The following is a 68,591-nucleotide window of genomic DNA, read 5'->3' as shown; positions in this document are numbered from 1 at the left end:
GGGCAGTTTTTCTGTTTCTTCATCACATTGATAAATTACTTAATACAGACCAACTTTTTAAAAAGACATTTTAAAAAAAAAGGCATTTTTCTGCACCATTGGCTGGAATGGAGCAAGTGACATTTTATTTCCAAATAAGAACCTGGAAAAACCTGCTTATAAAATGCATCTGAAATATTTCTTTGTTTCTCATTAGTTTGTTCACTGGAAATGTGTGTTCTTACTTGTTGAAAGAGTCTTTGTTCCTAGAACCGCAGTGACCTAGCTAAATACTTGCCTCTCTGTTTTCCAGCCTTCCTCCTCTCATGGCTCAGAACCTCTCTATACCTCTGGCCTTTGCCTGTCTCCTGCACTTAGCCAATGAAAAGGTAGGTAAATTTGGTATGCAGGGGAGTAATTCTTTATTTGTGGCACCCTGTTTGAGGTTTTTTCTAGATCTTTCCTGGGCAACCTCACAAGACATCTTAAATACAGTTGACTTACGCAGTAGTTTCAACCCCAGAGGATTAGCCAAGCACTTAGAAGAATCTTAGAAAAGGGCCATTCGGTAGGATTAGCAATGAAAATAATGAGGAGGACCCAAATGGAAAAATTTAAGTGCTGAATTGTAATCTATCAGTTCCCAACTTCAGAACATAAAGCACTTTGATATCATTGGGTGTCAAAGGCTTTAAAGGCCAAATCCTACCAGTGCCAAAGTCAAGACACATGAAGACAGATGCAGGAGGAAGGAGTCCTAAGACATGGAGGCAGTGGCCAGCCAAGCTGGACCACCAAGAGCTGTGAAGAAAGGCTTGGGACCAGAGTGTCACATTGGGAGCCAGGAGACGTGCCAACTGTGACAGCGGGCCAGGCTCTGCAGGGCGCCATGCCAGCTGCAGAGCTAAGCAGCTGTGGCGGTTCCCAAGGGAACAGGCAGGGACTCATCTTGTCAAGAGTTTGCTGGTGTCACCCAGGGGGGCAGCCCAGCGTGGCAGCCAGCAACAAGCCCAGATGAAACTTGATATCCTTTGTGTCCCGGGGCCCCGGTCCCTAACGCAGATGTTGTCACTGAGGCAGAGCATCCCTACCCTCGCTGCCCTCGTGTACCACCAGTGTAGATTCTGACCTCCCCGCCGCCCCGAGCTAAGAGGGGGGATCTTAGAGTGTGACACCTGTCTGAACACCGAAGTGTGGTTTGAGAGGGTCGATCAGATTGTACTGGAATGCTAGCAAAAGTGGGTGCTGTAGAAGTGCTCAGGACTTCCTGTGTGCCTGTGTCTGGCCTCTGCCCTCATGATGAAAGTGATTCGGTGATGATCGGCTCTGTTTCCCAGAGCCACAGAGAGAAATCTCACAACACTTAATACCAGAACATGTCTCTTTTTGTGGCCTTGCTCCCAGTCTCTCACTCCTGTCTGTCATCAGCCCCTCTGGTAATGAGATCCCTGAGAAGTGCGGTGTGACAGCACTCGGGACGCAGGGGTGGATGCTGGGCCTTCAGTGCCAGTACGGTGCAGCTCATTAGCCAGAGTGGAACCACCAGGAACCAAGCTGCAGAAGTCACACTGTGGGGTGCAGGGGGTGATTTCAACTTTCCATCGTTAGCAGCACAGGAAGGTACCCTGGCAAGGGCGGTGTGGTTGCTGAGTACCAGCAGGTTGGGCCTGCCTCGGGACCCAGTGAGGGGAGGTACGCTTGTGGCGAGCTTAGGCGAGAGAGGCTTCGGACAGCCATTTCATCCTGCGGGAAACAAGTGGCTGGCTTGGTGGGGAGTTCACAGGGTGGGAGTGGGGGTGTCAGGTGGGAGGAGAGCTGTGAGGTAGGGAAAGGCCTGCACAGATGGGAGAGAAAGGCCTGTGCAGATGGCGGGGTATAAGGTGATGGGGCAGTGAGGAGCAGGGCTGCAGGAGGCCACACACGGACACGGTTAACAGTCACGTATCGTGTCTCCTAGTGGCTATCCACTTCTCTTAGCTCCTGCCAGAGCAAATAGCTTCACTCTTGGGCCCTTTACAGAGAGAGGTTGTTTCGGGCACCAGTGCCCAGGAAGTCTTGCTTTTTGCATTTTTCCCCTGCCGGTGGCAAGGATTTGGAATTAGCTTTATCCTGCAAATTATATTTTCTGTTACAGTCCCAGGACAAACCTCATTCTTTATAGTCACTCCCCTGTTGCCTTGATTAGAATCTACATTATGATTCCTGTATTTTCAGTATGCTGAAGTTCATGTGTTTGGTCTTTCTTCAGAATCTAAAGCTGGAAGGAACCGAGGACCTTTCCGACATTCTGGTGAGGCAAGGGGATTAAGTTTGCCTGAGAAAAGTTGGCAGAGCGGGGCTCATCGCTCCTTCAGTGACCAGGACGACTGTGGCCTGGATGTTGCCTAGCCCACCACCAAAGAGTGGCTGTTCCGTCTGTTGCTCTTCCCTTTTCTCCCTCAGTCAGGGAACCAGCACCCCGAAGCTCCGTCTTTGATTAAAGTTTTCCACCCTGTGGTGACCACCTAGCAGGGAGGAGCTGGTGAAGATACTGTTCTTGATTGGGAAAACCTATATCCATACTTTGTATCCGTGTCTAGTTTTTGTCTCCTAAGTTGATCTTTGTTATTTTCCACACTTTCATAGAAAATAATTTCCCAGCAGGTCCTGGTTGTCTTTAAACAGCTGTCTAACCCATGTACATAAAACACATCATATGTGTACTTACAAATGTATATATATTGTGTAGCCTTAAAATAAAATCATTCTAAACAATAATGCATGGCCAAATATTTTAGTACATTCTACATAAGTTAGAGCTGGTCCTTTCCTTCAGTGGGGATACAGTTAGCTAGATGATACCCATCTGTCCATAAAGGCAGGAAACACTTAAAGGCTGAGAGGATTTGTCTTATGGCAGAGGAGAGGAGAAAGAAATCAAACATTGGCTGGAGGTCAGATTTCCAGATTGGGACCCTTGGGCCTATAATTCTGCTGGCGGATGATGGTAGTAAAAATTGCTAAGCTTTGTTAAGGGACAGTTACTAGTACCTTCTGTGGATCACCTCACCTAGCCTTCTTAGCGTCTTTGAGAGGAACACACTTTTCTCACTCCCATTTTACACAGAGACATAGGTACTTCAGAGTAAAGGAAACTGCCTTAGGGCAGATGGCCATCAGAGACTGACCTCAAACCAAGTACTGTGCTTCTGAAGTCCTTGTTCTTAGCTACTGTGCTATATGCTGCTCAGATCATAGGCTCTGCTTGTAGATGTTGATCAAAGTAACTCTGTCCTTGGTAGGTTCTGGGTCTCTGCCCGAGCACCCTGTCACCATTCATTAGGTAAATAGAGATCTTGGATCAGAAGCAGTGAGGTATGTAATTGGAGATAACTCTTGATCATAAAGAACTTGCTTCTAAGTCAAACACCACACAAAACAAAACACTCCCCACCCCCACCCCCAGAAGGTGCTTCCCAGTTGGGTCTAAAACGTCACCTGCTCTGCTATACTGCGAGGAAAAGGGGATGATGCTGCGGGAATGAAGGGGGTGAAGCCTCCCACACCCTTCCCCATGCCAGCTGAGTGCTGCTCCTGCTCTGCTCTTACTCCTGGGAGTGCCCTCTCAGCGCAGCACACTTCTCTCTCGTCCTGTTTCCCAGGGATGATTCTGTTCAGTGAAGTAAAGTAGAAACTGCTCCCGCGCAGGTCAGGTGGACCAGATGCACCATTCATGTGTGACTAGAGAAGCAGAGTGCTGCTCTCTGGGCTCCACTCTCACCAAACTGTTTGCCTTGGATTCTTCCAACAGTCCTGAGTTCATCACATTTTATTCTTCTGGATAAAAATGATTTATGAAAGAGAAGGTGGTGGTTTCATTTGGATACCTTCATAAGATTTCCATATGAACATATCCTCAAATCAGGGAGGAAAAGAAAAACCTTTGTTGGGTTAAATGGGACAGTATTGCATCTGTATCTCTGGCATAGGCTGTGTCGTGCCTCAGTGAGTTGATACCTCAACGTTGTTCATTCTGGATGAAGTGTTTCTTCATGTTTATATTGTCCCTGCCCCATCTCTGCAATAATAATTCCGACTGCGTAGAGCAGCAGTGGGTGGTGGAGGTGGTTGAATTTCCAATGTACATAAACTTCCTTTGTCGTTTGGAGATGGCTGACGGGAAAGTTTCCTTTTGGAGCTCTGCTAAGCAAGACTCCCCCCCCCCCCCCCCCCAGGAAGGAAATAGAACAGTTTCCCACGAGAAGCTCTGGGAGCAAACTGTTTCAGATCTTCTGAATCCAAGGGCAGAGTACTTTTTCATAACAGAAAATAACAGAAAATTTTCCCTAACATTAGAGCTTGTTTTAATTGGATAAGAATGAGTGGAATTCATTTATACCTGGGTTTTCCAAAGTGAAATCTGGTGACAGTTCCTTAGGAATTAAAAAGACTGCAGAACCAGAGTACAGGGAGGCTGTTCCCTAAAAGGAAAGGCTAAGGAATCAGTGCTGCCCTCCCTTTTCCTGCTGAAGGAGCCATCAGGACACAAAAACATAATTGGAGGAGAGTGGGCACCTGAAGGTCAGAGGGTGAAAAAGTGACCCTGTGCCAGGAAGAAATATGGCCAGTGTGGAAAAAGAAATGAAGCCACCAGGGCTGAAATGCTCAGCTTCACCCCTGGATGTCCTTGGCAAGAACACTCAAGAACAACTACCTTGTCAAAACGGAAGACCCATTTGGGAAAACCATCTCCTATTCGGATAAACAAGAGCCCTGAATTCAGGATATTGCCTTAAAAGTGTCCCTCTCTGTCTCTGTCACCTCCTACAAGATAAAGACGAGAGTTTCTGTAAAATAAGGGTGGGCGTTTTAAGAGTGACAGTCTAGTCAGGAGACAGAAACCTGTGACATGAACAAAGATCTTATTACAAAGAACTGTTGACTAGGTGTGCTGGGAATCTAAGGTGTCAAGTAGCAACTGCCAGAAGCAACCAGCGCCAGAGCGGGGAAAACAAAAGGAACAAAGAGGAAAACATGAAAAGGATTTCAAGAGGGCTCCGCAGAGCAGAAACTGCCCCTCCCCGCCCCAGGGGGTGCTACCCAGCGGGTGCTGGCGCCCGATGAAGGATGCAGCGTAGCTGGTTCTGCACATGCTCGCTGGAAGACCTGCGAACCGCTGCTGTGGGGACTGCCCATACCCATACGAAGAAGCGCCACTGGGGGGCGCTCACAGGCTCGGGAAGTGGACAAGAGGAAGCACGTCCCTTCTCCAGCCCTGCAGTCTCCTCCACGTGCCTCCCCTTGACCTCACCTAAATGGGAGTAGCTAGCAGAGCAGAAATGTGGTTTGCAGGGTGGCCCAGAATAGAAGGTGGGTTTGGAGCTGAGGGATGATTACTCCATAGCCGGCACAGGCTAGGTCTCATCTTTAAGGATTCTAGAATCCTTCCTCAATGTTTTTGACTTAGGATTTATTTATATTTGCTCACCTATTGTCAGTGAGATGCTGGTAAATGTTCCACTGACTCTGAAGGTGAGGCTGGGGAGACCTTGAGAAACAGACGGTGGCCCATCTGCCTTAGAAGGATCAAGACTAGCCACAGGCATTCCTGACTGACAAAGAAGCAAAGGTGTGGACTGAGGAATGTACAGGCATGGCCGGTGCCATAGAGACTGAAGGGTAAAACAGAAGAAATCTCCCCAAATTAGAGTGAAAATGCCAAGGGCTAGAAAAGAGTACAGAGAAATTAAGATGGTTGCCAAGTAGGTCCCACCAACGACAATCAGAGGGCCCAAAAAGAGCAGAAAATGGAGAGGAGGGAATCGTGCTGAAGAAGGAATAGAGCCTGTATCCCATGGCTGGAGGACCTGAGTTTTCAGGCTGAGACTAAGTGTCTAGCACATGGATGAAAACGAACTGACACCAAGGTACCTTATCATAAAATTTCAACACACTCAGGACAGAGGATTCTACAAGCTTCAGGACAGAAACAGGTCACATGCACAGGATCAGGAGGCAGGGTGTCAGACTTCTCAGCATTGTGCTAGAAGCAAGAAGATAAGTGGTTTCCAAATCTAGAATTTTATACTTAACCAAACTATCAGGAAAAGTGTGAGAGTTGGCTATGGAACGTTTTTTAAAAATGACAGTGAAAACCCCTCACATGTATCCTTTTCCAAGAAGTTGCACCGGTCCATACCAGGACCCTGCTGGATGCCCAGCCACCCTGCAGCCTGTGCTTCCAGGCCTCCTTTGTGGCCTCGCCCACCCACGGCCTACAGTAGCCACATTCAGGGGAGCTGAGGCGAGCCTCTGACACAGGCATTCTGCTCCATCTGCCCTGCTTCTGCTGCCTCCATCTGCTGGGACCATATTGCCCTGTCTTTGTGCAGGGTACTGTGCTTGCTACTCGTTTCCTCAAAACTGAGCAATATATTGTTTGGAGATCGTACATACGTAGTACCACTGTGAAGAAAAGCAAGGACCTGGCTCATATGAGAGTCTGGGAGGCAGTTATCTCTGGTGGGAAGAGGGGGAGAAGAGCAATTGCAGAGGACCCCCAAGGAGCTTCTGAGGTACTAGTGTGATAGACGCACTGGTTTGTGCTTTCTCTTCCCATGTCCTTGGCACACTGGTCTCTGGCAGGAATTAGCATTCTAAGCCTTCACTCAGCCTGCCTGCAGCTGCCAGTATCTACCCCTGAGAAGAGCTTACATTTGACAATCCTCTCACCGGGCCACAAGTGCATGACAAGTACCGTGTCCATGCTCATTGGCTTTTTAAAAATACTTTTTTAAAATTAACATATAATGTATTGTTTCAGGGATACAGGTCTGTGATTCATCAGTCTTACACAATTCACAGTGCTCACCACAGCACATACCCTCCCTGGTGTCCATCACCCAGCCACCCTATCCCTTCCACCTCCCTCCCCTCCAGCAACCCTCAGTTTGTTTCCTGAGATTAAGAGTCTCTTATGGTTGTCCTCTCTGGTTTCATCTTGTTTCATTTTTCCCTTCCTTCCCCTATGATCCTCTGTCTTGTTTCTCAAATTCCTCACATCACTAAGATCATATGGTAATTGTCTTTCTCTGACTGACTTATTTCACTTAGCATTAATACCCTATAGTTCCATCCACGTCATTGTAAATGGCAAGATTTCTTTTTTTATGACTGCACAATATTCCGTCGTATGTGTGTATATATATATGTGTGTGTGTATGTGTATATGTGTGTATAGATACACACACACACACACACACACACACACATATATATATATATATATATATATATATATATCTCACATCTTCTTTATCCATTCATCTGTTGATGGACATCTAGGCTCTTTCCATAGTTTGGCTATTATGGACATTGCTGCTATAAACATTCAGGTGCATGTGCCCCTACGGATCACTACATTTGTCTCTTTGGGCTAAATACCCAATAGTGCAATTACTGGGTCATAGGGTAGTTCTATTTTCAACTTTTTGAGGGAACGCCATGCTGTTTTCCAGAGTGGCTGCCCCAGCTTGCATTCCCATCGTTGGCTTTTTAAAAAGTTGGTTGGATACACAGGTAAGGCTACAGTGTCTCAGGAAAACATCACTGGGGCTTGGGACTTGGATATCATCCCAGCTGGCGGTCTGGGGTATGGGGAGTTTACTGGGCAGAGACTTGCAGCTGTCAAGAACAAAGAAAATCGGGGCCCAGAGAGGAAGACGGGCAGGGGTGTGGTAAGATGCAGTGCAGATACGGCCTATTTGCTCTTTCTCTTTTTTTCCTTTGTTTCTTTATTTATTTTAAAGTTTGCTTATTTAGGTGATCTCTACACCCAATGTGGGGCTCAAACTCACAATCCTGAGATCAAGAGTTGCATGTTCTTCCGACAAAGCCGGTCAGCTACCCCTGTTTTTGCTTTTAAAAGCTCTACTCTGCAATGGAAACTGGAGAGAATGGGATAGTAGGGAGAGGGAAAGACTAACAGGAGCTTCCCAGGGCAAGTAGGAGACTCAGCTTGTTACAACCGTCTGTCCTCCATCTGTGGCAGAAGCCAGTCCTTGAAACTGCAAGCCACCAGGTGCCTCATTGGGAATGGATCCCTCACAGAACCAGTATGAGCCGTACCTTGATACGTGGCTGGCTTTACAAGGAGTCCACCTCATATATGGTTAGTACATTATTCCATATCTCAACAAGCATATGGCAACCTGCACTCCAAAATGAGTTCTCAGGAGGCCCTGCGAATCAGTCACCTGGTGAGGTGACATACTTAGCCTAACAATGTGGCCTCAACCCACAATATTCTAGCAAGGCCACCCAACCTATAACCACGCTACTGGGTATTCCTTGTCCTGGCCAACTGTCATCTCCCACATGATGGCTGGACTTTGGAGAAGAGCCAACAGCCATTGAGAGCCAAGTTTTGGGTGGAAGGGCCATCCAGTAAGACCATTTATAATAAGCAAGGGTATGACAGAATGAGACAGCTTTCTCATGTTCAATCACAGACTGCCTCCAGATACAAAGTACTTCATAACTGCTTTTAAGAAACACAGCTCTGTCGGACAGTTCTTTATCCTTACTATTTCCTGGCGGAGTTCTAGGTACCCAGCACCCCTAAGGAGTAGGTAAAACTATCCCCATTCAACAGGGGGTGCACCTGAGGCAGCAAGAACTGACATAAGATTGCACAGTTAGGAAAGGGTGAAGCTGGGATTTGAACCCCAGCAGCCTGACACAAGAGATCATGCTTTTAATCACTACATCAAACTGCCTCTTGGTTAAAACAAGGACATTGCTTCCTATGGCAAAGACCTGAAAGGGAGAAAAGCCTGTTTAGAGACATACACCAGATGAATTAATTAGAAAATCAATTTTGTCACTACATGGTTCAATCTTAAATAGTCACCTGCCTAGAATAGATCTTGTTTGCTGGTGCAGGCCTGGAACCTGGTGTGATGACTGGCACAGAGGAGACAATAAAATTTTGCTAAATGAAGAAATAAAGGAATGGAGTTCAAAAGTGTGCATGACTGGGTGAACTGATGTTCTAGGCAAATGGAGAGGGAACGACCATCTACAGAATCCCTTCTCCATGAAAGACATGCTGTTTACTGGGGTCATTCAAGTCAGCCTCACTCAAACCCCAGAATGTTAATGTTCAATCCTTTATCCTTACTATCCTTACTAGATCAGGAGGCATTTCACCACCTAGTACACAAGTTTCCAGGGGCTTTTTGGTGACCCAGTACTCCTCTTATCCAACCCCAATGGTTCCAGCAAACTAAGGGCTTCCTGGACACACCAGAGACACCAAATCCCTTTGAATTTTGCTCCCCTGTCTAATGTTCCATTACCCCTGCCTGTGGTATGCCCATCAGGTACACATCTCTTGCTGTGCCTCCTTCAGTAGCCCTCCAGCTGTACTTCCTGTTTCTGATCCCCCTACACCCCAGTCTCTCAACTACACCTTACCTAGCAGTATGGGAATCACCTTCCTCATGCCCAGCTCTGGGAGGAAGCCTCTGTCCAGGGGGTCTGGGATGAGACAGCCTGGCTTTGAGGTAGGTGAGGCTAGGCAAGTCAGTTATCTTCTCTGGGCTTTGATTTCTTCATTGCTAAAATGGGGGAATTATATCTAATAGGGCTTTATGGGGGTTAAATGAGACCGTGTATGCTAAAGTGGTACTATGCAAATGCTTGCCATGTGATAAATTGTAAGTTTTTGCTTAACCTAGATGTATTCCCTCTAATCTAACACCTGCTATAAAGCTGCAAAGAAGGGGCGCCTGGGTGGCTCAGTGGGTTAAGCCGCTGCCTTCGGCTCAGGTCATGATCTCAGGGTCCTGGGATCGAGTCCCGCATCGGGCTCTCTGCTCAGCGGGGAGCCTGCTTCCCTCTCTCCCTCTCTTTCTGCCTGCCTCTCTGTCTACTGTGATCTCTCTCTGTCAAATAAATAAATAAAATCTTTAAAAAAAAAAAAAATAAAGCTGCAAAGAACAAACAACCCCCTCCCTGCCCACCCAGAAATCTGTATGGGTTCCTATGGTCTCCTAGACTAAAGTAAAAACTCTTTACAATGGCATTATGTTTTCAAGAGATTCTAAATTTTATCTATCCAAATTATATTACATTGTTCCATTCCTTACATTTGCCCCTCACTCAACTGAATTGAGTTCCTAACAGTTCCTAGGACATGTCTTTGTCTTCCCACCTTCATCCTTTGCTGCTTCTGTATTGCCTTGAAATCTCCTTGCCTCTATTGAAATCCTAGCCATCCTTTACGACTGTAAACTCTTGCTCATTCTCCTGAATCAAGTGGCTTCTCTGACCTCCCACAACGCCCCCTTGTGGCTATTGTTGCACGGTTGTTTTTTGGAGGGGCCGGGCTGGGGGGGGGTGCGGGGGGGGGTGTTTTTATGAGGAGCTAGTTTCCTGAATACCCTGCAATGGACAGGGGGTCAGGATAGGAAGGAGAAACTTTCTGACAGAGGCGGTGCTGGGGGGCTGTAATTAAGGGGGAGAGGTGAGGAGGTATGGATCACATGGGATTTTTCTTTTTTGGTAACTTTCACTTTTTTAATTTATTTTTTAAAGATTTTATTTATTTATTTGACAGAGTGAGCGAGAGAACTCACAAGCAGGCAGAGCAGCAGGCAGCAAGAGAGGGAAGAGCAGGTTCCCTGTTGAGCAGAGAGCTCCTATGCCAGGCTTGATCTCAGGACCTTGGGATCATGACTTGATAGGAAGGCAGAGACTTAACTGACTGAGCCACCCAGGGGCCCCAGCTTTTTTTTTTTTTTTTTCTTAATTAAAACTTTTTGTAAAGGGTTTATTTATTTGAGAGAGAGAGAGAGAGAGAGAGAGATGGGGGGGTGCAGAGGGAGAGGGAGAGAGAGAATCTTGAGTAGACTCTCTGCTGAGCGTGGAGCTTGACATAGGGATCGATCTCAAAACCCTGAGATCCTGACCTGAGCCAAAACCAAGAGTTGGATGCTTAACTGACTGAGCCACCCAGACACCCCCACTCAGCTTTTTAATTGCAGTTACTGTTACATTTCATTTCTCCAAGACTATAACTTCTCAAAGGTTCTAACTGCATTTTGTTTTTCTCTGAGTCCCTAACAGTGCTCACAAAGTTTAGTGCACATATTTGAGAGGTTACTAAATGAAATGACAGGTCTTAAGGTATAGGAATGCAGGGTCCAGGAGCCTGAGTAACCCTGTGTCCAGGCATGGCACTAGGGAATACTGAATTCTGAATCTCGGCAGAGGCAGCACAATGGGGCACACATAAACTGGAAGAAAATTAAAGCTGAACCCAACCTGGTAAGGAACACCCCCCACCAAGGCCCTGTGCTTGTCAGGGTGCTCTGGGTCCTTCAGCTTCCTGGGGATAATCCTGTTAAAATTAAAAAACAAAACAAAACAAAACACCTTCATCCGAGATATAATTTATGTACCACACAATTCTTTCACTTAAAATGTATGATTCAGGGGCACCTGGGTGGCTAAGTCAGTTAAGCGGCTGCCTTTGGCTCAGGTCATGATCTCAGGGTCCTAAGATCGAGCCCCGTATCAGGCTCTCTGCTCAGCCGGGTCTGCCTCTCCTTCTCCCCCTGCTTGTGGTCTCTTGCTTATACTCTCTCAAATAAATAAAATCTTTTTTAAAAAAGATGTATGATTCAATGATTTTTAATATGCATTGAGTTGTGCACCTGTCCCCATAATCTAAAACATTACCAAGACCCCAGCAAGAAAGCTTGTTCCCATGAGTAGTCACTCCCCACTCCTCCTCTGTTTCACAGATAGGCCCACAGCCCAGGCTTTTCTGTGAACGTGAATACAACTCCTATAGAAACACAGAGCAGAATCCCTGAAATATTTTTCAGATACGTTTGTGTCAGGTGAGTGAGCCACAGGATGGCCACAAAATAAAAGTCAGTCTTGAGGATTTAGATTTAAATAACCTTCAGTGAGCCCCCACCTTGAGTCAGGCAATTAACTCACGGGTGCTTTTAAACACACTACCTCATTTAATCACAACACATACGGGGGAAAATTTTACTGTCTCAATTTTAAGGATGACAAAATGATGCTTACCCCAAGAAACCAGGTGACCTCACAGTCACAAAGCCACTGAGGAGCAGAGCTGCCACAAGGACTTGACTGTCCCTTGGAAGGCCCGGGTAGCAGACAAAAATAGGGTCGGGGCTGCAAACTACAGGGTCTACAGGGGCCAGGTATGGGAAAACAGGAGCAGTGGGAGGAGCATGTGTATCCTCTAAGACAGCAAATTGCTGATTAGCACTGGGCAAGGAGGCCAGGTAGGAATGTGGGTCTCATGTGGCCAGCTTTCTGATTGCTCCATAAATGCTAGAAGTCCAGATTTTTCATGAACTATCCCAATTTTTAAGTAAGGAGTCAACAGCCAAACAAAACACCCCTGCAGGTCAAATTTGGCCCAGAGACTGCTATAGAGGATGTGCATTCCTTTGGCTTACTACATATTTTCCCCTTCATTCCTTTTTCAACAGGCTCTAAGTGAGGTAACTTCAGCTAGTAGATGCCATTCCGCAGGTGAGAACAGGTTGGTTAATTCGGGGTGGGAAGGCAGCGGTGTCTCCTGGCCCGGGGGACTCTGATGCTGAGGAAGAAATTAAGTCACTGTCTTCAGGGAACTGGTCCCGCCAAGAGGGCAGCTAGCTGCCTTGGGCTCTGCGAAGGAATGAGACAAACATTTGGGTGCAAAGGAGGGGCCCGGGCCGGCCCAGAACGAGGGTCTTGTTGAGACGTATGGGTTTTAGGTGGAACGGGTGAGACTTCTCTTTCAATTGTTAGATACAGAATTGAAACCCAAAGGAGGATACCAGTAATTCTCACACACACACTCTTAAATCTCTCGCTGGGTGGGTGCTTTGGGTTCCTCAACTGGAAAAGGAACGGATTGGTACCCCTGGCCAGCATAGATCACGCTGGACGGTGGCCAGTGAGGAAGAAGCAGGTAGAAAAGCTCTTGGGCCAGGAGAGGGGGCTAGGCAGGAGGGCGTTTCGCTATGATGTGAGGGCTCCTGGAAGTAGTACCGCGAAGACAGCCTATCCGCCGTGGGCCTGAAGACGCAAGAAGTGGCCAGAGCCCGAGTCGGGGGTGACCGGATTCGCGGATCCGGGCGCCTCGGCCCCGCCCACCCCACCCGGAAGGCCGCGGGTCAGCTCCGGACGTTCACCGGAGACATGCCCCACCCACACTTCTGGCGCGCGACCCGGAAGCGGAAGGGGCTCGTTTCTTTCCCTCTCCTGTGCGTCCGTCCTGCGTTGTTGCTGCGGAGCGGGAGCGGGCAGCAACGGTTTTGGTAGCGTGCGGTGAGGGGAGCGGACTCTGAGATCCCTGAACAGTCGCGGCCATGGCGGATGTGACCGCCCGTAGCCTGCAGTACGAGTACAAGGCGGTGCGTGTGGGCTCGGGGAAGGACCCAGGCTAGGGAACCCACTGGGGAGCGGGACGCGGAGGTTCTAGTCTGAAGGCCTGCAGGTGAACCACGAAAACGGAGTCGAAATCAGATCCGGGCGAAGGGGTACATGGCGACATGAATAACCCCAGTAGGGACTAGGGCGGGCGGGATAGACTAAGAGCTCTGCTAGGAGTGTTTGTTCCCTGTACCCTCGGCTCCATACCCGCCCCCTTCTGTGTCACCCCCAGCGTGGCAGCACTTTTCCCAGGTGTGGGTTATCGCGGGCAGTGTTAGGAGCCAGGATCGTTCAGTTGATTTGATCGCTCGTTCCTCGTGTGCAGTTGTGTGGCGCTCTTTCATCTTGAGGAAAATTTCTTATTCCGAATGTGCTTATCAGCACTTAGTTGCTGCAGTTCTTACTAACTTTGGTATTATCAAGTCGTATTGCTGTGATACAGGAAGTGGCCCTACTCCTGTCAGTACTTGGATAACATTGTGATCTTTTCAGAACTCGAATCTTGTCCTCCAAGCTGACCGCTCTCTCATTGATCGGACCCGGCGGGATGAACCCACGGGAGAGGTGCTGTCCCTGGTTGGGAAGTTGGAGGGCACCCGGATGGGAGATAAGGCTCAACGGACCAAACCACAGATGCAGGAGGAAAGAAGAGCCAAGTGAGTACCAAGGAGAAAATGATTTGCGGGGGATACAAAATCCCCCTTTTCTTGAGCATTTGAGCAGTGTGTTTTTTTTTTAAGATTTTATTTATTTATTTGGTAGAGAGAGAGATCACAAGTAGGCAGAGAGGCAGGTAGAGAGAGGGGGAAGCAGGCTCTCTGCTGAGCAGAGAGCCCCATGTGGGGCTCCGTCCCAGGACCCTGAGATCATGACCTGAGCCAAAGGCAGAGGCTTAACCCGCTGAGCCGCTTGGGTGCCCCAGATTCATGTTTTTAAATATTACCTGTGTGCCATGAAGCTGAGGAGAGGAGGGTAGGCTTGATTTAGTTTTGTTTTTTGGGGTGTAGGTTGTGCTTGTTAAACATCATGTGTTCTTTAGGCGAAGAAAGCGTGATGAGGACCGACATGACATTAACAAGATGAAGGGTTATACCCTCCTGTCCGAGGGCATCGATGAGATGGTGGGCATCATCTATAAGCCTAAGACTAAAGAGACCCGGGAGACCTATGAGGTGCTGCTCAGCTTCATCCAGGCTGCTCTTGGAGACCAGGTGAGGAAGCCAGCGGGTGAAGCTGCGTTTTTGGAGAGGGAGAGAGTCACGGTAGGGAGGTACCAGGAGAACCTTGTCTGTGGATTTTTCTGCGTGGGCCATAGCAGTTTGTAGAAGTGGCTGATACTTAGTGAGGACTCACTTCATGGGCTTGCTTTCAGTCCTCACATTAGCTCTGCGACTAGGTGCAATTAATACTCATTTTCCATTTTATCATTGAGAGATAAGAGGCAAAGAATAGTTGGGTAATTTTCCCACGTTGCAGAGGTAGTGTTCGGCAGGGCCACCATATGAGCCTGGGTGTTCTATATCTGGAATCCATGCTCTTGATCCTTATACATATGGGATTAGATTAAGGGTCTTTATGAGTTTCAGAGGCTCTGGTGAGGACGAAGAATTACCAAAAGTTTCGTGGGCTGGAGGAACACTGAGCAGTCTCTGTCACCTGGAGAAATGCACCAGACTGTTGTGGAAGCTGGGTCCTACTTCCTGTGACCACCTACCTAATCTTTTTAAAAACAGATGGGTTTTCCTACAGTTGTTGTGTTTTTTAGTTAATAGTAATGAAACTGGTGAGAATCTGGTATTCAGGTTTTAAAGAGGTGTGGCTCTTCATATCCCATTGTTACATAAAGCTGGCCAGTGATGTTCTGTGTCTTGCTCTAATTTTTTTTTTTTTTTTTTTTTTTTTTTTTTTTTGCCACCAGCCACGTGATATCCTTTGTGGGGCAGCTGATGAAGTTCTAGCTGTGCTAAAGAATGAAAAGCTTCGGGACAAGGAAAGAAGAAAGGAGATAGACCTGCTGTTGGGTCAGACAGATGATACCAGATACCATGTGCTAGTGAACTTGGGCAAAAAGATCACAGACTACGGTGGAGACAAGGAAATCCAGAATATGGGTAACTGAGCTTTTTATGTCCATATCATTTTAAGTGGTTGCTTTTGATCTCTAAACTTGATTTTCAAGCCTCAATCATTAAAACCTCTGAATGTGTCCTTGAGTTCCCATAACCTGTTGGGTGTTTGAGAACTTGTGATCTGTGAATCCAAGTCCATAGATTATAACAGCTGTTTCTTAGTCTTAAGACCTTTTGTATAGAACCTAGGGGAAAACGTGGGCAGAGCCTGTGTGGGGGTGGGGGTGGGGTGTGCTCAGGTAGTTCAAGCAGCGTGGGGCTGTGTCCAAGGTTGGTGGGTTAGAGAAGGCCTTAGCCGTGGCAGTATGAATGACTTTCTTATGTCAAGTGTCTTCATCTGTGGGTCCTAAGACCATAGATATGTAGTGAGGCTGGGTAGGTCAGGTAGTTGGGGAGGAATTAGCTCCATAGTACCTCATTTCACTAATTTACTATTGTCTTTTTCTAATCCCTTATTGTTGCAGATGACAACATTGATGAGACATATGGTGTGAATGTTCAGTTTGAGTCTGATGAGGAGGTGAGTGATAAAGCAAACCAACCCATTGTCGGTTATATTGTTAAGGTGAGGGGACTACTTCTGGTGTAAAGAAGCTCCCTAGCTTAAGCCACATAAATTTTTATGGTGTTGTGTGGGTGTCAGCTTTGGGCATAAATGTTACTCTTTTTTTTTTTTTAAGGTTTTATTTATTTATTTGACAGAGACATAGCAGGAAAGGGAGCACAAACAGGGGGACTGGGAGAGGGAGAAGCAGGTTTCCTGCTGATCTGGGAGCCTGATGCGGGGCTTGATCCTAGGACCCTGGGATCGTGATCTGAGCCGAAGGCAGAAGCTTAACAACTGAGCCGCCCAGGCACCCCATAAATGTTATTCTGCTAAAAATTTGCTACGGTTATCTTTAGGGATTTATAAAGCAAATTTATGCTTATAAATGTAAACATAACAATACTTTAAAACCAACCAAGTGGATCAGCAAAAAGAAAGGCAAAAAGTACATTGTATACCTTCATCAAGGGTGTACACCACTGTTTTATTCCATTTCAATCTTACTGTGAGAATTTTCCACTCTCAGTATTGTGTCCTGCTGCCAGTTGTTAAACCATGCACATTGGCCCAGGGGCATGGGCCTGTTACGGTCATGGTTGTCTAAGTAACAGTTGTAGCAGCCGATAAAATTTATCAGCTCATCAGAATTCTTGAATATAAGTAAATAGGTACAAGTGGGACACTTGAAAAAATTTTCAGAGTTGCTTTATGGTTCTCAGTGGGCAGGTTTGGCTCAGGTAAGGTGCTGGCCTCAAAATCTCGTATACTAAGTAAGACCAGAAGCAGGGGTAGCACAAGAGAGTCAGAGGAAAGAGCCCCCAGCTGGGAGCCATGAGATCTGAAGTTTGGCCCTGTATCTCAGGCAGGTCATTTTGCTTGTTCCTCCTCCATCTGCTAAATAAGATGCCTGAAGTGGATGACTGCTAAGCTGCTTCCTGCAGTGTAGTTAATAGGATTATTTTTTAAAGATGTATTTATTTTTTTAGAAAGAGTGAGAGAGCATGAATGGGAGGGCAGAGGGAGAGGGAGAGATAGTGTCAAACAGACTCCATGCTGAGTGCAGAGCCCGACCTGGGGCTTGATCCCAGCACCCTCAAGATCATGACTGGAGCTGAAATCAAGAGTTGGTTTGCTCACCGACTGCACTACCCAGGTGCCATGATAGGATTTTTTTTTTTTTTTTGAGTTTCTTTTTACATAATCTCTGCCCCCAGCGTGGGGCTCGAATTCATAACCCTGAGATCAAGAGTTGCATGTGCTCCAGGTTTGTTGCTATTTAGAATCATAAAATCCAGTTAACTAGGGATGTCTGACTGGTGCAGTCAGTAGAGCTTGTGACTCTGGATATTAGGGTTTTAAGTTTGAGCCCCACATTGGGTGCAGATTACTTAAAACCTAAAAAAAAGTGGCAACAAACTATAGGGGAGTGCTTCACTTGTAGCATTCATTCATTTATCAGATGTTTTCTAATTAAGTACCTCTTTGTAACCCAATCTTGTGCTAAGTACTGAGTACTTACAGTGTGAGATAGTGTGTAACCCGATCCTGTGCTAAGTACTGAGAACTTAAAGTGTGAGAGAGTGTGTAACCTGATCCTCTGCTAAGTACTGAGTACTTACAGTTTGAGAGAGTGTGAGTAAAGACAGTGGAGAGCGAGCTAAGTGGTCTCCACATCTCTGGATCACTATGTGTTTTCCCAAGCATAGTTGCTTTATCGTTCTTCCCTCTTGTTAGTTGATAGCTCTTTTTTTCATTTATTGATTGTGCGTATACGAGAAAGACTGTGATCCAGTTGGTTGCCACTGTGGCAGCCTAAGGGGAGAGGCAGAAGAGAGAGTAGAACCATCTCATGAACCCGTGCCAAGTGGACTTAGGGTAATGAGATCGTTCAGTTATGTGTACTCTGGAATAAGGCTGACCCTGGCTCCGAGAAGCTATTGGTTTCCCCCCAGAGCCATTGTTCCAGCCATGGAGCTAATTTTAAGGGACTCAAGGGAGAGGGTCTATGGTGATGTTAGGGTCACCTCCAAATCATGAATTGGTGTTGGGCTATTTTTGTAGGAAGGTGATGAAGATGTGTACGGAGAGGTTCGAGAAGAGGCGTCTGATGATGACATGGAAGGGGACGAGGCTGTGGTGCGTTGCACACTTTCGGCTAACGTAAGTACGGCTCTTTCTTGCCCTTTCCTGCAAGGCTAGGCGATTTCTGGGTGTAGTGTTTGTTTCTCCTACTTAGGTCCTGTTATATATTAACTTACCAAGGTAGCCTTTTATAGGAGCCATATTAAACTTTTTTTTTTTTAATTTTTACTTATTTATTTGACAGATACAGCGAGAGAGGGAACACAAGCAGGGGGAGTGGGGGAAGGAGAAGCAGGCTTCCTGCCAAGCAGGGAGCCTGATACGGGGCTTTGATCCCAGGATACTGGGATCATGACTTGAGCTAAAGGCAGATACTCAGTGACTGAGCCACCCAGGTGCCCCCACAATAAACTTTGCAGTGTCTTGATTTTATTAAGATTTCAGTCACTCATTCTTCCCAAAGACATGTGTTGATGAAATGTTAGTTTGGTATGCTTCTGAACTCGATACAACAGGGTTTTGTTTTTTTTTTTTTTCCTGTTTTTAATTCTGGGAAGTCCTCAAAGGCTGGTAGGCTGTGGGTGGCAAGGAGAATTTTGTTGCAGGGTTATGGGAAAGCAGTTGGGCAGACAGAGACATGGTGTGAGCTAACGACCCGGTTACTTCCGTAGCTTGTTGCCTCGGGGGAACTGATGAGTTCCAAGAAGAAGGATTTGCACCCTCGGGATATTGATGCATTTTGGCTACAGCGGCAGCTCAGTCGCTTCTATGATGATGCCATTGTGTCACAGAAGAAGGCAGATGAAGTGTTGGAAATCTTGAAGGTATGGCCAAGATGTTGTTTTGTGCTCATGTATGTGTTTCAGCAGATGGCACAGTGGATGAGGCAGATGGCTGCACTTTTACTAGTGATGTTACCTTCTCTCTGCAGACGGCCAGTGATGATCGGGAGTGTGAGAACCAGCTGGTTCTGCTCCTTGGTTTCAACACGTTTGATTTTATTAAAGTGTTGCGACAGCACAGGATGATGAGTGAGTATACAGTGGTCCTTTCTGGAGCACGTATGTGATGTGTTTGTCTGTGTGTGTGTGTGTGTGTGTGTGTGTGAAGGAGATGCTTAACTTTCATAGCTTCGGCGCCTGTTTCAGTTAGCTTGCTTTCTGCCGCAGCCCCTCCTGCTCACCTTCCCTTTCTTCCTTTTGCTGTTGGCAGTTTTATACTGCACCTTACTGGCCAGTGCACAGAGTGAAGCCGAAAAGGAAAGGATCATGGGAAAGATGGAAGCCGATCCAGAGCTCTCCAAGTTCCTCTACCAGCTCCACGAGACTGAAAAGGAGGATCTGATTCGGGTAAGACCTGGGTTGGTTTATCTGTCTGATTCCCTAGATAGAGTGTTTGCTTTGGAAAAGAGACATCAGTTAGAAGATTGTAGCTTAGGATCGCCTGGATGGCTCAGTTGGTTGAGTGTCTGACTCTTGATTTCTTCTCAGGCCATGCTCCTCAGGGCCTTGAGCTCCAGACCCATGTCGGACTCTAAGCTGAGTGTGGCGCCTGCTTGGGATTTTCCCTCCTTCTGCCCCTCCCACTCATGCATGCTCTCTCTCTGAGAAAAATTGTGGTGTAAAGCTGAATTCCTATTACAACGCGATGTTGAGGGATGCCAGGGTGGCTCAGTCATTAAGTGTCTGCCTTTGGCTCAGGTCATGATCCCAGGGTCCTGGGGTGGAACTCCACTCAATGGGAGTCGGCTTTTCCTTCTGCCTTCTCCCCACCCTGCTTGCGCGCGCGCTCTCTCTCTCTCTCTCTCGTTCTATGTGCACTCTCTCTCTCAAATAAAATCTTAAAAAGTTGGGGGGGTGTTGAAGAAGTAAAGTATTTCTCTGAATTCTTTGAGGTTTGTCACTGGTAGAAATTAGAATTAACACACTCACATTGGTGTGGTCAAGAGTCAGCCGGCCGCCTGCTGTCTTCACCAGCACCATGGGCCCTTCACGGTTTACACAATAAATCATGGTATCTACTGAAAATGCAGGGATAGAACACGTATGTTGGCTGAACACAGAACCCAAACTTCTACCCTTAGGGTTAGCCCCCGCCCCCCCCCTTTTTTTTTTAAGATTTTATTTATTTATTTGACAGATGGAGATCACAAGTAGGCAGAGAAGCAGGCAGAGAGAGGAGGGGAAGCAGGCTACCCACCGAGCAGAGAGTCCGATGCGGGGCTCGATACCAGGACCCTGGGATCATGACCCGAGCCAAAGGCAGAGGCTTTAACCCACTGAGCCACCCACGTGCCCCAAGTGTTAGCCCTTGATGCTGAATTATTGAACATCTACTTTTAAAATCCTTGCAGTATGCATTGTCCTTTTATATATATATATTTTTTAGAGGAAAAATTTTTTTTTTAAAAGATTTTACTTTTTCATTTGAGAGAGAGGAGAGTGTGCACACCCATGAGTGGAGGGACGGGCAGATGGAGAGAGACAACAGACTCCCCACTGAGTAGGGATCTTGATATGGGGCTTGATCCCAGGACCCTTAGATTATGACCCAAGCTGAAATCAGATGCCTAACCGACTGAGCCACCAAGGCCCACCTGCATTAAAGCTGTTCACTTGCTTTCATCATTCTGGTTGTTCCCGTGGCAAGTGTCTGAATGTAAAGGACTGTCTTTTTGTCTTGGGACTTACTGGTCAGCACCTGTGAGTCAGGCTTAGCTAAGCAGGGACTGAAAGGGACCAGAACCTACAGTGGTGATGAATTGTTGTTCTTTTGCCTTTCCCCATTGCAGGAGGAAAGGTCCCGAAGAGAGCGAGTGCGTCAGTCCCGGATGGACACAGACTTGGAAACCATGGACCTGGACCAGGGTGGAGAGGTAAGTCTCAGGGTCATTTCCAAGGTGCTTCTGGATGGGAAATGCATTTGTTCACCTTGCTTATTTTGCATTTTTGTTTTTTATACTCCCAGGCGCTGGCTCCACGGCAGGTTCTGGACTTGGAGGACCTGGTTTTTACCCAGGGGAGCCACTTCATGGCCAATAAACGTTGTCAGCTTCCTGATGGGTCCTTCCGTCGTCAGCGCAAGGGCTATGAAGAGGTGCATGTGCCTGCTCTGAAGCCCAAGCCCTTTGGTTCGGAAGAAGTGAGCGAATTGCTCTTCTCTGTTTCTTCAGTTTTCACCTTCCTTCCAGCTTAGATTTTTAATTTTAGCCCATTGGCCAAAATGTGGCCTTGTCTCATCAAAGGTTTATCTGTGATGTGGAAGCTGCTTCAGGGGTCCGCGTGTTTTGATCTCGAGCCTGGGGGACAGTAGTGAATCTCCCGTCAGCAGAGAGTGACGTGGGGGGCTGTGCTGGGAGATGCGGTCCTGGCCATCCCACCGAAACGGCCTGCGCCAGGGTGCTGCTAGCAGGACGTGAATGGCGTTTCTTTCTTCTAGCAACTGCTTCCTGTGGAGAAGCTCCCCAAGTATGCCCAGGCTGGATTCGAGGGCTTCAAAACCCTGAATCGGATCCAGAGTAAACTCTACCGTGCTGCGCTGGAGACAGACGAGAACCTACTGCTGTGCGCGCCTACCGTAAGCATCGCCCTGACCGCTCTGCTCTGGCGGGAAGTGATGTCTGTTTTCTGTGGCGAGATCGTTTGTCTTCACCCATGTCCGTCCATAGCGCCTCCCCCGCCACCCCGACGACTTTCTTCTCTGACAGAAGAGATGTTAAACGGTCAGATAAAATTCCCAGGACGTGCTTCTGTGTCTGTTTTGGTGATAAGCCTGGGGAAGTGAGGGCAGGGGAGCAGACCTTCTCATCCTTGACTTCCACCTTAGGGTGCGGGTAAAACCAACGTGGCCCTGATGTGTATGCTCCGAGAGATAGGGAAGCACATTAACATGGACGGCACTATCAACGTGGATGACTTCAAGATCATCTACATCGCTCCCATGCGGTCTCTGGTGCAGGAGATGGTGGGCAGTTTCGGAAAGGTAAGTCGATGGAGAGGTATTGGGGATGGGTCTGGGGCATCACTGCTTCGTTTGCTGAATGTGAACTTGATTTGTTTCAGATATACGTGTTTGTAGTCTAATTCATTTGATATCTCCCTGTTGGGTTGATACTTCCTTCCAGTACCTTCCTCTCAGACTTCCCAAAGTGTAATGGCAAGGCCCCTTTTTTTTGCCTGACGTGCCTCTCCTCCACCTAGCGCCTGGCCACCTATGGCATCACTGTTGCAGAACTGACTGGTGACCACCAGCTGTGCAAGGAGGAGATCAGCGCCACTCAGATCATCGTCTGCACCCCCGAGAAGTGGGACATCATTACCCGCAAGGGTGGGGAGCGCACCTACACCCAGCTCGTGCGGCTCATCATTCTGGTGAGCAGGGAGTACTTGGGGATGTAGAGACCAGGCCTGGTCAAGGAGGGTTTGCTGGGATTTTTTTTTTTTTTTTTTAAAGATCTAGTTACTCATTTGAGAGAGCAAACAAGTGAGCAGGGAAGGGTGAGGGTGGGGGAGAGAGAATCTCAAGCAGACACCCCCACAGAACGCAGGGCCCACCGTGGGTCTGGATCTCATGACCTGAGCTCATGACCTGAGCCAAAATCAAGAGGGGGATCCTTAACCAACTGAGCTGGGTTTTAATGCTGACCATTTCTTCCGTGCTTTCTTCCAGTCACTAGCCTGTATGGTGACAGCTGTGTCAGCATTGCTGTTACCATTAAATGAGAATTTGTACCTAATTGAAGCTTTTCCGAGGACGTGCATGGTATTTGCCATGTTGTTCCTCATGTCTTTATGTCTGGAGTATTTTGAAATAAATGTCAACAGACATAACTGATTGTGTCTTTCCAGGATATTAAAGACTTTATAAATGGATAATCCATTCTCAGGGAATGAGGAAGGAGTCAGGAGATTGTGTTCCATATACACAGAAGCATGCAGGCAAAAATGACTTTGAGTCTGAGTGTAGTTTCCGTAAGTTGTCCGGGAGAGCAGGAAGGAGGTCCTGCGTGTTGATTTTCAGTATCCTAGAGCAGGGGTTGGCCGGCTGTGGCTACTGGTTTTGGAATATAGCCGTACCCATTTATTTACATAGGGTTTACAGCTGCTTTTCTGTTGCAGTGACAGAGTTAAGTATAATGGACTCTTGAGCAACACAAGCTTGAGCTGTATGAGTCCACTTGTATATTAATTTTTTAAAGGTAAATACAGTATAGTATTGTAAATGTGTTTTTCCTTTATTTATTTTATTTTTTTAAAGATTTTATTTATTTATTTGACAGGCAGAGATTACAAGTAGGCAGAGAGGCAGGCAGAGAGAGAGAGGAGGAAGCAGGCTCCCTGCTGAGCAGAGTGCCCGACGCTGGTCCCGATCCCAGGACCCTGGGATCATGACCCGAGCCGAAGGCAGAGGCTTTAACGCACTGAGCCACCCAGGCGCCCCTTTCCTTTATATTTTTAAGAACTTTTTTTAGCATACTTTGTTGTAAGAATATAGTATCTAACACATGTGAAGTACATGTTAGCCGACTGTGTATGTTATTGTAAGACTTCTGGTAAAGGGTAGGCTATTTGTAGTTCAGTTTTGGGGGTGAATCAAAGTTATGAGTAGATTCTCAGCTTTGTGGGGCACCCTAACCTTACCCTGCAGTGTACAAGGCTCGGTTCTATTTGTAGCAGAGATTGTAAGGCCCACAAGCGTAAAATATTGATTGCCAGCCCCTGCTTTTGAGTCTTGCTAGTTCAAAGTCTTTGTTTTTTTATTTTGATATTTGATAGAGAGAGGGAGATCACAAGTAGGCAGAGAGGCGGGCAAAGAGAGAGGGGGAAGCAGGCTCCCTGCTGAGCAGAGAGCCTGATGTGGGGCTCAATCCCAGGACCCTGAGATCATGACCTGAGCTGAAGGCAGAGGCTTAACCTACTGAGCCACCCAGGCACCCCAGTTCAAAGTCTTGTTACAGGTCCAGAGTACCTGGCCCCATTCCACGCCTACTAAAATATAATCTTTTTTTTTTTTTAAGATATTTATTTATTTATTGAGAGAGAGCGTGACCCAGGAGAGCTAGAGGGAGAGGGAGGGAGAGAATCTCAGTGGAGAGCCCCTAGGGCTCGATCTACTTTTTAGTGAGATGCCCTGCTGCATGCTGAAATTCAAACAGCACTGCATTAGGCTATGTGAGCTCATTCTTTGATTCATGATGCCTTTTGCAAGTACAGAGTAGTAAGGATGACTGCGCAGAGGTGAAGCCTTGTGTGATAGAAATACGGTCCGCTCACAAGCTTCATTTTAGTAAAGAAATTTTATCTTTGAAGTTAATGAGCTCATTGACCTAAAGCATTAGATTTTCTTGCCTTAAAGCATATGTTTCACTAAATTAGCAACACAGCCCCGTGGTCACAGCGTGCTATTTCCTGGGATATTTCCTAGTGAAAGTTGTCTCACCCTTTGGGTTTCTCTTGCTGGGATCCTTTTTCTTCCTTATTTGGCGTATCGGGTACATACTACAAGACAGGACTCTTCTCTGGAAAGAGGGCTCCATTTTTCTAGTCCTAGAGGTAATTTGTGGCCCCCTCATCCGTCTTAGGATGAGATCCATCTTCTCCACGATGACAGAGGTCCTGTCTTAGAAGCTTTGGTGGCCAGGGCCATTCGAAACATTGAGATGACCCAGGAGGATGTCCGACTCATCGGTCTTAGTGCCACCCTCCCCAACTATGAAGATGTGGCTACCTTCCTGCGTGTCGATCCTGCCAAAGGCCTCTTCTATTTTGACAACAGGTATGAGAAAAAGTTTAACCAGGGTGACCTTCCTGCTGCCCTTCCCCTTTTTCAAGGAGCTTTGTTGAATTGGGTGTTAGAAGGTCTTTGGGTTTTAGCATGGTGTGAATCCAGAAAGGAGTTCCTGGGCAGTGAAAATGATTTTGTTTCCCCAGTTTTCTATGCCAGAAGCCTCATTTGTCTAACTGTTGAACTTCTAGCTTCCGCCCTGTGCCTCTGGAACAGACTTATGTGGGTATCACAGAGAAAAAAGCTATCAAGCGTTTCCAGATCATGAATGAAATAGTCTATGAGAAAATCATGGAACATGCTGGAAAAAATCAGGTCTGTCTGTGGTTTCCTGTTGAACTCCATTCTTTTGAATTTTTGACTTATAGTCAGGCAAGATTGACAAAAATAGAAGACACAACAAAGATCACCAATATTAGGAATAAAATGGGATATTACCTTAGAATTTGTAGCCAGTGAAAGGATAATAAAGGAATACATGAAGAATTTTACATGTAAATTTTGACAACCTAGAAGAAATGGGCCAATTCCTCAAAAAATACCAACTATCAAAATTGAGCCTAGATGAAATAGATAACCTGAACAGTCTTGTAACCATTATAAAAAATTGAATTTGTAATTTAAAGACTCCCCAAAAGAAATCCCCAGGTGTGGATAATCTGTCTGTCTCTCTACATTATCAGGGATCCTGCCACAATAGATTTGGGTGGCTGACACTAAAAATGTAACACAGTAAAAACAAAGGTGAAAATTAAAAACTAATGAAAGAGAGCATTTTACTGGAAAAGATGTTATAACTTTTTAATTGAGCACAGTTTAGTCAAGTTCACCAAGACACAAACTAAGGAAAAGCTACAGGTCATGTATAGATTTTTGTTTCATAAAAAGCATATAAATTTAAATGAAGAGACGTATCTTTTCTAATGCCAAATACTTGACTGATATTCCTACCAAATGGTACTAGTCTCATCCTGAGACTAAGTTCCTCGGCCCTTTTTTAGAGGCTATCACCCATCATTTAATACAGCATTTCAGCTGTTACTTCGCAGACACATTCCTCAGGTGGCTTACAGTCCCGCCAGGTACCTGAACACAAAATTCATGATTGAGATTCCTGAATTTCGCTTACTATGTTTAAACGCGGTTTCAAAGGTAGAGTGCATAAGAGTTAGCTTAGTTTCCCAGCTACAGGGCTCTGCCACGCTCCTTTGTAGTTTGATTCACATAGGGTCTTGCCGGCGTCTGAATCAGTATACGTTCCTGCCATTGCTCCTTTTCTAGACCTCAGTTTCTCACCTCAAAATGGTGTAGCCTCTGCTTCCTGCTGCTGGTGCCTCAGGGTCGTAGGAGTGACTGTGGTAGCTATGTCTCTTGACCGTGGCAAACAGTGGTTTTTCCGTAGGTGCTGGTGTTTGTCCACTCCCGGAAGGAGACTGGGAAGACGGCCAGGGCCATCCGGGACATGTGCCTAGAGAAGGACACTCTGGGTCTGTTTCTGAGAGAGGGCTCAGCCTCCACAGAAGTCCTTCGGACAGAAGCTGAGCAGTGCAAGGTGAGGAGAGACAGGCCCAGTTCTCTGTTTCCTGCCTGGTAACTGGCTCGATCCAAGGCTGTCCAGACAGTCCTTGACTGCACTGTGGGGCTGTTTCAGACAGGTTAAGATCATTTGGCTGGGTCTGGTTTTGTGGACTAGGTTAAGGGGCAGGGTCTCCTGTGAAGAGATCTGCTCAGTCTCTGTAGAGTTCCCTCAGCGAGGCTCACCTCCTCACCTGTTCTTTTTCTGTCCCACAGAACCTGGAGCTGAAGGATCTTCTGCCATACGGCTTTGCTATTCATCATGCGGGCATGACCAGAGTTGACCGGACACTTGTAGAGGATCTTTTCGCTGATAAACACATTCAGGTGAGGGTGGGCAAAGTGTAGGCTTCAGAAGACCTGAAAGTCAAATGCCAGACGTTTATGCCCGGTGCCTTGTTTCTGGCTCAGGTAAGCCAGGTCAGGGGTCATGGTAGTACAGTAGACAGAGTGTTGTGCCGCCCCTCCCAGCTCTTTACATACTGCGTGAAGGAAGATGAGTGATTTAGGAAAGTGTCTGAGAAGCTTGACAGAGGAAGCATGTTCTGCGACTCCAGATACCACCAAGCGGGACCTCATGAAGTTAGGACCTTGTTCTCTCTCAGGATAGGGTGTATTACTGATTGTCTAGTAATTTTAAGTTGGTTAACATTGGCCTACACTTTCGCCTATTAAATACCTTTAGAACCGTGAAATGTTACTGGGTTGAATAGAACCTAAGGACTCCTTCCGTCTTTGTTCCAGTGTTATGTTGATAAGTGTGGGGCCTACCTCAGTTGCGCTAGAAGCTCTGAGGCCAGTTTCCTAGAGGTCTTGGGGATACTCACCCTCTGGTGGTAACATCTGTTTTCCTTATTACCTTGCCTTGCTTCTGTAGGTCTTAGTTTCCACAGCAACGCTGGCTTGGGGTGTGAATCTCCCCGCACATACAGTCATCATCAAAGGCACCCAGGTGTACAGTCCAGAGAAGGGGCGCTGGACAGAACTAGGAGCACTGGACATTCTTCAGGTATAGAGCCTTTGAGGTTATTTTCAATTGGAAAAAGTTTACCGTGTATAAAATGCAAGGAGGCCAAAAAGGCGGCAGATGGAGGAAGGTGGGCTTCTGTAAGGTAGAAGCCTGGGAACAGATCCATAAGCTCTGTGGTCACAGCCTTCTCGGTTTGGTTTCTGACCTAGATGCTGGGACGTGCTGGAAGACCTCAGTATGACACCAAGGGCGAAGGCATACTCATCACATCCCATGGGGAGCTACAGTACTACCTGTCCCTCCTCAATCAGCAGCTTCCTATTGAGAGCCAGATGGTTTCAAAGTTGCCTGACATGCTTAATGCCGAAATCGTGCTGGGGAACGTCCAGAATGCCAAGGTAGGGAAGGGCTCTGCTTTTGGTGCTTCTTGCTTTCTCAGGAGAAATCAGGGTACCAAGGGTGGGATGGTCTCCGTTGTGACACTTTGGGCCACCAGCGCCCAGGGTCCTCCAGCCTGGGCCCCACGTCTTTGATGGAAGCAGTCTTTCAGAAGCTTGTCAAGTCTGTGGCGGGCGGTTCCCCTTGTTACCCAGATCTCAGAAAGCATTCTCTGTCTCTTTAGTAATGGGATGTTAAAAACTTTCAGAAGATGACATAATACACATTTTTATAGTTGGGAATTAATTTGCAAGTGATCTGCGGGAACATTTCATTTGGACATCAGTTCTCCACGCTAAGACCCACGAGCTATCTCTCCTTTTAGGATGCAGTGAACTGGCTGGGCTATGCCTACTTGTATATCCGAATGCTCCGATCCCCAACCCTCTATGGCATCTCTCATGATGACCTCAAGGGGGATCCCTTGCTGGACCAGCGCCGACTGGATCTGGTTCATACTGCTGCCTTGATGCTGGATAAGAACAATCTTGTCAAGTATGACAAGAAGACAGGCAACTTCCAGGTGAGTGCGCTGAGGGATGGAGGCAAAAGTCTCAGTAAAAGCACTAGCCCCAGGGGACAGTTTTTCACATTGCATTCTTGATTTGGATGCTGCCTAATTGCCCATTGTTTGGGACAGTAGAAAAACGGTGGGATTGGACCGTGACTTTTGAATCTGGGAACTTCCAAAATGGTATATGAGAATCTGCTGGTGCCTCCTTTCTATCACTTGCGTCGAGGTAGCTAATTCAGCTGTCTATTCTGTATGGGCATCAGCTCACCGTTGGTCAGTGTACTGTACCATCTTTCCTCATGTGTGTGCCGGGCGCTTGTGTTGCTGGGAATTCATCCAGTGGGCACCTGGGGCACCCACTGTCCATGGTGAGAGGTTGCCACTTGTCAGTGATCGCTGTTGGATTGAGTGTTCCTCCTTCATAGGTGACAGAACTGGGCCGCATAGCCAGCCACTACTACATCACCAATGATACCGTGCAGACCTACAACCAGCTGCTGAAACCCACTCTGAGTGAGATTGAGCTTTTCAGAGTTTTCTCCTTGTCCTCAGAGTTCAAGAACATCACTGTGAGAGAGGTGAGTCCCCACAGCGTGTTGGGACTGGTGGTTGGTACTCACTGCCGAGTTGCTGGATGGGTTCTCTCTGTGGTCACCTGGCTCTTCCATGACCTGTTTCCTTCTTTTGGCAGGAGGAGAAGCTGGAGCTGCAAAAATTGCTGGAGAGGGTGCCCATCCCCGTGAAGGAGAGCATTGAGGAGCCCAGTGCGAAGGTGGGCCCGCTCCCCTGCTCGGGCCAGGGAGTAGGTGGTGGTGTAACCTCCTAATTCGAGTTTCTCCCGGTTTTTGCATTCTTCTACATGTTCTTTTTATGTGGAATAATGATTATTTCATGCCTCTGTAGCAAGATCTTAACCTGGCATGTACTCCAGAATAGAAATGTGATTTGCTTTCTTGGACTGGGCTAGTCAATGATTGGCCACCTTCTGGCCAACCTTGCTTTTTTCCAGATCAACGTGCTGCTCCAAGCCTTCATCTCGCAGCTGAAGTTGGAGGGCTTTGCACTGATGGCGGACATGGTGTATGTTACACAGGTGAGAGCAGAGGGTGCTGCCAGAAGAGACCCGAATAGCTCCAGCCCCTGCTGGTGTGCGTCTTAGAGAAAGGTGGCCTGACCCTAGTGAGGAGGAAAGGAGGCCAGGTTTTGCCCTAGTTGGCTCGTTGGTTGATGTGTGTCTGTTATGGCTACTCTGTTTCACTGACCTTGAGCATGCGGAGAGGTAGGGCTTTAAGAGATCAGAGTGCTGGGGAGAGCCACAGACATCGTGTCTGCTTCCTCCAGAGGCTGACTTCACACTATGGCCGCTGGGCTCAGATACAAATCCGGAAATGGCAAAAGACTCTTAGCTATGTTTTGTCTTTACTTCTAAGGCCAAGTCACTAGCTCTTGCTAGATCCCTAAGCGCTAAGTGAGCCGAAGCTTTAAAATCATGCAGTGAGCATTAGGTTAAGAGGTACGGGGAGCTCGAACTGCATTTTTCTATTGTATGTTCAGCAAACATCTACTGTATAAAAGGGGAACAGTAATTACGAGGGGACTTTGTTTCTGAGTGGTATGCCTAAGTGCCTCAGAGCTTGAGGTAATGAAGTGTCAGGTGGCTTCATTAGGGCTGGGGAGAGTGGGGACTTAGCAGAGGGAGTGCTTTCTCTTTCCCCAGTCCGCCGGCCGGTTGATGCGTGCCATCTTTGAAATTGTCCTGAACCGGGGTTGGGCGCAGCTTACGGACAAGACCCTGAACCTCTGCAAGATGATCGATAAGCGCATGTGAGGGGCCGGGGGGCTGGGAGCTGGTCACTGCGAGTGAAGGTCCCCGGGCTGAGGGGCGGTGGGGAAGCCTGGGAGTGCGTGCTCTCCAGCCTTCACTAGTGAAGTGGGACTTGCACTGGGTGGGAGTTGAGAAAGGGAAGTCCCTTTGGGTGGAGCCTGGGTAGAGGGAAAGGGGCGGGCAGTGATGGCTTTTAAGTGTCGTTGCCGGTGCAGTTCTGGATGCCTTCCTTCCCGGCCAGGTGGCAGTCCATGTGTCCTCTGCGCCAATTCCGGAAACTCCCTGAGGAAGTAGTGAAGAAGATCGAGAAGAAAAACTTCCCCTTCGAGCGTCTCTATGACCTGAATCATAATGAGATAGGTGTGTGGGAAGCTCTCCTCTTTGTCCTTATGGCTCTGACATCTTTCCGCTCCTTCTTCCTTCCCAGTTCCAAGGCCTTGTGCCCTGTTGTCCTGCGTTCATTTCCCACCGTCCACTGAAGTAACAAGGCCAGCTCTTGGTCTTGGGCCTTCGAATCCTCTGGGCTGCACCGAGAGTCGGGGGAGGAGTCTGCACCCCAGAGTGGAATGTGCCCCTTGCCCTCAGGGCCCAGTTTGCAGCTCCTGCGTGGCAGGCTGGCTGCAGCCCCCATAAGCTCCCGTCCTCCTAGGGGAGCTCATCCGCATGCCGAAGATGGGGAAGACCATCCACAAGTACGTCCACCTCTTCCCCAAGTTGGAGTTGTCGGTGCACCTGCAGCCTATCACACGCTCCACGCTGAAAGTGGAGCTGACCATCACGCCCGACTTCCAGTGGGACGAGAAGGTGCGGCCTTGCCCGGGGAGGGCCTGTTTGCAGAGGAGACGCTCCCGAGGAGAGCTGGCCTGGAGCCGGGAGTCCACGCAGGCTCACATTCTCTCACCTGCGCTTGCGTTGGCAGGTTCACGGGTCATCGGAGGCCTTCTGGATTCTGGTGGAGGATGTGGACAGTGAGGTGATACTCCACCATGAGTATTTTCTGCTCAAGGCCAAGTATGCCCAGGATGAGCACCTCATCACGTTCTTCGTGCCTGTCTTTGAACCACTGCCCCCTCAGTACTTCATCCGAGTGGTGTCTGACCGCTGGCTCTGTGAGTGTGTGTCTGCATGTTCCCGTGGGGGTAGCTCTCCTGGGGGAATTGTGAGACTGTCTTGCCCTTTCTGTTGGACTGGACTCCGTGAGGTCAGAGCTATGCTAGCTGCCAACTAGCTGTTGCCTTGGGGTTTCCAGTGTGCGTGGAGGGGCTCTGAGGGGGCATTAGTAAAGGGAGGACTGCCCGTGACCCGTCCTGTTTCTGTTGTGGCAGCTTGTGAGACCCAGCTGCCTGTCTCTTTCCGGCACCTGATCCTACCGGAGAAGTACCCACCTCCAACCGAGCTTCTAGACCTGCAGCCCTTGCCTGTGTCTGCCCTGAGAAACAGCGCCTTCGAGAGCCTTTACCAGGATAAATTTCCTTTCTTCAACCCCATCCAGACCCAAGGTAGGCGTTTCCATCCCCAGGAGGTCATTTCTTTTGGGAGCCTTTTAAGGTCTTCTAGAGACTGTTTTGTGGTAGGAAGGGCAGGAGGGTGCTCAGGGAGATGGAGCTCAGCAGAGCCAACTGTGGGAGCACCCTGGGACTTTTTCCCTTCTCAGTCCTAGGTCACAGCTAGATTTCCTTTGCTTTTCTGCACGTGTCACTGGGGAGAGTCCGTAGAACAAGGCCTCCCATGGTGCACTGTTGTTTCTCAGGCAGCTGGGTTCGTGTGTGCAGCATTTGACGGAAGCCTCCTTCCCCTCATTGTTTTCAACAACGGCCATGGTCACAGAGCATGCCCTGTTATCCTAAGTCCTTTTGTTTTTTTTTTGTTTTTTGTTTTTTTGTTTTTTAAAGATTTTATTTATTTATTTGACAGAGATCACAAGTAGGCAGAGAGGCAGGAAGGGAAGCAGGCTCACTGCTGAGCAGAGAGCCCGACTCGGGGCTTGATCCCAGGACCCTGAGATCATGACCCAAGCCGAAGGCGGAGGCTTTAACCCACTGAACCACCCTGGTGCCCCCCCCCCCAAGTCCTTTTGGCTGAGTACATCTGGGTGTTTTCTTCTTCGTGCCGCCCACTGATCCCATGAGGGATTTTCTGTCCGTGACAATACTGTTAGTACCTGTTGTGCAGATGAGGAAACTCGGCAGGGAGAGGCCCCTCCACTGAACCAGCTGATAAACAGAACTTGGACTTTAACCAGCCTTAATGCCAGGATGTAGGCTTTGCCTTTTTCTTTAGTAGACCGTTTCCAGGGATCAGAGGAGAGTGTTACAGGAGGGGCAGAGAAAAGCAGGCAGTTCCTTTCTGTTCTGCGTCCTGGGCCCTGAGAGGACCGGCAGACAAGCACAGGGTGCTGCTATCCTGCAAATCTCCGTGCTTCCCAGACTCTTGGTCTGTGCTCTTCCCGTGCTGCCTGCGTGTGAGGGGAAGGAAGGGGGGGATGTAGTAGGCTGACTGCAGGTAGAGGCCCCAATGGCAGCCCCTCCGTGGTGGCACCTGAGGGTGGGCGGGCTGGCTGAGTTTCTCCTGGTGGCCTCTGTTCTGAGGAGCGGTCTGAGTCTCTCCTCTTCTCCATGTTCTCCCCACTGCTCTGCCGGTCTCCAGTGTTCAATACCGTGTACAACAGTGACGACAACGTGTTTGTGGGGGCCCCCACGGGCAGCGGGAAGACCATCTGTGCAGAGTTTGCCATCCTGCGGATGCTGCTGCAGAACTCGGAGGGGCGCTGTGTCTACATCACGCCCATGGAGGCTCTGGCGGAGCAGGTGCGTGGTGTGGTGGTGTGTCCCGGGTGCACTTGCCCGGAAGCTGCTTTCCTCTGAGCCCAGATCAGAATTCCCGAAGCCCTTGAAATTTGCAGGGTCAGTTGTGGCAAGACTCTGCTCTCTTTTGTTAATGTCCTCTGTGTGTGTACTGAAGGAAGACATTGCCATCCCTACAAGGCTGATGTGGGCTTATAAAGTAATTTGAGATGCACAGATCAAGTCTGTTTGGCTTCTAGGGCTTTTCTTCTTAAAAATGAAACGACGCCTGGCCTGATGTTTTCGGCCCTTCCTTTCCTTGCATGCCAGGTTTACATGGACTGGTATGAGAAGTTCCAGGACAGGCTCAACAAGAAGGTGGTGCTCCTGACGGGGGAGACTAGCACAGACCTGAAGCTTTTGGGCAAGGGCAACATCATCATCAGCACCCCAGAGAAGTGGGACATCCTCTCCCGGCGGTGGAAGCAGCGCAAGAACGTCCAGAACATCAACCTCTTCGTGGTGGATGAAGTCCACCTTATCGGGGGCGAGAATGGGGTATGGCTTGACCTTGAAGCACAGGAGAGCGGTTGTGATGGGCTGAGTGGCCTTGGCATTGGGACTTACCCTTGGGTCTGAGGCCAGAGACTAGGTGCTTCTTCCAAGAAGATTCTGCTTGTCACTTCATTCCAAAGGGACAGCGTGGGACTTTTTTGGTAGTACTCTGGGAAAATAGCATTGCTTAGTGGAGATTGGGTGCCATGGAGGAGGTGGAACCAAAGGCAGGAGCCATCCTGATTAGAAGGAGGAGTTAGGCGATCATTTTGTGGTGGTTGGGCTGTACAGAAAGGCTGGGGACGGTGCCTGGGCCTGTAGTGACTCCCTCTCTGTGTCCCAGCCTGTCTTAGAAGTGATCTGTTCCCGGATGCGCTACATCTCCTCCCAGATTGAGCGGCCCATTCGCATTGTGGCACTTAGTTCCTCACTCTCGAATGCTAAGGACGTGGCTCACTGGCTGGGGTGCAGCGCCACCTCCACTTTCAACTTCCACCCGAATGTGCGCCCGGTGCCCTTGGAGCTGCATATCCAGGTAGGGTCTGTCCTCCCCACCTCCCTGTCCTCTCTGCTCTCCCCACTCCTCCATGACCTCGAGTCAGAGGACCGGCTCCGACTTCTGTCTGTTTCCTTCGGTCTCCAGGGCTTCAACATCAGCCACACACAAACTCGCCTGCTGTCCATGGCCAAACCCGTGTACCATGCCATCACCAAACACTCTCCCAAGAAGCCGGTCATTGTTTTTGTTCCGTCCCGAAAGCAGACCCGCCTCACCGCCATCGACATCCTCACCACATGTGCCGCAGATATCCAGCGGCAGAGGTGGGGTGGGGTGGGATGGGGTGGGGGGAGTTGGGCCACCGCAGTGGGCTCACCTTGAAGGGCGCTCTGTTGATGAGGGTGGCAGTTAGCCCCCGTCAGACTAGGGGCTGGCCAGCAGCATAGTTGGAAGGGTCTTGCCAGGGACTGGAAGCGCTCTGAGCTGAATCTGTGTCCGTGCCCCCTAGGTTCTTGCACTGCACTGAGAAGGATTTGATCCCATACCTGGAGAAGCTAAGTGACAGCACGCTCAAGGAAACACTGTTAAATGGAGTGGGCTACCTGCACGAGGGGCTCAGCCCCATGGAGCGACGCCTGGTGGAACAGCTTTTCAGCTCAGGTGAGAAAAAGTCTTATGGCCCAGAGGGAGGTTCTAAGGGTGTATCACAGGCGGTGGGCACGCACCTTTACGATGTGGGTGATACTTTCAGCACGCTAATCACCTTCAAAATACTTTTCTGTTTTTTTTATCTATTATCTCATTTGATTGTCTCAGGTGCCTTGTGGTATGGGTAGAATATTGTGCCTGCAGGCTAGATGAGAAAACAGGCAGGCATGTAAGGTAGTATTACTTAAGAACTGGGTTTTCTAGAACAGGACTTTCACCAGTAGACCTGGTTTTCCATGGATTCCACACTTGCCAAGGTTGTTAGACTTTAGAGGTGTAGTAAATGCTAGAACATGAGTCTCATCTGGGTGGTCTGGGTGCTGCTGTCCCTTGCTGACTTGTGGCATGTCACGCAGAGCGTTCTCACTCTGACACTGTTTGGTGGAGCTGCATTGGAGATGCTCCTGCCACAGTCGGTGGCACTCTCTGGTGCTTGATCCTGTCACTCACGGCTCAGTGTTGCTGCCACGTACAGAGCCAGCCCATGACTGAGGTGGCGTTAGCCCTTTCCATTCAGCAAGGCCAGTGTGTCAGGCAGATGGCTAGGCCTAGCTTTCCCTGTGTTTGGGATTCCGTTACAGGATGACCCCATTTCCTGTAGGCTGGTCTTCTGAGCTAGGCAACAGCAGCATGGGGCCACCTCTTGGAGAATTGTGTCAGCCCTTAGTTATTATTAGGGCTCCTTCCCAGCAAGCTTTGCTGTGAGTTCTGAAGCGGAGCACAGGAGAAGCCCCTACCTGCGCAGGAGATGAAGCCCCCCAGGGAGCCCTGCTCTCAGGCGTCTTCTCCCCTCTGCCTCAGGGGCCATCCAGGTGGTGGTAGCTTCTCGGAGTCTCTGCTGGGGCATGAATGTGGCCGCCCACCTGGTGATCATCATGGACACCCAGTACTACAATGGCAAGATCCACGCGTGAGTCTCGCCGTCCTCTGTTATTGGGAACGTTCCTCCTGAAATGAACGTAACAGCTGCAGATCCAGGGCTTAGGAAGGAAATGGGTTAGGGAGATAAACAGCAGAGATTCCCTCATAGCCAGGCATCCCAGAGTTTTTAGTCTCAGGGCCTGCACTCACTTTTGGTTCTGTTGTCCATCTATCGTATTTCAGCAAGTTGGAGAAACGGAGTTTGAGCTAGAGACTAGGTAGTTTATTTTATAGATTGGGAAAGGGACATGGTTCAAGTCACACGCCTTTGTGGTTACAAGAAGGCGAAGGTTTGGTTTTTCTTAGAAGAAGTTTGAATGATTTAATTCTTAATAATTTTTATATAATATATAAATTATAATTTATATATATATATTATATAATATTTATAGAAATAAAATAAAAATTTTCTCAAAATGTAGATTTTTTTTTCCCAAAGTGAATGTTGTTTATGGCTTATCTTAATGTCTAAAATTCCTTCTAGGTTTAGATTTTAGTCAGGTGACTTACTCATGACATGCAGCTGTTTGAAAGTTTGACTTGCATATTTGATCCTTTATTAGGGAGTTACTCGCTTTTGGCATTTGCTGGGTTTGTAGCTTTGGTTCAGGGACCCTGAGCAGCAGCAAAGTCCAAACTCTTACACTGGAAAACAACAGTGACCTAGAGACAAACAAGTGACACTAGGACCTGAGCACAGGTAGTCCTAAGCACAGGGATGAGCTGTAATTTGCTACTGTCGCACTTATTCTTTGACGTCGAGGGAGCCTGAGTCCCCTGCGTGTGGTCTCCATGTTGAAGCATCTTTGTTGCCTTTCCTCTCTCCTGTTGCCAGGTATGTGGATTACCCCATCTACGACGTGCTGCAGATGGTGGGGCACGCCAACCGCCCTTTGCAGGATGACGAGGGGCGCTGTGTTATCATGTGCCAGGGCTCCAAAAAGGTCGGTCCCGGCATCGGGCAGCCTCGTGAGATCCTGGGCCTCAGAGTAGATTCTTGAATAGATGTCTTTCCTCGTTTACGTTCTTTCCTGTCAACTTCTGTTTCTTTTATTTTCTACGTTGCTTTTGTAATAAGCCTCTCAGCCACATGGAATCTTGTAACTCTTTGTTTTTGCTGCTGCTGTTGACTCCACTTGTTGAGGTCTTTACTTTCTGGCTGGTTCTTCGTGTACTGTTAGACCTGCATGACTCGCTCGATCCCTGTTCCCATTGTAAGACTGACCAGGGATGCAGGTGGGAACAGGCGCCCACACCCACCATTCCATGTGCACACCTGATGTGCCAGGTGCAGACCCAGTTCACCCTGTCGGTGCAGTGATTTCTTCCATTGTTGAATTAGCTGTGTCTGTCACACAAAGGCTATTCCCTGTCGATTTGCCCTCGGCCCTCCTTTGTGACCTTGTTGTCACTGACACTTTATTACTATCTTTCCTTTTCTAATCCACAGGATTTCTTCAAAAAGTTCTTATATGAACCATTACCAGTGGAGTCACACCTGGACCACTGTATGCATGACCACTTCAATGCCGAGATTGTCACCAAGACCATAGAGAACAAGCAGGACGCCGTGGACTACCTGACCTGGACCTTTCTGTACCGCCGCATGACCCAGAACCCCAATTACTACAACCTGCAGGGTCAGTGGACTTGGGGGGAGGCACAGTGTCCTTTTGTGCTTCTCCCAGCCCTTGCTGGCCATCTCCCGGTGACTCCCTGCTTCTTTCACCTTCGCAGGCATCTCCCATCGTCACCTGTCTGACCACTTGTCCGAGCTCGTGGAGCAGACCCTGAGTGACCTTGAGCAGTCTAAGTGCATCAGCATTGAGGACGAGATGGATGTGGCACCCCTGAACCTGGGCATGATCGCTGCTTACTATTACATCAACTATACCACCATTGGTGAGGGGCTGGCAGGGGCTGCTGTCCACGGAGTCTGAGGCAGAGAAGTCCTCTGCAGGGGCCTGTAGCCCACTGGGATGAGTGAGCCCGGGGCTTTGAGTGCCCTGTGTGCTCATTGGAAGGATGGATTGTAGGGTAGTGCCAGGGGTAGGGTAGCCTCTTTTTCTGACTCCTCCCCTTTCTCCGCATCCTTGGCTGTCAGAGCTCTTCAGCATGTCCCTGAATGCCAAGACCAAGGTGCGAGGGCTTATTGAGATCATCTCCAACGCGGCAGAGTATGAGAACATTCCTATCCGGCACCATGAAGATAACCTCCTGCGGCAGGTGAGGACATCTTGGATTCAGGACAGTGTCTTTGGAATTGACACTTGGCCTCTGTGCCCAGAGCACATGGTGTCCTTGTCACCACCAGAAAACCCCAACACGTCCATCACCCACATTTCTCTTGGTTTTGTTTTGTTTTTTGTTTTTAAAGATTTTATTTATTTATTTATTTGACAGATCACAAGCAGGCAGAGAGGCGGGTGGGTGGGAAGCAGGCTCCCTGCCGAGCAGAGAGCCCATTGCGGGGCTCCATCCCAGGACCCTGAGATGAGACCTGAGCCAAAGGCAGAGGCTTAACCCACTGAGCCACCCAGGCGCCCCCACACTTCTCTGTTACTGAAGGGTTGTGAGCTTGGGCAGGTGGTATATTGGGCCTGATTGGGCCCGAGAGCTGTTCTTGGGCAGGGTCATGTGTTCATCACTAGCTGTTTTTCTTCGCCTTCCAGTTGGCTCAGAAGGTCCCCCACAAGCTGAATAACCCGAAGTTCAATGACCCTCACGTTAAGACCAACCTGCTCCTGCAAGCTCACCTGTCCCGCATGCAGCTGAGTGCCGAGCTGCAGTCGGATACAGAGGAGATCCTCAGCAAGGTAGGGGTGGGTGCAGGTACGGGTGTGGAGTGGAGGGGTCCGGGCTGACCTGCGAAGGAGTCGTTCCAAGCCTGTGTTCTCCTCCGCTCCTCTCCTCATTTAGGCAATCCGGCTCATCCAGGCCTGTGTGGATGTCCTTTCCAGCAATGGGTGGCTCAGCCCTGCCCTGGCAGCTATGGAGCTGGCCCAGATGGTCACCCAGGCCATGTGGTCCAAGGACTCCTACCTGAAACAGCTGCCACACTTCACCTCAGAGCATATTAAACGTTGCACAGACAAGGTGAGCTGGGACTGGACCTGGACGGTTGCGTGGCTAAGCCAGGTGGTCTGGGAGGTGGGGTTAGTTGAAGGGGGTGTGGGCGGTGAGTCATGGTAGGGGGTGGTTGGAGTTTCTCCGAGTTTTTCTGAGGGTGTTGCATACTAAGATACTAGAGAGCCTGATGGCTGTGCAGTTGTGGGCTGTGTTCTTTCTTAAGCTGTGTCTTTAGATGATCTGAAAGCACAGAAAGTAAAACTAGCAGCTGTCTGGAGCCAAGTTTCATTTGCTGTTAGTATGTGTTCTCCTCCCTTGACCTCCGGATCCCTGTTGCAGGGAGTGGAGAGCGTTTTTGACATCATGGAGATGGAAGATGAAGAACGCAATGCGCTGCTTCAGCTCTCGGACAGCCAGATCGCGGATGTGGCCCGCTTCTGCAACCGCTACCCGAACATCGAGCTTTCTTACGAGGTGGTGGAGAAGGACAGCATCCGCAGGTGAGTCTGGTCCAGCCACGCGCCCTGCTCTGGGGTCCCTGCCAGTCTCGGGGTGGCGGCGCACCCCAACCCCCCTGCCACGGCGCTGATGAGCTGCCCTGCTCTTCCCCACAGTGGCGGGCCGGTGGTGGTGCTGGTGCAATTGGAGCGTGAGGAGGAAGTCACGGGCCCCGTGATTGCGCCTCTCTTTCCACAGGTGGGTCCTGGGAGCTGGACAGGAGTAAAAACCAGATAGAAAGCTTCCTGAAATTTCCTCCTGAAAGCTTATTATAACTAAGATTTTTAAAACTGTCAAAAAGAGCCTCGAATGAACTCCCTTAAAAAAAAAAAATTTATTCATTCGAGAGAGCGAGAGAAAGCATGAATAGAGGTGAAAAATAGAGGGAAAAGCAGACGTCCCTGCTGAGTCAGGAGCCTGATGTGGGGCTCGATCCCAGGACCCAGAGGTCACAGCCAGAGTAGAAGACAGACACCCAACCATCTAAGCCACCCAAGCGCCCCATGAACTCTGATTTTTTTTTTTTTTTAAGGATTTTATTTATTTATTTGACACAGAGAGAGAGATCACAAGTAGGCAGAGAGGCAGGCAGAGAGAGGAGGGGAAGCAAGCTCCCTGCTGAGCAGAGAGCCTGATGTGGGGCTTGATCCCAGGACCCTGAGATCATGACCTGAGCCGAAGGCAGAGGCCCAACCCTCTGAGCCACCCAGGCGCCCATGAACTCTGATTTTTGAGTAGCAGTATGCGGTTTCTTCCAGAGGCCTTGACCTTTAGCTAGTGTTCAGAGTTCAGTGGTAAGTTGTCAGTAGGGGAGGGAAATTTAGGGTAATGACGAGCCCCAAGGCCGAAAATGGGGCCATGGTAGTTTTGTTGTTTTTTGCTTGAAGACAATTCAGGTGACTGGTCATTGTTAAAGACATCAGGGCTTTTCTAGTTGGTATTTCTTCTCTCTCACTGCCATTTCACTCTGCATCTGGTTGCTTGGTTCTTTACCACCAGAGAGAAAATCTGATCCCTTATATGAGAAAATAATTAAAGACTGAACGCAGAAACCAGATACAATGTAATGTTTCATTTCATAAACTAGTGGTTTAATAGGCTCTGGGGAAGGAGCTCTTTGAACCGGAATACTTGGGCTTTCTGACAGGGATGGCCTGCTCTGGGTCCTGTCCACAGGCTGGCTCATCTCTGCGTCAGTGTGTTTTGCTTAATCTGATGTAAGTGCTTTGAACCTAAAAGGGTTTCAGAGGAACTCCGCTGCCAGGCCTCAAAGACAGATCTCTGATAGTGGAATTTTAGATTCATTGGCAAGCACTGAATGTCAGGAGAAGGTGTTTTGGAATAAATAAGGAAATGAGCCAGAACCAACAGTGAGTTCATCTACTTAAAAACAGAGTTCATTTGAGCTACCTTTTTGACAGTTTCAAAATCTTAATTGTACCAAATGTCTTTTGGAGGGGGGGGGAGGATTTTATTTCATTTTAAAAGATTTATGTATTTCATTTTTTTTTAAGATTTTTATTTATTTATTTGACAGAGAGAGATCACAAGTAGGCAGAGAGGCAGGCAGAGAGAGAGAGAGAAGCAGGCTCCCACCGAAGGAGACAGCCCGACGCAGGGCTTGATCCCAGGACCCTGAGATCATGACCCGAGCTGAAGGCAGAGGCCCAACCCACTGAGCCACCCAGGCGCCCCTGTATTTCATTTTTTTTAAAAAGATTTTATTATTTTGAGAGAACATGAGCACGAGTGAGGGGGAGGTGCAAAGGGAGAGGGAAAAGCACACTCCCCTGAGCAGGGTGGCCAGTGTGGGGTTTGATCCCAGGACACCAGGATCATGACCCGAGCTGAAGGCAAACGCTTAACTGAGCCACCCAGACACCCCTTATTTATGTATTTTAGAGAGAGTGCTTGCGCTGGGCGGGGTGGGTTGGGGGAGACAGAGGGAGAGGGGGAGAAAGAATCTCAGGTGGACTCCCTGCTGAGTGAGGAGCCCAACAGATGGTCTCGATCCCAGGACCCTGAGATCATGACCTGAGCTGCAATTCAGAGTTGGCCACCTAACTGACGGAGCCGCCCAGGTGCCTCCAGGAGGAAATTTTTAGGAAGCTTTCTATCTGTTTTTTGTTTTCCTACTTTTATAACCATTCTCATGGTCTCATCCTCAAGTTCTACATACTGAAATTCTTGGCTTTTGGTCACTGCAGAAACGTGAAGAGGGCTGGTGGGTGGTGATCGGTGATGCCAAGTCCAACAGCCTCATCTCCATCAAGAGGCTGACCCTGCAGCAGAAGGCCAAGGTGAGTTAACACTGACCCCAGCATTTGATCTGAGATGGGGTCAGGGTGAGGTTCCTTCTCCTGTGTCTGTGCTCACACTGATTTCTGCCTGCTCTCTCTAGGTGAAGCTTGACTTTGTGGCGCCAGCCACTGGTGCCCACAACTACACCCTGTATTTCATGAGCGATGCGTACATGGGATGTGACCAGGAATACAAATTTAGTGTGGACGTGAAGGAGGCGGAGACAGACAGTGACTCAGACTGAGTCCAGAGGCACTTACTCTTAAAAAGACGAGAGAAGAATTGCACCTGAATCAGGAACATGTGCAGTTCTGTGGGGACCAGGTCTGTTGGTGTGAGATCTGGCCAGCCAGGGCAGGTGCTGTCCCAGCCCCCTTCTACTTGGCTCTCTTATTGCTTTGCCATCTCAACTTCAGATCCAGTGTCCGCAGGTGTCCTGACACTGTCCAGCATAAACTATGTACAGCATTTTTAGGCATGTTCTGTGTAGTTCCTTTTGTCAGACAGTCTCATCAAATAACTTGGAGAAACCATTTGTCTTTGCAGTATTTCCAAATTAAAGTTTCCTTCCTCTACCTAAGGCCCTTGGCCAAAAACATTTGGATTTTTTTTAGCCACTGAACTTGCTTATAATGAATACTTCTAAAGATTTATTTATTTATTTATTTGACAGAGATCACAGTAGACAGAGGCAGGCAGAGAGAGAGAGGGAAGCAGGCTCCCTGCTGAGCAGAGAGCCCGACGCAGGACTCGATCCCAGGACCCTGAGATCATGACCTGAGCCGAAGGCAGCGGCTTTAACCCACTGAGCCACCCAGGCGCCCTATTGAATACTTCTAGAGGACAGGGCTGCTCTTTAGTTGGGCTGTCACCTGCAGCCTTTCCAGTCAGTGCAGAGAAGGAAACAAGGTTAGATAGCTGTCAGGTTTATGCCCTTGTCTCCCACCTCTTATTACCCAGGTATCAGCACTACTGTAGGAACTAACACTGAACTTGAGTTTCAAGATCTGTAGTGTCCCCTCCCATAAGGAGGTAGTACCAGAAACAGTATTAAAATGCACCAGCTGGGTGTGGCCCAGTCCTGGTAACCAGTTCTCTGGTCTAGATTTACAAATTTTGCTCTTCAAATTCTTGCCTTCTGTTAATTAGGAATATGCATAAAATTTGGAGGTAATTTTCAAGCGTAGTTTCTCTAGGTCAGCAATTTTCAAGTAATAGGACTTTAGGACACCTTTACATGACAAAAAGTTAAGAACCCCAAAGATATTTTATCATCTTAGTTACATCTTTTGATGTTTACTTATATTGAGGATTAAAACAAAACAATGCATTTAAAAAAAATTTTTTTTTTAAGGTTTTATTTACTTGAGAGAGAGACGCAAGCTTCCCCACGGAAGCCTGATAGAGGGGCTTGATCCCAGGACCCTGGGATCATGACCTGAGCCGAAGGCAGATGCTTAACCAACTGAGCCACCCAGGCGTTCCAGTAACCTAGTGGTTTTTTTTTTTTAAAGATTTTATTTGACACAGAGAGAGAGATCACAAGTAGGCAGAGAGGCAGGCAGAGAGAGAGGAGGAAGCAGGCTCCCTGCCGAGCAGAGAGCCCGATGCGGGACTCGATCCCAGGACCCCGAGACCATGACCTGAGCCGAAGGCAGAGGCTTAACCCACTGAGCCACCCAGGCGTCCCTACCTAGTGTTTTTTTAATGAAAAATACCTTCTAAAACAAATCCAGGGAGAAGACTGCATTTTACATTTTTACAAATCTCATTAGATCAGGTCTACTCTAATGGAAGACATTTTCATAGCTGTTTCTATAATTTTGCATATTGTTTATTGAAGTGAAATGAAGTAGAACTGTCTTTACCCAGATATGAAGTCAGAAAAGGGCTCTTTTTATTTTAAGATTTTTATTTATTTATTTGACAGCACAAGTAGGCAGAGTGGTAGTCAGAGGGAGTGGGAGAAGCAGGCTCCCCATTGAGCAGAGAGCCCAACATGGGGCTCGATCCCAGGACCCTGGGATCATGACTGGAGCCAAAGGCAGACACCCCCACAAAAGGGTTATTAAAGCCTCTTCAGGTGATTATCTATTTGATATTATACTGAGACCCCACAAGTGGTAGTTTTTTAAAGGCAATGTGGAATCTGAAACCTCATCAAATAAGCCTCAGTTAAAACCACTGGTCTTGGGGTGCTTGGGTAGTGCAGTCACTCAGGCATCTGACTTGGTATAAGCTTAGGTCATGATCTCAGGGTCATGAGGTAGAGCTCCACAGTGGGCTCTCTGCTTTAGATTCTCTCCCTCTGTCACTCCCACTCTTGCTCTCTAAAATAGATCTTAACAAAAATATCCCACTGGTTTTACAAGTTTACGATTTTATTTATTTGAAAGAAAGAGCACAGGCAGGGGGAGGGACAGGAGAGGGAGAAGCAGGCTCCATGCTGAACAAGTGCAAGGGCCTGAGCAGAAAGCAGATGCTTAACCTACTGAGTCACTCAGGTACCTGGCCCCCCCACCCCACTTTTTAAAAAGATTTTATTTGGTCTTATGCTTTGAATGAATTTCTTAACCATGAAAGATTTTGTAATATCATGCATTAGTCATGTGGAAAATGTTTGTTCACTGATTTAGGCAGATCTTCCAAATGACACATTTGGTCATACAGATCACATCTGTTGATACCACCAATCTCATCAGAAAAGTCTTAAGCGTTGGGAAGATGTCAGGCTCAAGGTGGCAATACAGCTTTTCAAAAATTTTAATTTTTTTCGAGAGCTTAATTTTTCATTGGCAATACCACCAGTTTCCCTTGAAGTGAAAGGCTCACTCCATCCATTTCCCAGAAAACGTCTGCCAGATAAGCCAAGTCCATGTAACAGAATTTGCTAGTTTCTTCAAGAAGGCGCCAGGAAGACAGTTCAGCTTGCACAATGGCTTTTCGTCGAGACGGCCTTACTTCAGTGTGCGGCGGAAGGGCTTTATCCTGCTTCCCACTGTCAGCGTGTTAGCTGTGTTCTTGGGGGTCAAGATTTAATGCAATTTTTAACTGGCTCTATCCGACATTTCTTTTTTTTTTTTTTTTTAAAGATTTTATTTATTTATTTGACAGACAGAGATCACAAGTAGGCAGAGAGGCAGGCAGAGAGAGAGGAGGAAGGAGGCTCCCCGTCGAGCAGAGAGCCCGATGCGGGACTTGATCCCAGGACCCTGGGATCATGAACCGAGCCGAAAGCAGAGGTTTTAACCCACTGAGCCACCCAGGTTCCCGTCTATCCGACATTTCTAAGCGAGGTTGCCACTGTTTGTACTGTGAGGGCAAGGCAGTGATGACTAACCACTAGTGTGGTGTGCCACTGCTTTGACTCCTGCCACAGCTGACTGTACAGGTCCCCTGAAAGGCTCTCGGGACTATACACTGACAGCCATTGCGCTAGACACCGTCCTCAGCTGTCTTTTCAAAATCTAAGGTCATGATCTCAGTGGTATAAAAAATCAGGTGAAGGCTATAGCTTTGGGGAGGTCCTCAAGTCCAAACCCATTACAGAAGTGACTTTCAGAAGACAACCTGAATGATGTTGAAGTGATAGCTTAAGGAGTGATTCTCTACCTTTTTTCATTATCATGCCCCTAATGAGCCTTATTCAATGTCTTTTTTCTTTTCACCCCCACCATGAAAATTTAATACTGGAGGTTCATTAGAGAGCCACAAATTATGGTCTCTCAGATTTTTCTTGCCCCCCACCCAAGAACTGATTTTCTGCTCCATTGAGAATGTATGCCTGTAGCCAGTAATAACTCTCTCTTAGGGTTCACACCCTTCCTGATTTTTCAGCATTTCCAGTTGCCACCACAGCATAATGGCTGGCACAGAAGATACACGAGTTTCTTAGGGAAAGCAGAAGTATGTCTCACTCTAAGCCAGCCTACATTAAAAAATTTCCTTCCAATACTGACTGAATGTCTTAAATGTACGAATTTACCCAGAAACCAGGAAGGCAGGACCTATTTCAGAAAAGGACTCACCATGGAATTCTTTTAAGTTGTGAATGTCCTTATGAAATAGAACTTGGGATTCAGATGACCTATTTCTATAAAGCTTCCAATTTCTGAAAAGCCTAAGATGTACCCCTTCTACACAGAGATAGGATGACTATAAATACTATATTCACCCCCCAAAACTGAACACTGGGCCCTCAAGCAAGCAAAACCTGTGGCATAACCACAACGCACTGCTGTTCTGTAGCTCTTTACCAAGGGCCCCATGTCAAAGGGGACGAGTGAGTGGTTCTGTGGCTCTGCACTTCTCCCCAAGACTGAATGGAAGAGAGCCAAGTTAGATGAAGGTCAAGGGTCCTCCTCCAGGTCCTCTTAGGGCTGGGAAAGTCTTAGGACATTTTCTGGGGAACCATGATTCTGTCCAAAGTCAGGGTGGCTCAGATGCCTTCTGGTCGCTGATACTTCCAGAAGGCCACCTCCCCGTCATCGCTGCAGGAGGCCAGAAGCCCCTGCTCCTTAGGGTTCCAGGCCACACAGTTGACATCCTGGGAATGGGCCTGAGGCAAGTGGGCTGTCAGGGAGAAGGTGGGCTGCTGTGGATCTGAGCTGGGATCCTCCTCGAACACACGGATGGCATCATCGCCACAAGCTGTAGCCAGGGCCCCTGTCAGCTGACACCTGGAAGGAACATGTGGACCCGTGAGTATGCAGGTGGCTCCTCCCTCCCCAACCTGGCAGATTAGGCAGAAGACATTACAGTCTTCCCGCAGCTCTTCCCAAACTGCAGGCCTCCACTTAAAGTCTGTTACTGAAGAGCTTCCCTAACACAAAGATCACCCCCTCATTCTTCAAGGGCTGCCATCTAGGTTAGATTGCCCCAGTCAACCCCAAAACGCCGTGACTCTGAACTGCACTTCTGTCACTTAGCACAAGCACCTTCCCTTATCCCCAAGTCATCCTTAACTATTTCTTTAGACAGTAATAGGCCGCTGAATTTTACCATACTTCCCCTAAAGTCACCTTTGTCATTGCCAAACGTTTGCTAATATAAAAGCTTAGATGCATATCAACTATTTTCATCATTTAGGATTATTTCCTACAGATGGGATTCCTAGGGCCAGAACTGCCCTCTGACCACTCTCCTATATGAATGGTACGGCTTTCCTAGACTCCATTAGGGTAGAGTCAGTGTTGCCAAACCATAAAAACTCCACAGCCAATAATCCAATTTCAAGAATAAATGAATAAATCTTTCTGGCTGTGTGATTACCTACCCCCACCCCCCGCCAACACAAGGCTGGTGCTGACCTCACAGCTTGTCAACTTAAAAGTAGCTATAGGCCTGGGTCTCTAAGTCTGTTCTGTGCTCCTATGAACCTCAGACCAGCTGGCCCTAGGCCAGCATGGTACACAGTATGCCGGATCGGAAGAAATGAGGGTAGCTGCTCTCTGTCCACATACTCCCAGAGGTGGTAGAAACACGGGGTTTTTGTCTTCTCTAAAATCTCTCCAAACGGGTGGGTGTGGGGATGGAGGTCTTACCAAGCAACGTCGTAAATGGTCCTGGAGTGGAAGCCTGACAAAGTGCAGATACATTTCCAGCTGGGGTCAGAGCCGCTGCATGCCACCCCTGCACGACAGACTTCTCTTGAGCCTAAGACATGTCTGTGTCCTGGGCACCTCGGGGGCGGAGCTCCTTACCTGCCCTCCCTCACCCCCACCTTCAATCACCAGGCCTCATTTTTGTTCCTCTGTCCCTATCCTTACTTATCTGCCTTACATACTGTGGCCAGACAGGGATTTTTACAGCAGAATTCTGAGAAGGAAAGGTCCTGTTCTTTAAGAACTTTCTGCTGCAGACTAGGTCTGACCAGTTAGCCTGTCTTTTAAGGCCATCAACCAGCCCAACCAGCCACCCGACCCACCATATTACTCCCCAAATCCTTTCTGCCCTATGCTCCATCTAAAGGAATCACAGTGCCTGATGTAAATTTAGGCTTTTGCACCTTCAATGCCTTTGCTCAGCTGTTCTGTTCTCAACCAGAAGTCTCTTCTCTTATTAAATTCTTCTTATGTTAAAATCTTACTGGGGCGCCTGGGTGGCTCAGTGGGTTAAGCCTCTGCCTTCAGCTCAGGTCATGATCCCAGGGTCCTGGGATCAAGCCCCGCATTGGGCCCTCTGCTCGGCAGGGAGCTTGCTTCCCCCTCTCTCTCTGCCTGCCTCTCTGCCTATTGTGATCTCTGTCTGTCAAATGGATAAATAAAATCTTTAAAAAAAAAAAAAAATCTTACACACATTTTCCAGTTCGGGTGAAATGGCTCCTCTTCCACACAGCCTTCCCTGATTCTGCCAGGACTCACTTGGGAGCCCTCTTGTGCCACATGTCCCTTTCTACTCCAATTTGCTGTGATTCACCTTTGTGTCTTAGACCCTTAGTACACTGTAAACCTCAGGAGTCTCCTTTAGCTCTTACTGGCCCCTCACCTTGCTCATTGTCCGGTAGATACTGGCGCCAGATACGCACAGTACGGTCGTCACTGCAAGATGCCAAGCGCTGGCCACTGGGGTCAAAGGCTAAGCTCCACACAGTGGATTCATGGCCTTCAAGGGTAGCATAGCATACCCAATCATCTTCTTCCTCCCGGTACAGCTTCACTGTGTCATCATAGCTGGCAGAGGCTAACAGCTGAGAGGAAGGGGGGAAACACAGCACTTGTCTATATGGTTCAGGAAGTGCCTAGAGTTCCAAGACCTCTCCCAGCTAGGACAGTCCCAGCACTCTGTCTTTGGAAAGGGATTAATAATGTCTTTCGGTCACAGATAGAGATCCTCAGGTGGAGGCTGAAGAGCAGAGGAAGGCTGGGTACAACCCTCCACACCAAAATCCCTTCCCACCAATAAACCAGTCTCTTACCTCCTGGCTTGGGTGCCAAACCACATGTTTGACATCCTGTGTATGAGAGTTGAGGACACTGACACATTCATACTCATCTTCTTCATCAACTGTGGGAGGGAAAAAGAAAAGACCCCATGAGCTGACTCTTATCAGGACACAGAGGGGGATGTCTGTTCACTAGCTCCCAACCACATCTGGAAGGATCTAGACTCACCTTCCCAGACCCACACACTCTTATCTCGGCTGCAGGTAGCAAGGAGGTTGCCAGAAGGGGCCCAAGCCACTGACTTGACCTCATTTTCATGGCCCTCCAGAGTAGTTACACACTGTGAAAACAGAAGAAAAACAAGAATCAAGCAACTAAGACCTCTGGTGTTTTTTTCATAGGTACAGCCAAGCTAGTCCAGGTTGGCTCAGGTTCCTGAACCAGCCATGGGGAGCAAAAGGACAACAATCCTGCTCCCATCCAGCCTGGTTACCTCAAAGTCATCCTGGTTCTTTTTCCAAATGCAAGTGGTAGCATCAAAACTGGCGGAGGCCAGGTAATTGCCACAGGGAGACCAGGCCACCTTCCGCACAGTGCGCTGGTGGCCTTCAGAAAGGACAGATTTGCAGATCCAGCTGTCACCTAAAAGCAAATGACAGGTCAAGCTCTGGAGCTGGGTGCACAAGAAGGTGCAGAAGCACTATCAATGCAGATGGATAATGGGGGTTAGTACTGTAACCGGAGCCGGAGCCAAACTGCGCTTACCAAGCTGGGCTTAATTGGTGTATTTAACAACAGGCTTTCAGGGGCGCCTGGGTGGCTCAGTGGGTTAAAGTCTCTGCCTTTGGCCCAGGTCATGATCCCAGGGGATTGACCCCTGCATAGGGAATCTTTGCTCAGCAGGGAGCCTGCTTCCACCTCTCTCTTTCTCTCTCTGCCTGCCTCTCTGCCTACTTGTGATCTCTGCCTGTCAAATAAATAAAATCTTTTAAAAAACAAAACAATACAGGCTTTCAAAAAGCTGTAACTAACTACTTCCTCTACTTCCTCTGCAGGAATCTAAAATAAATCAGAGGAGTCCCCTTTCTGATTTAAAACTGTCAACGGTTCCCAAATTCCCTCAGGATAAAATTTAAACTTCACATCGTGTAGTAAATTACTCTGGGGACTACATTCCTAACACCCTTCTCTCCTTTTCCGGTCTCAGCAACTATCACAATTCCCTCAATATTTCCAACCTATGGATGTTTTTGCTTCCAATACTTGCCGACTCCTTCACCCAAAAAGTCTTTCCTAGAGTGGATAACGTCTAACTTGAAGGTGGCTTTTCCCTCCTTCCCCCCTGGCCTGTAACCTCATTGCGGGTCGGCTTGCCCCAAAGGCTGCGCACTCCCTGAGCCCGGCACCCACACTATGCGCAAGCTGAACCCTCTGCAGCAGGGGTCGTCCAGCGAGGCCGGGACTGACCTTCCGTGCCCCAGATGCGGACTCTACGGTCACCACCGCACGACGCCAGGAGGGTTCCCGCGGGGTTCCAGGCCAAGAACCAGCAGCGGGAGTCCGGGTGTGCCGGGACGCGAGCCAGCAGCACCAGCGAGTCCTTCATGGCGGCCCAGAGCAGTGTATTGAGGAGGTGGGCAGAGGTGGTCGCGCCGACCGCGAATTCCACGGCTCAAACCCCCGCGACGCCCACTACGGCCTCAGACGGCCCTCGGATACCGCCGCTTCCGCCGGAGGGCCAGGGTTGTCCTGGGAACTCAGGTGCCCGCCGCTGCGGCCGTGCTGCCCTCTGGGAGTTGTAGTCAGCTTGGCACGCCTGGCGGCAAGTACCGCGGGGCAGCCTCGAACTACCAGTCCCGTGAGGCCCTGCGCAGGGAGCCGGGGGCGCGCCCAGGCTGTGACGCGCGCGAGGGAGGGGGCGGGGTGCCGGAGGAGGCGGAGGCAGAGGTGGAGGAAGCCGGAAGTGGATCGGGCCCGGGTCGGTCCGGGCGTTGCGGGTTTAGGGCCTGGGATCGCTTTGCCCCAGGCAGCTGCAGAGCCCGTGACGGAACGGAGCGGCGCCATACCGGCCTTGAGGCCTGCTGACCGGTGAGGAACAGGGGTCGGTGTGGTGGAGGGTCGTTTCTGGCCACAGGTCGTAGCCTGAGCACTGTTCCCAGATCCCGGATCCCCGATCCTAGCGGCCCAGTCTGGTCCTCGACCCCTCGGCACTCTCTAGCCGAGACCCCAGAGCCGGGTGTCTCTCGCATGGGTAACCGATACCCGCGCCCCAACTCCGGTCTGCCCAGATCCCGACCGGCTCGCAGTCCTCTCCGGGTCCCTGTTCCGCATCTCCGCAGCCCCATTCCAAGGACCCCGTCCCCGCCCCCCACCCCCGACTCCCTGCAGCCCTTCTGTCTGTGCTTGGCCCCAGGTCCCACCCCCTATCCTTCGGTGTGGGCCCTAACACCGCTGTGCCGGCCTCTCCTTCTGTGAACCCAGCGTCTTGCTCTCCTCCCCGGGACAGGCAGGCTCAGCGCGCCCTGCGGAGGTCCGCGGTGACCAGCAGCGACCTCGGAGCGACGGCGGGCGGCCCCGGGCATGTACGCCCCCGGAGGCGCAGGGCTGCCCGGCGGGCGCCGGCGGAGGAGCCCGGGAGGCAGTGCTCTGCCCAAGCAGCCGGAGCGTAGCCTGGCCTCGGCTCTGCCGGGTGCCCTGTCCATCACGGCGCTGTGCACTGCCCTCGCCGAGCCTGCCTGGCTGCACATCCACGGTGGCACCTGTTCCCGCCAGGAGCTGGGGGTCTCCGACGTGCTGGGCTACGTGCACCCGGACCTGCTGAAAGGTGAGGGTGCTGCGCGCCGGCCCTCTTCTTTCTGAGTGATAGAGCCTCCTTGGCTGAGAGCGGAATGTGGTGCGGGCTGGAACAGAGATAGCCAGGGGAAGGCACTTGGCTTGAAGGAAGCAGCCCCATTCCTGCCTAGTGTTCATGCCCACCAGGTGGCTCTGTTTGGGGTCTGGCCCCTCATTAATTCTGATGTTATTCAGCCAGGCACCTACTTCTCACGCCATGCTAATCTGGACTGCTGCTATTTTCGGATTCTGCTGGCGGAAGGGCTCTGTGTATTGAGAACAGATAAGGGTGCTAGGCATCACAATTAGCTGCCCCCTTCTAAGGAACCCATGGGATATGGGAAGGGTTCTTGGGTCAGCCTGTTGAAGGGAGGAAAGGAACTTTTTTTTTTTTAATGTGGCTGGATTTTAAAAGATATTTTGGAGTTCTGCTATAATGGAATTTTTGGTAGAAAAAAAGGGAGTCTATGGCATTTTCCATAACCAGAAGTCAGTTTCGTTGCCACTCTCAGTAAAAACAATTGGAATTTGACTCTTGGAACCTTTACAAGTGGTCTTGACTGAGGTAAGGTTGCTTTGTTCATCATCCTGCTTCCTAGCTAGGCAGGCAGAGCAAAGGAGAAAGGGACTGTGCTCTTTACTGGGGGTGGGAGTGGGGGGCTGTTCCAGGGAATCCCATAGGTCATCCTGCCCAGCCCTGTCTCCAGTAATGAGAATAAAGGCTGTGTGAGGGCAAGACTGCACTTGCCTGGCTTCTACCCAAAAAATGGTCAAAGGACCCCAAGAAGCCTTTAGTAACAGCACAGTTCATCACCCCCAAGGTCTTTTGAACCATTTGTGAAGGTCTTCATATTTTCCTCTCTGGACCACCCCCTGGGGCTATGGTACATTCCAGATATTTATTACCCCATGTATCAGAAGCATTAGATATCTTCACAAATTGCCTCTTTAAGGATTCAGGCCCTGGGATTTGGTGAAAAGGTCAAATTCCCTTCTGTGCTGTGGCTTATATACAGGTCTAGTCTGAAAAGCCGTAACCTTGTAGCCTAATGTTGCCTTTCTCCAAGAGTTCTCTTGCTGTTTTGCATCTCTGAGTTTTTAAGGCCTTAGCATAATTTTGTAGAGAACAGGTTGGGAGTGTCTGGTTTATTTCCAGATTTCACCATGATGATGGTCTGTGCTGGTTTGGCTCATTAAGACCCAAGTTATACACACGATGATGGAGGCCTCTGGACATGTAGCTTTTGTCTGGCCTATAGCTGGTGGCAGAAAGGCCATCAAGCTGGTGTGGAGTCTGGATGGTTTTTCCCTCAGCACGGTGCCTTTTTTGGAGCACAACTGCTGCCTTTCCACCACTCCATCCAGGTCTTTGCCATCGATCCCTTGCTGTTCCAGGGTTTCGGGGACGTGGTATCTCTTACAAGCCAGGAGAGAGTTTATGGTGCTTCTTCTCCCTTTCAAATCATTCCTGGGGAGGCTCACCAAGTTCGTATGATGGAGGGGGAGGCACTCTGATCCTTGTTTCCAGAGGTCAAGGAAGCTTGGCTCAGACATGAAGTGATCTCTCCAGGGCCACAGAGCTGGGGGCACAGCTGCATTGACTCCAGTGCAAAATGATGCTGTCTCGTGTGCGTCTTAACCTTTGCTTTACTTCTGCGTCATTGAGAATGACCTCCTGTCTACTCCACTTTGGAGTGCACCCTTGTCAAAGGCATTGAAAAATAAAAATAAATTCTTGATGCAGGTTCTCCTTTGTTTACATATATATTTGCCTTTTTTAAGAAGTTTTTAAAGCCAGATTTTGTCTTTTATAAAGCATGCTGCCTTAATCTTTACATTACATTTACTCATGTGTTTAGGGATCTTAACCCATGGATAGTTTTTTGCTTGTGTGGTTCTTTTAAGATTTTTTTTTATGGGGGGGGCAGTGGGAGAGGAACAAGCAGGCCCCACATTGAGTGTGGAGCCCAACATGGGGTTTGGACCCACAACCCCGAGGTTGTGACCTGAGCCAAAACCAAGAGTCAGATGCTCAACCACGCAGGCACCCCAACCCATGGATAGTTTGAACCTGCTTTTCTGTGGCCATTTTCTTGGCTGTTGTAAGCTAGGAGCACACGGGTGTCCACTAATAAGACAGGTGACCGTGGTACCTCACGAACCATCACAGAAGAAGGCAAAGAATTAGGAGGGCCCAATTGCTTCTTCTTCCTTTACTCTGTACCTGTTGGGTTTCTGCTACCCAGTGGGCCTTTAGACACGGGCTATACTATGCGATTTTGTTGATCCTTAGGGCCTAACCCATGTCCTAACATGGAAGCCTGGGATATTCTCTATCTTGGGAGGGAGCGGAGCTTTGGGGCACAGATGTGATGGCAGTAGATGCTACCAGAGGGAAAACAGGCCTTATCAGGTCTGTGCAGGGGAAGGAGGATGGGCAGGGCTGGTAGGCCTCGGAGCAGTGCCCTCCTGTTTCTCAGCCCCCTGCCCGAGTGCCAGGCATTGTCCTAGGCACACACCATGTCTGGCTTTAGTTTCTCCTAAGTGTCTTTATTGGATAGGTGCTGCCCCACCTCCAGTTCACAGAGGTTGCAGGCTCAGGGAGGTCAGGTACCACGGGCTTAGAGGCACAGAGCTGGTGTGCGTGCTGTGGACCCCACTCTTCCCATCGGACCTGAGCACACTCTAGGTTTCTTTTTCCTTCCATCAGAGTTGTCCAAGGCTTATTATTTCCCGATTCTAGTGGAGTTTTTCTCACAAGTCCCGCCGAAGCTGTGGTTCTTATCCCTCATTCCCTCAACATTCTGGCTCAAGTCAGTGAGCCTGAGGCAAAGCCACTCACCCTCCCGCTGTCATTTGCAGATCTCCAGAAGGCTTTAGCCAATGCTGGCTGCCTGAACAGATTTGGTCCTGAATCCTTCCGCTCCCCCAGGGGGTGCCTGCTTCTCACACAGCTCTTTGCCAGGCCTAGGTCCAGAGATTTGCTCAGACTGCTGGTGGCCCCAAGCAAGGGGGAGGGGCACAGATAATCATTCCTTCTGAGCCCCAGCCCTCTCTATTGAGTGTGGCCAGCAAAGGGCAGCTCTGACAACAACTTCAGGAAGCATCTTTGGAGAACGAGGAAGTTTGGGGGGTTGAAGTCAATGAATCACAGTTGACAACAAGCCGCTGGAAATGCAAGGCCCTACCAGGAAGGGCCAGTGCGCCTGCTGGGTGGTGACTAATGCAGCTGGCACTTCTGACGCCTGCCCCCCTCCCCAACCCCGTGGGGCCTGTCCCCAGAGGCAGCTCTACTAGAAGCTAGTATCTGGTGATACCCAGCCAGGCACTAGAGGGCCCTGTCGGAGTCCTGTGTTAGAAACCTGTCTGGAAGCCCAAAAGTCACAGTGGGCTACACAGGTGGGATGGCCGAGCCGAGTGCGGAGAAGGATACGGGCCCTGGGGAAGGGTCTTTAACTCCCAGGGACTCCAGTGAAGGCCAAAGGGAGGGAAGATGAGACAGAAGAATGGAACTGTCTAGAAGCCACTTTACTCTTCCTGCCTGTAATGGGAGCAATGGGCAGGTAGATGGGAAGAGCCAGGGCCTTCAAAACAGATCCAACCCAGTGACTCACCAGTGACCTTGGGCAAAGTCAATTCCTTGGGATCCTATTACACAGGAGCTGCCTTCTTCTCTGGTGACTGGAGGGGACAGTCAGCAATAATTACCAAAATAAACAGCGCAACGGGAGAATGGGCTGTGTTCTCTGTCTTACCAGAGTGTATACACTGCACCACTTGTTTGAATTTAAAATTAGGACCCTGCCCCGTGTGCCATTTCTCTCCACAAATAAAATCATACATACATCACCGTTGGGGATTTTGCTTCCCCTGAGCAGCCCTCGAGGCGCTGGGCATTCGTTGCTCCCCCTGCCAGTCATCAGTCTGGGAAACAGACATGGGAGATCCTGACCCGAGGAGAGTCAGAGCGGGGTTCCGAGTGTGTCTGGGATAACTCCACCGAGCTTCTCTGTGTGCTCTGAGACAGTGTATCTGTAAGCATCACTCCAAGGGAAGTTTATGTTTGGCTTCCCCACCAAGCCTGAGGGTTCACTCACGGCTTTGGAGTGGAGAAGGCAGTCATGTTGAAACAAAACCCATTTGAGTTTTGGGTCAGAGGCTCTTTCTCTGCATCATATCATCACGCTGGCCGGGCGGAACCTTAGTCTGGCTTTAGTGGGCTCTTGCCCCGGCCCACACTGGCTGATGTGTGCTGACGAAGTACCAGTGGAAGGAGGAAAGGCACACCAGGGACGACGCCGTGGTGGCCCAGCTGTACGACCCCGTGCCGAGGGAGTAGGCTGGTGGCAGGCCCTACGGGCTCGTTCCTGGCATGGCGTGAGGCGACTAGCAGCACAGCCCTGTGTATGGGGAGCAGGTGTTACAGCTTTCACTGGCTGCATGAGGGCAGCTAAGTGACTTGCTGGAGCTAACACAGTCTGTGGTCCCTCTAGGATTTGGTGCCACGTCTGGTGCCTTTCCGGTGTCCCCGCTGCTTCTAAGAGCCAGGCTCTGATGGCTGCAGAAGCCTAGACCACATCAAGCAGATATTGCCCAGTAACTGCCAGTGTAAGCACTCTTCATGGCTTCATGAGCCAAATCTTTCCTGCCTAGAGGAGGTTTCATGCTTCCAGCTATTCCCTTAGTGAGCTCAGCAGCTGCTGGCTCTGGCGGTGACTCTGACAGCATTCCTTTTAGGTTTGGACCCTCCATTCAAAGACTGCCCTTTAGGGTTAGATTAATTATGTCCATCAGGGAAAAATGAAACTGCTAACTCTGGTGCTTGGTGATTCTGAGCATCATGGTGCAAGGGAGCCTAATGCAGGTTTGGGGTCTTAACTCCATCCACTGTGTGACCTGGAGGAGGTCACGTAACCTCCTGGAGCCTCTGAGTTCTCTTTTGAGCTGTGTGATGAATCCCCCGGAGTGCAGGGAGGCTTAACCAAAATAACATCTTTTTTTTTTTTTAAGTCGGCTCCATGCCCATTGTGGGGCTTAAACTCATGACCCTGAGATAAAGAGTCACACACTCTATTGACTGAGCCAGCCTGACACCCCAACTAGAATAACCTTTGACCCCTCTGGGTGCACAGGCTGTTCCTGGAGGGGTACACCAGAAACAACCAACAATGTTTGTCTCTTGGGAGGGGCAGTTGGACATTAGGAACGGGAGGAATATCTTCCCTGAATCTTCTTATCATGTGCAAGTTTTCCTTATTATTGAAATAAGAGTATTATGAAACATAAGACATAAGGGGTGTACATAATAAGTGTACATTTTTAAGGATGGTAATAAAATGGACATCCTGTACTCCCTCTGCAGCTGAAGAAAGTGTCTGAATTCAGCCCTGGTGTATTTCTTTCTTCAGTGAAAACTAATTGTTAGGCACCTGGAAGGTGCAGCCGGCTTACCTCCTACTGTTGGTTTCGGCTCAGGTTGTAAGTTCAGGGACTGAGATTGGCCCCACATTGGGCTACGCACTCAGTGCACAGTCTGCTTGGGAGTCTCTCTCCCTCTGGCCCTCTCTCCCCTGCGCTTGTGCATGTGCTCACTTGCTCTCATGAATAAATAAGTCTTTGGGGAAGAAAAGTAATGGTTCAAGTTGAGTTGATTTTTAAGAACCACAATTACAGCACCACTCTGAGTACCTGGCCACATTAAGGAACTCTGCTGGAATCAGAACAGAGCCTGCTGCAGCTCAGAGCACGATGTGAGCCCTGCCGCTCTCAGGTTATTCTCAGATGTCCTAGAACACTAGTCCTGCCCCATCCCTGCTGCCTGCCAGGTGGAGCCCAATAGGAGCTGTCTCAGAGAGCTTTTAAAGGTACACCAATAAAGGCAGGAAACAGCGTCTCCCTCTGGGAGCTTTGCTTGCAGAGAGGCCGGTGGGTTTCTAGGCTCCTTCAGGCCAGCTCCGCAGGGCTGGGTTAAGTGAAGGCTAGCCCTGGTTGCTGGCCGATCTTACACAAAGGAAGCCTCCTGGCCGCAGACAGTTTCCCAGGCTGGAAGACTGGGGCCCAGACAGATGGTTAGCTGACAGGAGAGTGGCAGATAATTCTGGGGCAGCTTAATGGAAGATCTGTAGCTAGATCAAGGCTCAGGAGTCTGGTGTGGACTAAGCCAGCATCTGCCTGGTGAATTCTGAGCCTGAGGCAGGGAGTGTGTGCTGTCACAAAGGCTCAGAGTCTCTTGATAACCTGGTCTGGTTCTTCAGTATGGGAGGCCAGACTCTACCCAAGACCCAGGGATGTCACTGTCTGTTGGTTTGAGTCTGCCTTGTGGGGGTCAGGTCCCCTTCCAGGTTCTTGGACTTCAAAGCCACAGTCTACTTTCCTCTAGGTTCAGGATCAGTGTTTCTGGGAATGTAGGGCTTGGCCCCACCTGCATGGGAATTACCATGGGCTGCTTGCTGTGATCCCACAGCCTCTCTGCCTGAGATCAGGACCCAGGAAAAGAGCCTATGGTCTAAGTACTGCCAGCCGTTTCCAAATTGTCCCAAATTAGCTGACAACCCATGGCCTAAATGAAAGAAGAACTTGCCCACCTCTAGACTAGAGGAAAGAGAGGAAGTTAAGGCCCATTTCTCTTTATCAAAGCTTAAAATGGTTTCTTTTTGGATCAGCCTTTATTCTGTGTGTTTCTGAGAGCGCTAGTTCACATAGATAAAAAACTAAATAGATATAAAACTGGACTGATGGTGTTGTCTAGATCAATTTTGTTTTTAAAAAAGGTGTTAAAAGTCTTAGAAGTTCACTTTATGTGTCTATATATGGTCGTCATCCTGGGATCTCCCTTCTCCTTGACCCTGGAGACACTCTAAATGTTGGGTCTCCTGTTTGAGCATCTTCCTTTTTCTTGGTTCACTCCTTCATTGTGGTGGAGCAAGAGCATGCACCCGTCAATAGCTTCACCCTCATTTTAGAAGGTGTCAGTTTCGGAGTCTGTCAGGCTTTTGTGGAATAAACTAGTCTCTTCTTAGCTTTTCACACTTCTGGCTTAGACTTGAGCTAATCTAGTCCCTTAAGTCCCTTCTAAGTAGGTCCAACTCTTTTTAATTTCTGGTTCCCAGAATTTTGTTTTGCCCCTTTCCTCTTTGTGTGGGTTTATGCCTTAAATTTTTCCTTCTTTTGTTTTCGTAGGGTGCAGGGAGGGAGCAGAAATAAATGTGAAAGTCTGGTCTGCCATCTTTCCTAATTTATTCAGCACTTTTTTTTTTTTTTTTTTTTTTTTTTAAGATTTTTTTTTTTTATTTATTCATTTGACAGACAGAGATCACAAGTAGGCAGAGAGGCAGGCAGAGAGAGAGGAAGGAAAGCAGGCTTCCCGCCGAGCAGAGAGCCCGATGCGGGGCTCGATCCCAGGACTCTGGGATCATGACCCGAGCCGAAGGCAGAGGCCTTAACCCACTGAGCCACCCAGGCGCCCCTTATTCAGCACTTTTAATTCTGTGTTTCTCTAAACCGCTTCAGCGTCTTTCAAGGGACTGAATGAGTGACTGGATAGACAGCATTAATCGGCCTCTGTGGCTGTCTCAGCTCAGAACTCAGTGGGCTTTTCCTGCCAGTCTAAAGCACGCTTTAGCAGAATGGGCTGACATGTCAGGCTAATTGTCAGGGTCTTTACAAATGGTTAGCAGAGTGTGGCAAGTACAAGGAAGTGGAGCCCTGCACTTAGAGTGATTTTGTTGGAAAGAAGGACTTGAGGCACAGGGGAGCCTGTCTGCAGTTCTTCTCCTCTGCAGGACGGCTGGGAGCAGGAGCAGGAGCTGAGACGCAGCCCCCTCACCATACTCTGCTGACTCCCCAGGACTGGGGCGAGGGCAGCGGGGGGTGGGAGAGACAAGCTCTTCCCAGCAGGAGGACTTTGGGAGGACGTGGGGCCCTGAAGATTTCGTTCTTCCCCTACAGATTTCTGCATGAATCCCCAGACAGTACTGCTCCTGCGGGTCATCGCTGCCTTCTGCTTCCTGGGCATCCTGTGTAGTCTCTCTGCGTTCCTCCTCGATGTCTTTGGGCCCAAGCATCCAGCCCTGAAGATCACCCGTCGCTATGCCTTCGCCCACATCCTCACAGGTAAGTGTGGGCCTGCTCGCCGTGGGGAAGGAACTGCCACAGGGCGGAGGCGCCGGTCTGGAGTTGCAGATGGGGACGAAGGGGCTTCTGTGAGCAGATACCATTCCAGGTGCTCCTTTCGGCTCTAGCCTTTCACAAAGCAATGGACTGTGATAGCGACTTGCTGCTTGCGTTTGCATGTATGCCTGCCAGGACCACAAACCCACTCAGCCCAGCTGTAGAAGGGGACCATTGTTAGTATTCCGCAAGAAATCTCAATGCTGAGAACTGGAGCTGAAGCTCAGTGGGGCTCATGGGGCCCACTACGAGCAGGGAGGGAACCAGGGTGTCTCACTGTGTCTCCCCTGGAATGCATGGTCTCATCAGACTCTCTTTTTCTGGCTCCTCTGCACGCAACCTTTCTCTGCTTCGATGCAGCTTCTCGTCTCCCTCCTGACTGGGCTGCTGTGTTGATTTTGACTTGTGATGGTGCCGACTCCGGCCCCCCAACTGCATGACCCGGTGTGTCCCTTTCAAGCACCCAGTGACTTCTAGCAGCCTGGTATCCCAATTCCAAATTCTGGAAACAGAAAGACTCTGGCCCAGAAGGAGTCAGGCATCTGGCCCCAGCCCCCATCCCCATCCCTGTCCCCGCCGGAGAATCCCATGGCCAAGAAAGCTCCCCATCACAGGGTCTGGGAGCAGGCAAGTTCTCTGTGAATGGGGTTTGGGGAGAGGCTCAGTTGGTTCTTGAAGCATCCTGGCTGCAAGATGATCTTCTCCTAACTTCCCTTCTCTGCTGTCTCTCTGTCTCCCAGTCCTGCAGTGTGCCACTGTCATCGGCTTTTCCTACTGGGCTTCCGAACTCATCCTGGCCCAGCAGCAGCAACATAAGAAGTACCATGGGTCCCAGGTCTATGTCACCTTTGCTGTTAGTTTCTACCTGGTAGCAGGAGCTGGTGGGGCCTCAATCCTGGCCACGGCAGCCAACCTGCTGCGCCACTACCCCACGGAGGAGGAGGAGCAGGCCCTGGAGCTGCTGTCCGAGATGGAGGAGAATGAGCCCTACCCAGCAGAGTATGAGGTCATCAACCAATTCCAGCCGCCCCCGGCCTACACACCCTAATGCTGGCCCAGGGCTTTCTTCTGCAGCAGCCCCTCCCCACTCTGCAGCGCCTCTCAAACCCAGAGGAGCTCCTCTCCCCAGCAGGCCTCACTGGTAGGATCCTGACCATTTCACCAAACCTTCCCAGGAGAGACTCTGCCTTTAGGGTGGTTCATGTATCCCTGCTCTCGAAACCTGGGATTCACAGATTTTATATAATGCACTGTTTCCCCTCTCATCACCTTCCTGTCCCTTTGTGGTCACTAGTCATTACCAACCAGGGATGGTCATACAAGTTTTCTCCCTTCATGGGCCATAGCTTTGAAACTGGGACTTTCCCTGGGGAGCTGCTGACGGTGGGGACTTACAGATAGAAGTGTCAGCAGATCCAGAGGGAAAGGGGACTGGGCCCTGTAGGCTCATTTCGTAACAGTCAGTGTTTGTCCCACCGCTGTAGCCCTGGACTGATCCCCACCCTCAATTCCTACTTGGAGTGCTGCAGCCCCTGGCCGCCCGCTCCATGGAATTCTCTGCACTTTACTCTTTGGACTTCCCATCACATGTCGTCTGGTTTTATGGGAAGAAGGAATTGCTGTCAGGAAGCTGAGCCTGCACTCTTCCGCCCTGCCTTTGTGTGGGTGGCTGGAGCCCAGGCAGGGAGCGCAGCAGCTGGCATGGGCCTGAGGCCCCCTGGTGCCCATAAAGGATCGGAGTAAGGGCGGGCCACGTCTCCCTAGCCCCTTCACCTTTTAAAATGTGAGTGGTTTTAAAAGGAAAAAGCAGAACCAACCAACAGCAACAATACTCTTTTTAAACTAGCGACAAGCCTGTTGTCGTTTTTTCAGACATTTTATCCCATTCCTTTTGGCTCAGCAGTGTTTTGGGCCACGGCTTCCCCCAGGCAGCTCCTCCCCGAACCTCTCCCAGAAGAATGCAGCCTCTTCCCTTGCCTCCTCCCCCACCGCGACCCGGCTCCCTGGGCCCTTCCTGTGGAACCCAGAGCCCTGTTGGCCCCGGCCCTGAGGGCTGAGGACTGTGGCCTGGCTGGCTGGCCAGCGTGGTGCTCCTCAGGACTGTGGCACTGAGATGTAACCTGGCCTCTGTGCAGGAACAGGGGCCGTAGCAGGGCAGGAAACCCGCCATGCAGCACATAGGAACCGCAACCAGTGGGGTCCTGTTGCGTGAGGTCCCAGAACCAGCCCGTCAGAGCAGCAGACCTGGCTGCATCCTTCAGGCTCAGTATGTCCCCTAGACTGTGACTTGGGGCAACAGCTTGCTGCATGCCCCTTTTCTCTTCTTGAATGTACTCTGGTCTTGCCGTGCGCTCCCAGCTCTTTCTTGCCCAGCCATCACTCTGTCCCGTCAGCCACACACAGCTCTGGGTCTGGCTGAATGCTGGGCCTGGAGATCTGGGGCACAAAGTGGGAGAAACTTGAGAGACCTTCAACGTGGATCCAGATGGCCAAGCTTCTTTGGAATCAGTGTCCGGTGCTGAGCTGAAAAGCAGATTGGATCCCAATTTCCTTTCACAGGCAATAGAGCAAGACTGGAGAGTGGATACCACTGTCGAATTGTGGCTAGAAAGGGACTGTCTGTCCCTCGTCCTTCTTCAGCGAGTTTGCCTGGGGATGTCTGGACAGATGCCTGTGTGGGAGGCGAAGACCATGTCTGTGCATGAGTGAGCGGCTGCCTGGAGTTCACTCTGATGCCAAAGTGTGTCCCAGGGTGACTCTCATTCTTCCAGACTCTTCCTTTAGGCAAAAAAGACTGCAGTATGATACCTGAGCACAAAACCAAGGAGCTAAATTAAGTCTTACGTCTTTCTGTAAAGTCTGAGTTTGCCTTTGGCAGATCTCCAGGGTGTGGCCAGCTCTCTCTGACCATGAGGGTCTAAGCAGGCAGACCAAGAGAGCGGGCACCAAACACGCATGCCAAAGTGACTAGTCATCTCATGAGGACCCAGACATGACCCTGTGGACCGTTCCACGTGACTCGGAACCCACTTTTTATTAGCTTCCCCACACTCTGGCCTTTCTCTTTTCCCCTGCCATCCTGACACGGATAGTTTGTCATATAAATTCCCCTGGTTGTGTTTTTTTTTTTTTTCTAGAAAAATTAAAAAGCAAAACAAAACAAAAAACAAATTACAAATAAGAATGTAACTTCCAGTGGCTCCCTGTCATTTTTCTGTCACAATTTCCCTGACTTGGTTTGTTCCCTTGCTCCTAGAAAAGCAGGAGAAATTTATGATTAAGTGTGTAATTAAAAAAAAAAAATGGTGGGGAGGGAAAGCTTGCATGTGTTTATTCAAATGCAAGGCATTTTTCCTATTAAGACCCTCCTGATCCTGACAACTTCTGCACCAGGGTCCCAAGGCTAGGAGCAGTAAAGACCTCCAGCCCAAATCCCTGACTTCAAACCCTGAGCTCTTCTCTGCAGCTGCTCGTTAGCGACGGAAGAGAAAGCTGCTTCTGAACTCCAACCATTGTGTGGAAAGAAACAAGACTTCTTCAGAGCTAGGACTTGTGGAAGGAGCTTCACTTTCTTTTGAATCCACAGGGAATGGTTACTTCCAGGGAGAGGCATGTGAATGGAGACAGTTCCGGGAGTGTACCTTGTTACCCACTTTCCCTTCATTCAGCCGACACACCCGACCCCAGATGGACATCACGGTAGAAGAGCTTCGGGCTCCCTTTGAGGAGCAGCCCATTCAGGTGTTCTTTTTTTACTCCATGGGAGAGTATACATACTTCTTGAGAGCTAGGAATGTGTTCTCTCTCCTTTCATTTCATTTCAGACATTTACGAACGGTGCCTTGCGTTGTATACAAGGCATTGTTGGGCACCACGAGAAGAAACATGAGGACCAGCGGGCCTGTCTCCAAGGCTTTTATATTCTTAGTTCAGGAGATGGACTTGTTCACAAAAAGGCAGTGAATTAAGTGGTCTAATGGACAGTTGGGTAAAGTGTGCCAAGAAGGGAGGCTGGTTGTGACCTGAGCAATTGTGAAAGGCTTCCTGGAGGAGGAAGCTTGAGTCAGGCCCGCAGAGAGGGTTTGGAGGTAGGGTGTGGGGAACTCCCACCGAGGGGATAGCAAGAGCAGAAGCACAACTGGAGGCCAGGATGTGACAGAAGAGGTTAGAAAAGTGAGAGGGGCCCATTTAAGGCACTCTAAGAAGCGGGGAGTCCTGGACAGGTTTTGAGAAGAGGAAGGAGGGACCCGGGTTTATTTTAATGACTGGTGACAGTGTGGAGGAAGCTCAGCCTCATACTAAGTGGAAGAGTCAGAGGGTATGGGAAACAGGAAGTGGTGTGGGGCCTGGAAGCTGGCAGAAGGGGAAGAAGAGAGCAGTCATTCTTGGCCCCCAGGTCCTGGCGTCTCATGACATGGAGGCAGAGCCAGCATTGCGTGCCTAGAGGGGCTCACGGATGAGAAGATGCAGGGTATGAAGGGCAGCAAGGAGAGAACCTTGGGGAACAGAGGAAGAGGTGGTTGCATCTTGGGGAAGAACAGCTTTCTTAAAGTAACTAGAGAATCTTCAGCTGACATCTCACCCACAAATGTGCACTCCATCTGCCACTAAATTCATAGGTCTCAAGGTTCTATGGGGAGACAAAGGAACTAATACACTTTTGGCCCTTGGTTTCAAATAGCCTAAAATCCTTCTCTCCTGCATTTTTTGTGGGGGTGGTATTTAATTTTAGTTTTTTAAGATTTTATTTGTTTGGGGTACCTGGGTGGCTCAGTGGGTTAAAGCCTCTGCCTTCAGCTCAGGTCATGATCCCAAGGTCCTGGGATGGAGCCCTGCATCACGCTCCCTGCTCAGCAGGGAGCTTTCCCATCTCTCTCTGCCTACTTGTGCTCTCTGTCTGTCAAATAAATAAAATCCTTTTTAACAAAAGATTTGAGAGAGAGTGAGAGCAAGCAGATGAATGAGCACAAGCAGGGGGAGCACGGAGGGAAGGAGACAAGCAGGTTTCCCCTCAGAGCAGAGAGCTTGATGTGGGGTTCGATCTCAGGACCCCAGGATCATGACCTGAGCTGAAGGATTTAAGGGGGTGCCTGCTGACTTAAGTCGGTTAAGCATCTGCTTCTCCTTCTCCCCTACTGCTCTCCTGCTTACTCACTCTCTCAAACAAACACAAACAAACAAAACAAAACTGAAGGATTTATATTGGCCTGACCTGCCCACTAAGCTGGGTGGGAAAACAACACAGTGGATAGTGAGGGTCTTCGTAATATGAGTTCAAGGAGAGGTAGAGGCTCCTTACCCCAACCACGTGTCTATAGAATTTAGTAATGAAAAACTTTAAGAGACATCTGTGGTTCCATCTTATTTAAGGGCTTGTATAGCTTTGAGAATGGGGCTGAAGGCACAGGGCCTGTAGGCAGCCCTGTCTGGAAGCTTCCTGTTCTTTTTGTCTCTGTAGCAAAAAACGGCAGCTAGCCCTTACGTAAAGGATCTTCCCTACATGGTGAAGTTTGATGAGACACTGTAGCTCAGTCCTCCATCTTGGTTTTACCTTCCTCTTGGGGTTCTCTCACCTAGATTTCTAGTGCCACCACTATCAGCAGGGAGTTTCCTTCTGGAATAACCTTGGGGTGGTGGGTGGGTTGTGTTTTAAAAAGGAGAGGGCTGTTCCTTAGTCTCATTCTTTCCCACCTGTTTGCTTCTAGTAGAGTGGTGAGAGAATTTTGTGTGTTTGACCTTTGAACACACAATTATACTGACAGGCTTTATGTCTTGTTTTTTGCATTTTAAGTTCATTAGGACCAGGGGGTCATGTTTTCTTACACACCGTTCACTCACCAAATAAAACGAACACAATGCGCTTTGTGAAGGATGCAAATTTATTAACACATACAGTCCTTGCCCTCAAGGACCTTCCAGTCCAGCTGTCAGAAAAGAGGAAATCTGTAAAGCAGAGACCTGACAAGGGCTCCTGACTGCCCCTTGAGACTCTAATGGTCCAGGAAGGCTTCATGAAGGGGGAGAGACTTTATATGGGCCTTGAGGAATGGGTAGACTTTCTTGAGAATAATGTAATCAATGGGGTGAAAGCAGGAAAGAAAGGGACAGGCTTTGGGGGACAGTGAATGTTTTGAGCAGTGTGATAACCCACTGGAGGGGAGTGATAAGGTGGATGGACCCAACCTGTGAGGTCCTGGAATGCAAAGGTATTATCAGAATACCTAAAGCCGCAGGATACAGAACTCTTAACACAGAACTATCTTAAATAGAATTTATTGTTTCCTATAACTGAAAAGGTGACCTGGCTGGATCCAGGTGCTCAAATGATAATGTCACAACATTATTTCTCTTTCTCTGTTCTGTTCATGGGCTTAGGAAGTCTCTCTCCAAATGTGGGGAAGATGGCCAACAGCAGCCCTAGGCTCACACTAATCTCTTGTTTAAGGGCTGGAGTGAGTCTCTTTTATCCAAGGGATTTTGATCTGGTTCTGGAAGAGCTGACACGTGGTATCTTTGGCCTGGTGGTTTCATACACAGCTCTGTCCTCGATGACAAAAACAGATGCTTCCATGAATTGTTTCTAAGTTGTAAATTAGGAGAAACTGCCTGCTAGGAAAAGATTGCACATATGGATGAGTAAGTGGATGAATGCTGTCAACACTTTGTTCTGAATAATAGATGAACAGAGCTTTTGGTTACATACCGTTTTGAAGGGAAGAGAAGGCAATTACTGCTGCCTTGTGGCTGGACAGTTGGAGTCCAGGGTTTGCATCAGACTCAGGCAAATTATTTTCCAAGTACTTGGGGAAAAGACCAAGGCATGGGCATCAAAGCCGAATTAACTTACAACGGGCCCATTTAATTCTCTGGGGAATGCCTGTCCTCAGGTGTAACGCCAGGAAATGATTTTTACATATGCTGCTAAGTCAGTGAATTGGTGCTTCCTCCTCCTGCCAGATCCCCAAACCAAGAGATGATGTCCAGTGTGGGACCTGGAGCCTGCATGAGGAACCTGTCATGAGGAAGGGCAGGTCAGAGGACAAGGGCATCTGCTAAGGATACCAGAGAAAGACAGCTGGAGGGGAGTATGCAGTGCCCATAGCACTTTCCAGGCAGAGAGAGCCCATGACCTGACTTCCAGTACCAGCTCTCTGGACAGACACACTCTACTGAGCTTGATGACAGAGGCTCTTTCAGGTTGGGTCCCCTGGGCAGCAGACTGAGATGAAGATTAGCATGTGGTATTAGAGGTGATCTCAGGTTCAACACATATGGAGGAAGGGAAGGAAGTAATCTTGGTCAGAGGGGGAAGGTGTGGTGTAAATGCCTGAGCTAACTCCCCAGTTCTGAAGCTGGGATGGCCTTTCAAATTGTCCTGAATTGGGGTGGGGGGACCAAGCCTTTACACACTAGCTTCGGTCAGTCATTGGATGCATGCTGTACCTACAGAGGACAGTGTTACCTTGGATGAGGAAATCTGTCACCCGAGGGCAGTTCCTGAAGCGGGCTGGTAACTGAGCGCTGTCTGCCAGCTACTCAAAGTAGGCAGGGGCAAGAAGCCCTTCAGTCTTGAAGGTAGACCTGATGGCACATCATGGTGTCCAATATTCCTTATGCCTACTACTCAGACCCACTACTTTGTATAGGCTTTGGGAGCAGCTTGACTTTTCTGGGGGAGGCTGATGGTTAATGGGATGAGCCACATTTCCCACCACTACAGCTGGTCTTGAGCCCCCCACTGTTATCGTCTTTCTCCTCTACCACCCATTTTAGGTGCCTCTCACCCTCAAGAAGCCCCTCCGCCGAGTGCCTGGTCACCACGTCCTTTTCAAGCTTTGGCTGCTGCACTTCTCTATTTACTTTCGAAACTGAGCCAGGGTATAACAAAGAGACAGCCAGCTGGACTGCATCAGGGCTGAAAACATCTTCCTCTTTGCTCCTGGTTGTGTAACTGCAGCCCTGACTCTTCCTGATAATCAGGGTCAGTTACTGCTGCCAGGGTGGTGACTCCTGCTTCTTGCCTGCTGCTCTCTTGGCATAAAGAGCTCAAAGTGCCACGTGGCACTTATAAATTAAAGTGCAATGGGATTTTTGCTATAGCCCCTGATGAAAAGACTTCATCTTTGGGAAACAGGACCTCAAAACCCTCGAAGTGCAGAGTTGCAGTGACAGAAATACCCAACGGGATCACTGGGCTTAATGCTAAGTGAAGCCACTCCTATTTCCGCCTCTTGCACCAAGGACCTATCTCTATTCTTCTTCTTCTTCTTTTTTTTTAAAAGATTTTATTCATTTATGTGACAGCGAGAGGGAACACAAGCAGGGGGAGTGGGACAGGGAGAAGCAAGGCCTCCCGAAGAGCAGGGAGGCCAACATGGGGCTTGATCCCGGACCCTGGGATCATGACCTGAGCCGAAGGCAGACGCTTAATGACTGAGCCACCCAGGTGGCTCAGTCTAGACCTATCTGTTCTTATTGGGACATAGCACCACACTGACTGTTGACAGACCATACACTGTGTCGTGGTAGGTGGCAGCCCATCCTTAGTTGGTACCATCTCTATGCTGGAACCTCAGCTGTGCCTCACAGGCTGTTCCTTCTCTGTTCATGCTGGCATCTAGATGGTACAGAATGTGATAAGGCCAGTGGATCCCACGGTCATGTGCCATTGTCCTGCCTCCAAATGGTGCATGGGTCCTTTGGTCTGATGCATTTTTACGTGGGATCCTATGTCAGTGGGTCAGACACTCAATCAACACTGAAGATACCAGTGCTGGCTGAGGCCCTGCAGGTGAAAGAGGCAAACGACACCCAGACTGTAGTAATTCCAGTCAACATAAATTGATGCCATTCCCAGGATGGAAAGTACCCAAAGTTGTCAAGCACCTGGTTGCTTTCCTTGAGGCATACTGCCAATTGGGAGGCTCAGCATTGGATTCATTGCTGCAAGGCTGGGCATTTAGCAGTGGAATCAGCCTTTGTGAGTGGGAGCCCATGCTCTTGGGTCCAGGTATAACTCCCATCCCTGCTACGTGGCTACTCCATTCACATGCCCATTGTGCTGGTACTGAGGTGGCTGAT

The 68,591-nt window shown here is 49.2% G+C and overlaps 4 protein-coding genes across 5 annotated transcripts in view; 3 read left to right on the top strand and 1 right to left on the bottom strand.

Annotated features, from left to right (window-relative positions):
• The window catches only part of NCAPH (non-SMC condensin I complex subunit H), a 35,576-nt gene extending 32,842 nt beyond the window's left edge, over positions 1-2,734 (top strand). The window contains exons 17-18 of the mRNA XM_080814240.1: positions 293-368; positions 2,228-2,734. Of these exons, the coding sequence (XP_080670366.1) occupies positions 293-368; positions 2,228-2,287 (136 nt within the window). The 3' untranslated portion in view covers positions 2,288-2,734. The remainder of the gene's footprint in view (positions 1-292; positions 369-2,227) is intronic.
• Positions 2,735-13,225: 10,491 nt separating this feature from the next.
• SNRNP200 (small nuclear ribonucleoprotein U5 subunit 200) lies at positions 13,226-42,200 on the top strand. Its single transcript, XM_080814577.1, has 45 exons — positions 13,226-13,409; positions 13,921-14,084; positions 14,468-14,639; positions 15,347-15,539; positions 16,022-16,077; positions 18,166-18,264; positions 18,858-19,010; positions 19,118-19,217; positions 19,399-19,535; positions 20,978-21,061; positions 21,154-21,327; positions 21,625-21,762; positions 22,012-22,167; positions 22,386-22,556; positions 24,767-24,960; positions 25,161-25,284; positions 26,372-26,521; positions 26,761-26,871; positions 27,422-27,553; positions 27,724-27,912; positions 28,278-28,475; positions 28,892-29,044; positions 29,158-29,238; positions 29,476-29,559; positions 30,184-30,290; positions 30,533-30,651; positions 30,941-31,095; positions 31,211-31,400; positions 31,617-31,790; positions 32,938-33,098; positions 33,405-33,632; positions 33,973-34,164; positions 34,273-34,451; positions 34,637-34,788; positions 35,638-35,746; positions 36,593-36,701; positions 37,208-37,397; positions 37,495-37,659; positions 37,862-37,983; positions 38,430-38,573; positions 38,677-38,853; positions 39,166-39,326; positions 39,441-39,522; positions 41,532-41,624; positions 41,726-42,200. The coding sequence occupies exons 1-45, from the start codon at positions 13,365-13,367 to the stop codon at positions 41,867-41,869; spliced, it is 6,411 nt and encodes a 2,136-aa protein (XP_080670703.1). The 5' UTR covers positions 13,226-13,364; the 3' UTR covers positions 41,870-42,200.
• A 1,793-nt stretch (positions 42,201-43,993) lies between these two features.
• CIAO1 (cytosolic iron-sulfur assembly component 1) lies at positions 43,994-50,313 on the bottom strand. Its single transcript, XM_080814578.1, has 7 exons — positions 49,977-50,313; positions 49,003-49,151; positions 48,738-48,849; positions 48,542-48,630; positions 48,112-48,313; positions 47,169-47,256; positions 43,994-46,304 (listed from the first exon to the last, which is right to left on the bottom strand). The coding sequence occupies exons 1-7, from the start codon at positions 50,113-50,115 to the stop codon at positions 46,064-46,066; spliced, it is 1,020 nt and encodes a 339-aa protein (XP_080670704.1). The 5' UTR covers positions 50,116-50,313; the 3' UTR covers positions 43,994-46,063.
• A 124-nt stretch (positions 50,314-50,437) lies between these two features.
• TMEM127 (transmembrane protein 127) lies at positions 50,438-62,699 on the top strand. 2 transcript variants are annotated; one of them, XM_080814310.1, is made up of 4 exons: positions 50,438-50,597; positions 51,016-51,333; positions 59,289-59,453; positions 60,251-62,699. In XM_080814310.1, the coding sequence occupies exons 2-4, from the start codon at positions 51,090-51,092 to the stop codon at positions 60,556-60,558; spliced, it is 717 nt and encodes a 238-aa protein (XP_080670436.1). In that variant the 5' UTR covers positions 50,438-50,597; positions 51,016-51,089; the 3' UTR covers positions 60,559-62,699. The 2 variants fall into 2 exon arrangements, with proteins under 2 accessions (XP_080670436.1, XP_080670437.1); XM_080814311.1 differs by having other exon boundaries at positions 50,466-50,597; positions 51,020-51,333.
• The last annotated feature ends 5,892 nt before the right edge of the window (positions 62,700-68,591 follow it).

The sequence above is a fragment of the Martes martes genome (genome assembly GCF_963455335.1).
Source record: "Martes martes genome assembly, chromosome: 9".
Taxonomy (NCBI): domain Eukaryota; kingdom Metazoa; phylum Chordata; class Mammalia; order Carnivora; family Mustelidae; genus Martes; species Martes martes.
Note: the sequence above shows the minus strand (reverse complement) of the source record. Positions and strands in the feature narration are given on the sequence as shown.

Excerpts from the sequence above, each read along its gene's own strand:
- SNRNP200 (XM_080814577.1), top strand. The coding sequence starts at position 13,365 with ATGGCGGATGTGACCGCCCGTAGCCTGCAGTACGAGTACAAGGCG. Across the intron at positions 21,763-22,011 it reads TACTGCTGTGCGCGCCTACC|GGTGCGGGTAAAACCAACGT; the intron begins GTAAGCATCGCC and ends CTTCCACCTTAG. Across the intron at positions 24,961-25,160 it reads CTCTTCTATTTTGACAACAG|CTTCCGCCCTGTGCCTCTGG; the intron begins GTATGAGAAAAA and ends TTGAACTTCTAG.
- TMEM127 (XM_080814310.1), top strand. The coding sequence starts at position 51,090 with ATGTACGCCCCCGGAGGCGCAGGGCTGCCCGGCGGGCGCCGGCGGAGG. Across the intron at positions 51,334-59,288 it reads GCACCCGGACCTGCTGAAAG|ATTTCTGCATGAATCCCCAG; the intron begins GTGAGGGTGCTG and ends CTTCCCCTACAG. Across the intron at positions 59,454-60,250 it reads CTTCGCCCACATCCTCACAG|TCCTGCAGTGTGCCACTGTC; the intron begins GTAAGTGTGGGC and ends TCTGTCTCCCAG.
- CIAO1 (XM_080814578.1), bottom strand. The coding sequence starts at position 50,115 with ATGAAGGACTCGCTGGTGCTGCTGGCTCGCGTCCCGGCACACCCGGAC. Across the intron at positions 49,152-49,976 it reads CCGCATCTGGGGCACGGAAG|GTGACAGCTGGATCTGCAAA; the intron begins GTCAGTCCCGGC and ends ATTTGCTTTTAG. Across the intron at positions 48,850-49,002 it reads AGAACCAGGATGACTTTGAG|TGTGTAACTACTCTGGAGGG; the intron begins GTAACCAGGCTG and ends CTGTTTTCACAG.